Below are 72,089 nucleotides of genomic sequence, written 5' to 3' on the forward strand. Positions count from 1 at the left end.
GTGACAATTTGGTATCAGAGCCTAACCCTAGTCGCGTGTGTGCCGACGAGGACGTCGGGCCCCTAAGGGGGGGTGGATTGTAACATCCCACATCGGCCAAGGGAATGATCCTTAAATGTATATTCTCATCCCTACCTAGCACGAGGCCTTTTAGGAGCTCACTGCTTCGGGTTCTGTAGGAACTCCGTAGTTAAGCGAGAAGGGGGCTAGAGCAATCCCATGATGGGTGACCCACTGGGAAGTTGCTCGTGAGTTCCCAAAAACAAAACTGTCAGGGAATGGTAAGCCCAAAGCGGACAATATCGTGCTACAATGGTGGAGCGGGCCCGGGAAGTGATTCCCCCGGGCCGGGATGTGACACGTTGTATTTGACAAAACAACTTTTACGACAAGGGCTTTTACTGCTTGGGGGCTCACGTTGTGAATAACCATTTATGGCACTCTTTGTGTGCCACAAAAGACCAGTTCTGTTGTAGTGATTGTAGGTCTAATCTAAGGTTAAATAAAGTTCATTGATTATAATCAACTCAATTTTGAATAAACAAATACCAAATTAGTGAGGCAGGGTGTTTTGGTTCAAGATCATGAGGGTTTTCAAGTTTCAAACCCGAGTTTGTAGTATGAAACCTCTATGTTTTAGGGGTCAAAATCCCAGATCCTTAGTATTAGACGTTGACGAAATGTTGCATGCTTCATGTTGATTTTGGTTTAACAAAAAAAATTAGGGGTGTGCTATCCACACATCTCTTTTTACTTCTCACACACCTTTGTTAATTTATGTTTGTTGATATTCTTCAATCCATCCGATCCGACGGTCAAAAATTAGAAAGATGTGTGTGAAATAAAATGAGATGTGTGGATATCACATCCCAAAAATTTTCTGATGGACATGGACCCCAAGAACAGCAACACCAAAGTGGAGATGGGATGGGAGGGAAACAAGTTGCAAATTTTAAAATGGTGGGCTCATCATTTCTTATGCCTGAAACTAACCCACTACGCATGCATACTCCATACCCCTATGATTAATGTGGTTAATGGATTATATGAGGCAGCTCTAATCGGGAGATTAGTCTGGCTAATTTTTTATTCAATTTTTGTTGCGGAGTGTTAAAGTAAGCCCTTAGTGCAGTGGCACTATAGCCAAGTGATTGCCCACCTCGTCAAAGGTTTTAATCCCCCACCCCCAATTCCTAATTAATGGGAAAAAAAGAAGAAGAAAAAGAATAAGCCTATAATTAAGAAAAGAAAATGTGCATTATACAAAATATATATATATATATATATATATGTGTGTGTGTGTGTGTGTGTGTGGAGATTTATGGGATAAACTGGTTTAGTTAGGGTATGTTGGATGGAATCATTGGATTGATTTTATATTTTCTCCTTTTTCTTTTTATATTGGATGGACTCGATTGTTGGAATATTGTTCTATGATTGGTATAGAGAGAGATTCCTACTATCCCAAGCCCACTTTATAACATATATATTCTAATAATTCACTGAAATCAGTAGCAGTTTATTTATCAAATTAAATAATGAAAGTTCACAATTTTATGAACTAACCTTCCTATTCGCGGTTAGCTTAATAACAATCCAGGCTCAGGTGACTAGTCCAAAAAACAGTTTGTGATCAACATGATACGAATAAGAACAAAAACTAACATGTTGTAAAGTTTACTCGACGGTGCAATAGAGACTATCTTCATAAAGAAGAATTAAGGAATACTTCTCCTTCTTTTATATTTAAGAAGAAAAATGATATTATATTATTGAAAAAAATAATCAAACCAGTGCAAAAGATGACAACTAAATGTCTGATAAACAAAATGGACGATATTGAAGAACTAAATGAGTCAAACTACTCATAAAGCTTGATCATCGAAATATTATTGTAGTCATACTCAAGTACCCACACAAGGCACCTCCAACAAATATGTTAGAAATGAGGTAACGTGAAGCAATAAACACTAGGACCAAAACAAAGTTGATGATTCACGTTTTCAAGCTATATGCATATATGTCTCATATGCCAAGTTTTAGCTATACGAAACAAAGTGTATAGTTAATAATGGTTACCCTGATTGCATAAATGTAATGATATTTGAAAGGAGTGGTGTTAAATTAGTAATGCCAAGTTATCTGACTAGGGTCAGAGTTGCTTCATGCAATTTGTATTGTCTTTGCATTTGTGAATAGGAGCTTATCGCAATGGTGGATTCTTGTGTTAATACTTCAAAGCAATGTCTTGGAATTCAAGTAAGGAAGTCGGGCAGATCTTTACGAAACTTGGTTTGCTTAAATTTCGCAAAGTGCTATATAATTGTTGGTCGATTAATCTTGTTTGGTGTTACTTGGATATAAGTATATCATTGCTAATTAACTGGATTTTTTTTTATGTTGATTGTGAAATTATTATTGGTTGAGAAAATACTATGGTCTATGTGAACGATGAAATGAAACTATTTGTACATGATCACTCATATGTGAGAAGTATTCTTTATTTATTTTAGTCTTGTAAATATTTTTTAATTATTTTTTCTTGAATTTTAGATCACGTTCGAATTCGAGATTTTCTACCGAATTGAGAGTCCGGGGCGTGAAAAAGCATGCAAGAATTGCATCACAACTATATACGTTCTGCTATATTGAGTTAGACAATGTATCCTTGCATGCATGCATGCATGTCCAAGCTAAGTTCAATCCCGGAGCTAAATTAAAATGCTCGGACTTCTAATGATATTCTCATCTCCATAATATTATTTGCACTTCTTTTACAGAATTAATATTGTAATTTAAAGTAATGTAAACTATGGAAAGCCGAATTCAAATTTGAGATATATAGCACATTAGTCCTATCTAATGTGGTTATGCTCACGTTTGCAATCATGTTGCACTATTTTGTTTTTTCTATTAGAAATTATTGCAAGATTACCAACCTTAATAACATCTCATTTTAACTAAATCATTAGAAAATCTTCAAACAACATTACATCGACGTCACTTTTATAACTACCATTGTCATCTTATCTTAACAAATTTCAGGTGGTTTGAGAATTGACTAAATCCCTTATGATTATAGGTATTTGTTTGATGGGATTTAGCAGATTATTACGTCAACACCAACTAAGTAAGCAGTTTCATTTTAATTAAAATGTCATAAATTAAAGACTAATAAAATGAATAGTTAAGTATACAACGTTAGGTCAATTACCTAAAACTTCGAGAGGGGGAGGTTAGGGTTTATTTGTTTTCAAGGGATTTGTATTCTCTCTTCTTCTATTTTCCTTCCTCTCCCTCCCCTACTATTTGATCGCTCAAGAGTAAGCCGTATCATGATTCTTTAATGAAACTAAGAGAGCAGGGGAGGGAGGAGGAGAGGGGAAAAAAAAAAAAAAAAAAAAAGAAGGAAAGAGTAACTCCGGTTTTCAAGTGCAAAGATTTGTAAGTTGGGGAATATTCAAATATTAGCACAAGCCATACCCTCCATATTCCATCACGTTCAGCATAGGAAATAGATGGTAGGTAAATTACATTTTACACTCTCAGGTTTGGGCTCAATTGTAACTTTATAGAATGTCTTTCAAATATTTCAATCTCATATATTTTTTATTATTTCATTTGAATTTCATATATCCGTTAAAAAAAATATGTTAAGTCAACCATTAAATGATGACAATGGGATCTATATTTGTGCTTATGTGACTTCCAACTTGCTCTTTGTAGATAAAAACCAATACAAAGAATAATTAATAAAACATCAATTTACCAAGGCAGTTTACATGTAAATTCTAGTACAATAACTTAATTTTGTTGATTTTTACAATATAACTTGTTCGTGAAACGCTAGTGACATCTATAAGGCCAAATTGAACTTTTCTGAAGTGTAGTAAAACAAAACACAGATATCTCTCACAAGCTAGTTTGCTTGAAAAAATCAAAATTAAAACATCATCTCCAAGCTACTTAGAATACAATCTAATAATATTATTTTTCATTTATAAACGAGAAATTATATAAATAAGATGTTTAAGTTCGATTATGCGTGAGTGAGTTTTCTAGTTCCCTTGAAAACAAAAATAAAATAACCATAAAAAGTAATGTTAACATGTGTGCAGATGAGACTCAGTTTCTAAAAGGCCATCCTCACAATGTTGGCAGGAGCCAGTGAGAACAACACGTCCAGCGACCTCCTACCCCTTCACACTCTAAGGGGTTTCTAGGAAGGGAACCGAAGTTTAGGAGGTTGAGCCTCATGAGTAAAGGATTTGGATCGTCGAAATTTGATTCAACGTCTATAAACATAATACGTTTTTAAAAAGTATAATAATTACAATCGTTGGATTAAATTTTAATTGTTCGTGTGATTTGCTTAGGAAGGGATCCGATTCCTCTCGGAAGGAAGGGTAGGGCTCCAACCGCCATGTGGGACGTGTCTGTTCTCTTGTGGGTAAAACTGGAAAGTCAAATGCAAATCTCCTGGTCCTCGACGAGCCGGGTGGATGGAGAGATAGATGCTTAATCTCACCAGCAATCACTTAATTAAATACAAGATTAGGACTGGTATGACATCAGCCACGTGTAAGAAGATGATGACGATAAAGAGGCGCGCCCTTTTCAACAACAACCAACCATTGTCAAAGGCTACAAGGCTAGTGGTTGTCTTAACCATTTGGGAAAACACCACAATGAGTGGGAGTCACTTTGGGCCCCACCATATAATCCCTAAATGGTGCTTGCACCATTTGAATCTCATTCCAATCATTCCGCTTTGCAAACAGATCTAATTACCGACAAATTACAGACTGATACAATTTGAATTTCTTCTGTTCAGACACTAGTATATATAAGATTGTAATTTAGAGAAATAGTTTGCAAAAAGATGCAGGAAGCCAAATTGTAGTGTTGTTTGTTTATTTATCCCCTTCACATCACACGTGAGCACAATCATCTGTCATACTTTTATCACCAAACATCAAGACCCACAATCTCCTCCTCAAAGCTTCTGCCAGCACCATATTATACGTACAGACAATATAAGGAATAAAGGTAAAGCGAACCATACAAAATTAGGGCACAAAAGGCCAAGTGAACAAAAACACCATCTTGTGACACAATTTAATTATAAAAACAAAAACCAAGAAAAAAAAAAAAAAAAAAAATTCCCAAAAGGCTTTTACCATTATATGCACTAAGACATGCACATTACACCCCCTCTTTCATATAAAATATGTCAAAAGTTCTACAGCCCTTTCTGGAAATTTAAACCTCCCAAAAAGAAAGGAAAAATAGAACACCTCTGTTACATCCTCCTTTGCCGTTCTCCCTCTTTCTGACCCAACAAAAGATCCCAACTTTTCCTGCAATTTCCCATCCTATCCTCTCATCAAACCAATCAAATTTAATTAGACTTTCACCATCAACCCTGTCAGATTGTAGACACAAAAACTACTCTTTTCAATAGGACAATTTTACCCCCACCTGTTAAACTTTCATCCCAAAATTGTGGGTTCAAATTCCGTATTCCACCTAGACCTTCCCGGTGTCTTGTGCTTGCTTCTTCTTCCACTTCTTCTTAGGCTGCCAGAGGGAGTATGCAAATTCTCGTTTCCTTGGGCAAGAATCAAGCTTTCCCTTCATTAGTACACAATCCCCGCCCACCAAAACTGATTTCAGCTTCCCTTTCCAGTCTTTCATCTGTCGATTTTATGGGGGTTGCAATGTTGCGCCGAGGGATAACTGTTCTACTCACCCGCGGGTTGTTTCTTCTGTTCAGCCGGTTTTACCTGGACCGCAGTAGGAACAGCAGCATGTACATAAGTGAAGCCTGCAGGTACAAGCTGGAGTGGCCCGGAGGATTGTGCTGCAGCAAACTGAGCACGCATAAGAGCCTGAGAGGATAAGTTACCGCCCTTCATGTTGTTGGTAGCTGCAACAGCTGCCGCCTTTGCAGGATCATTGGTGCTCATATTAGAATGTGAAACGGGAGGGCAGAGTGACAACATCCCACTCGAGGAAGTCCCAGATGAGCCTTGTGACTGCTGCTGTTGCTCGGGTCGGCGTCTTGGACCATGGTAATACCCACTTGAAGGAGATTGAGTAGAGGTGTTACTATTGGAATGTGAAGCTTGGGGCTGCATGTAGGTATTAGAGAAGAACAACTGCGCTTGCTGAAGCAATTGCTTAGATAACTGTTGTTGCTGGTGCTGTTGTTGCGGGTGTTGGTGCTGATGTTGATGTTGTTGCTGATGCTGCTGATGCTGCTGATGCAATTGTGGCTTAGTACCAGCACTCGAAGACGTAACATGGGCGTGGCCTAGAATCGAAGGGACATTCCTCCCGCCAACAGGAGACGACTTCTGACTGGGCACTGTTGGTGAGTTCTTGGCCTGCTGAGATGACAAAGACGATACTTGGCCAGCTTTATTTCCTGTGGAAGTCGAACTAGTTGTCCTGGGGCTTCCACCAGCACTCTTCGCCATTGATGAGGTTGTGGTTGTGGGCGAACCGACCATTACCGGAGGAGATGGAGACTGATTGCTACTGGCAGGCTGTAACCCTTGAGATTGGGTTGAAGCCTTCGTGCTGGCAGCAAATGAAATCTGCGTGTGGCTTTGTTGTGTCCGCCCGTGCTTCTGAGGGAGGTTTTTGAGGGACGATGAGGTTGGCGAGGCCAGAGATGATGAAGGAACTTGGGAAGTGGTTGTCCTCGCAGAGTTCTTCCACTGTGGAGATTGAGCTGGACTGGTGCTGCTTTGGACAAGGTTTTGGGGGAATGAAGATAGAGCATTAGGAAATTTCGCAGCCATAGAAGAGGTTGAAGGGAGGTGATCAGAGTACACGCTGCCATTACTCGTCGTTGGCGTTTTGTTTCGAGCTACAGCCGCAGAAAATTGCTGCTTATGAAGCTGATTCATCTGCTGCTGTTGCTGGTGATTCCGCATTTGTTGCTGGGGTGCCGGTGCATTTGCAGGGATGACAGCAGCTGGCATAGCAGAACTGGACGATCGGACAGGAGTAGAGGTGAGGTTAACAGCTCTTGCTGAACTATCAATCACATTGTTGCCCGGCATTGTAGAACCAGATGTATCAGTGATATCTGGCCTGGAAAAAGCAATGGAGTGTCCAACAGTTGATGAAGCTTTCCCCACCATGACCTTTCTTTCCTCTTCCACATTAGAGGAATCGCCTCCTCCGGTTTTCCCTTCTTCTGGAACACGATAATTCTTCTTCTGTTGTGCAGGCGCAGCCATGTACTGATGATAGTTGTGCCTAGTAACATCTGGCAAGCTCTGGAGAAATGCATGATTCATCGATGTTAGGTCAATGCCAGGAGCAGCGGTAGCACCATTTAAGGAAGCAAAAGACATGGCGAAAGTTTGGGATGCTTCAACCCCAGCCTTTGAACCCTGTAGCTGCTGCTGCTGCTTCTTTTCACTACCACTTGCACCTGTTGCACCACTGACACTTCCAATTGAAGGTGTCATCAAAGCAAAGTTTGGCGGGTGCATTGGCATTGCAAAATTCTGACCATAAATACTCATGTTCGCACGAGAGCCACGACTATCAGCAGTTGACGGGCTGTCTTCGCCACCCATTTCAGGTTCAAGTTGACGTGAAGCATGCAGGTTCTGTGGTTGCTGCTGCTGCGGCTGTATTGCTTGCGAAGGTTGGTTTTTTGAAGCAGGAAAGCTTTGCAAGCTCCCGCTGCTGCCATTGACAACACTTGGATGTGGTCTTTGCTGCTGATTTTGCAAATGCTTCTGGGACGACGAAGAACCACTTGAAATAGTAGTGTTTGGATGACCTTGTTGACTTTGATGTGATTGAGACGGCGGTGGTTGTTGCTGCTGCTGCTGTTGTAGTTGAGAAGGATGGAGCATTTGAGAAGAATAGAAAGACCCGTTAAAATAAGGCATTGCTTGAGCATGGGGTCCTCTGTAGGCTGGCTGTGCACCTACATGAGGCGGCATTGGAAATGGATATGCGTTGTTCTGCAAAATTGCCAAATACTGGGGTTCATTTCCAGCCATATTTGGGTAGTTGAAACTCATTGCTGGAGCTGCAGCAGCGGTGGCAGCTGTTGCACTCAATGAAGAGGAGGTAGGTGCACCGGACAAAGCCGCACCAGCAGCATTAAGAGACTTCACAGACCCTGGTCGAACAGCAGCAGCTGCCTGCTGCTGGCTCAATGGGAAAATGAAAGCAGGACCATGCTGAAATTTTCAATAAAGAAAACGTATCAATATTCAAACCCCCGTGACAATACCATTCAACAAATGCAACAAATAGTATCAAAACGAGGAACGTACCAAGATATTACTAGGTGCCCCGGGAGGTAGACCTTGCTGGAGCACAATTGGCTTTCTCTGCGCAGCATCCACAAGGTTTGCTGCTTGTGAAGTTTTGTCCTTCGCAGATTGAGCAGGAAACATAGAAATCCCCTGACCCTTGTCCTGTGCAGGATTCACCCCTCTACCTGGAATATTGCCAAGCAATTCTGGAGGTAATACATTGGGATTGCTGTGCTTGGCTCCCCCATACAGAGATCCCGAACCAGCTGCTACCGGCCAGAAAGGATTCATCCTTGACATTTGCTGGTGATAGAATATATTCCTCGCAATGTAGCAATGGGTTGCACACCTCTTTGGCCGAGGTTGATTAGAAAGCAAATGTGGCGGCTGCACCAGTTGAAAATTCCATTAGAAAACAAAAACACAACACAGAGCTCCACATAGTTTCAAGGGGAGCAACAACAAAAAAAATTACAAGTTCATAAAATGACCAAAAATTACATACTTGCATCGGAGCTGAAGAAACGGTGCTCCCATCCATGGATACAACTCCTTGTAAAGGCGCCATATATCTGCTGATGAGAACACATCCATTTCCCCAAAATAAGTATTATTTTAAAACCAATGAACAAGGCCAATAACAAGAAAAAAAAATGGCAAAAGAACATATAACAAAATAACAGAAGCATACCCCATTGGAGGAAGCCCGCCCGGCCAACCGGCCACAGACATCGGCAAAGGTACAGAGCCCGATTGCACTGAAGAATCAGAAGACCAAATCACTATATGAGCAACCCAAATGAGAGGTAGAGAGAGAGAGAGAGAGAGAGAGAGAGAGAGAGAGAGACTAAATTACCAGTTTTCTCATTGTTATGCTTAGCGCCATTTTGGGGCAGCTTATTTCCACTAATACTATCAGTCTTCTCCAAATCAAGCTGCAGATCAAAATTCCTTTCTTTCCCACCAACAATGAAAGAAGTCTGCTTTTTCAAATCAGCTGCTTCTGCTTCTTCCACGGCTGCTTTTGGCTTCTCAGTTTCCAAATTTGTAGGCTGCACTTCTTCATTATTGCCAATTTTCAGAGCTTTGCTGTCATCTTCTCTGCTTACAGCTTTTAATTCCTGCTAACCCAAAGTGACACACATTAATTAAAGAACGTTCAAAAACCAAAACCCATAAGATGCATATGGAAGAGGTGGTCCCCACTCACCGTTTCTGCATCTACGGAGATAAAATCAACTTCACCATCCCTTTCTGGAGGAGCCTATATTTTTATATAGGCATCAACAACCCAAAAAAAATTCAATATTACTAATTTATCCTTTAAAAAGGGGAAAATATGAAGGAAAAATAAATGAAAAATTGATGAAGCTCACCATCAGATCTATCTGGAACTTTTCTTCTCGGTGGTTTTCAACCTCTGGGATTATTGAATTCCTGGAAAAAAAACCCATGAACGAACAGAAAATTAGAAAATAAAAAAATAAAAAATCGAAGAAATCGAAAAAAATGAAGTGTTAAAAAAGAATCAATCGTTGATGCTCACGGTTTGGTCAGTGTGATTTCTTCACATTTATCATCCAATCTGAGGCCAGTAGGTTCCTTCTCGGGATATCGAGGTTCCTCCTTGCTCGTTTTAACATTTCGACTCTCCGATTCATCGTTCGCTGGCCTTGACTTTGACACCGCGTTGCTCTCCGGCCTAATTGACTCCGGCTGAGCCTCCTGCGATGCCGGAACAGCTTGAGAGTGGGGCAAATCATACGAAGACCCACCATTTTCAGCTGCAGATCCTGGGTTTTTTTCCAAATTCGGACCGGAAGTCTCAACCTCAGCAGGCTGATCAGCCACCACTTTGGCCGTAGAAGAAATGGGACTGTTTTGAACTGCCGGGTTCTCGTCGTCATACTTCACGGGTCGCGGTCTTTTCCTCTTGGGTGCTGCGGATTCGAACCAAAGACACCAAATTTCCATCAGTCACGATAAAAACACAAAGAACCCAACTCTGTTTGCTCACCGAAAAACCAAGCGATTCAATCCCTTTTTCTCAGTCTCTCAGCAACCAAACGGAGCATTTGGGGTACCCAAAAAGAAATGAACAAAACCGAGAGCTCCGTGAGCTTATAATACCCACCGACGGCGGACATGGAAGTGAAAGAGGAGCCAGAATTCTGAGGGAAAGGCGACGTCAACTGAGGAACCACACACGGCGAGTTCGAGATCGGCGACGAAACTCTTGATTTGGCGTCGCTGGTAGATTTGTTGTTGGCTTCTCTGGATTCGAACTTAATCGAATCGGTGGTGGTAACTTCTTGCTTCGTCGGCCCCTGCGGCTGCCTATTCATCCCGTACAACACCGCCGCGATCTCTCTTTCTATCTCATCCTGATTGGACGACGCCGTCTTGGTCGACGACGATATCTTCGGCGGCCGAAGTTTGGGTCCGTTTGGCTTCTGCAACAAAAAAAAGTCACTAAATGTTAGAAATGAAAACAAGCAAAAAAGCAGAGAAATGAATTGAATTTGATGGATTTGAAGGCCAACCAGCCTCTTCCGGACAACCGAGGCGTGAGAAGAAGAAGGCGAAGTCGGAGCCGGGCCAGCCATCAGCGACGCGCTTGGCCGAACAGGCGATGTTGAAGCCTGGCGGTGAATTTGGTCTCCAACAACACCGCAACTTGAAGGCCATTCGTTAGACCTCTTCGTCGACGCTGAAAAAAAAAAAATATTCAGAATCCCGGAATCCATAATATTCACACAACCAGCTTTTTTCCATTGAATCACTTGATTTCTGCTCTACCTGACCGTGCTTTTCGGGGCACCGAAACGCCAATCATCTCGTCGGTGACCTTCAAAGTCGTGAGCGGCCTGAAATGCTTGTTGCTATTAAGATTATGAACCGGCGAGAAGCTCTTCCGGTGATTTAACATCGACGACGATAGAGATGCCGTTGACGATGGGTGGTTCGGCGGAAGCATCCGAATTGACGACCCACCGCCGCCGACCACACCTCCCTCGTCTTCGTCCTCGTCTTCGTCGTTTACACTCTCCTCGGAACTATCGTCGCCGCCGTCTTCTCTATTGCTTCCGTGCATCAACCTATCGCCTCTCCGCCTCTTGCTCCGGCTCAACCGATCCCTATCGCGGTCTCGGTCTCGGTCCCGGTCCCGGTCTCGGTCCCTCTCTCGATCCCGATCTCGATCCTTCTTCCGATCTCTGAGCCTCGACGTCTCTGGTAACTCCACCGGACCATCGTCCTCTGCAAAAACCAAAAAATCGAAAACCAAAACAACCATCAAAACGAATCGAAAAACCAGCAGCTGGGTATTGTTAAAAGGGCTTAGATCTGTTAGGAGGCCGCACCTGGAGAGTCTCTGAGGCTGCTACTTCTGTGTCTCCGCCGTGACAGGCCATTTGGGGCCGCCGTAGCTGACCTTCTCGCATCTCTATTCCTATCCATATCTAATAAAACTACCTACCAACAAATCAGCTACACACAGGACTCTAATCCCATCTCTCATCACCGGAAATCCATCATAATTCGCCGGATAATTTAGTCAAACCCACCGGATTTGCATGCTCCGAGCTCCCAACCCCGACAACGATCTCCTCTCTCACAAAGCTATTCCCACACCCAAATATCTCAAGCTTTGCACATCTTCTCCACCTCTCACTCTCTCTCTCTCTCTAGCCCCCTTTCCCCTCTCTCTTTCTCTCTCTCTATTTCCAACTCTCTCTTCTTTTTATGCTCTCTATCAGTCTGTCTCATCCTCTTTTTAGGTATTTCACTCCGAGCGAAACCACTCCAAAGCCTCGTTGACGGCCACGATTCACCTGCTGCATCGCATCGTCCTATCTCAGCCCTACATTCCGAGACACATCCTGCGGTTCATTTAACCCTCACCGACATGGCAAAATCCTCGCCGTCCATACCCTGCCCCCACTTTTTCGGTCTGTACAGCCACGTGTCAGCATTTTTATTTTTCTTCCTACCCAAGCTTCCATGTTTTCTCACCACGTACTTTTATAATATAAAAATCATTAAACAAATCAATAAATACCGATAATTAATGAATATCGATAAGATAATGTCTTTTAATTATTTTATTCCCCTATAAAAACAAAGAGCACTGTTGCCCACGAATCCACAATCAGGGTAAATATTAAACAAAATAAAAAATAAAACCAAGAAATTATCCTAAGCGACGTCGTTAACCGGTTATTCCCGGTCACAGAGACCTCGGTAAAAGCAACGTGACAATCAAAAGGAATCCGCATGACCGCAGATGGTATGGTTCCAACCGGTCAAATTCATCATTTCCGATCCCACGTTTTTTGTTTTTCCATTTTTTCTCCCTTTCTGTATATTTTTGTTTAATTAATACCGAATGATGGCAAAAATCTAAAACAATTTCCGCAAATTGACAACAGTCGCCCCCCCTGAATGGAGCCAGATGGGCATTCCACGGTCCAGATGTCGCCGTTACCGGTAACGCAAAGTTTCCTCGCCGTCGGATCGCTTTCATACGTGGCGATATGTTAATTAATAAAGAAACTCAAAACCCAGATTCGTCCTAGCTGTCACCGAACTAAAAGAGCTCGTGCGTGCCGATCAGTGCACCTCATTTGGACCGTACGATCCAGCCATCCGACGGTTGATACAGAAGCAGGAGCGAGGGAAGGAAACTCGGGTCACGGTCACGGAACTTCCGAGAAGTGTGGGTCCCACGTTCGCTGCCGATCTAGAAATTATTTCCTCGCGTTGGGCTATTGTCACGTTTGTGGGATATGGCAGCCTAGTGTGACGTGTACTGGCTCCACCATTAAAATGTAGAATAATATTAAAATATTTTTCCCCTGTTTTTCGCTCGGTCAAATTTTACATAAAAAAATAAAAATATATAAATAAAAGGTGGATAAAAACTGCTCTTTTCCGGCTCTGACTCCACGCGCCTATGGCCGAGTTCACATTCAATTACCCAGATACAGCTTTTCACTCGTGGCAGAGTCGTTTTCTATACGTGTCCCTATATTATTTTGACACGTTACCTTTAATCTGCTGATTTGTCGCCTCGGATCTCGCTATTAGCTACTTTTCTACGCTCACAAGATAGTAAATATCTTTTTGCTCGGAGGCCTTCCGATATCCCCACCTGGCTGTCACATTCGTTTCAAGTGGCCGTTTAAAGTCGTAGAACACAGCTAGGTGGGTTAATTAATGCTCCACAAAAACTCAAATGAAGTATAATTTGAGGGACAAAGTGTGGCCACGTCAGACTTGGCCCCGCCGGAAAGGGTTGACCCACCACAATGGATCCCCTTCTCCAGCTTTTGTCGCTTTGCGGGGGCTCTGGCTTTTCGTTCCCTCGCTATCGTGAAGTCCAGAAGGTGTGCCACGTGTCCGAGAAACGTGCTACGTCATTTTCCTACGTGGCATTGTTTATGGCTGTTTACGTAAAACCCTAGCCATCAACCACACCAAAGCACACATAAATCACACAAACATAAGTTGCGTCACAATAAGAAAATATTATTGTAGTTATATTATTAACCTGTTAAATTGATGATTATACTTTGTTCAAGAACTTTGTTACAGTTGAATGCTTACCATACAAATAACTGGATATTAACCAAGGTACATCTGAGTTCAGCTGCATTGTGATTGGTCGTCATGTTGAAACATATCGAGTTCCATGTGCAAGGATTTATGTATAGTTGTTATAATAACCATCCGACTATTTATCCAAGTCTTTTGCTTTACGAATTTGGTATCAGAACCAAATTTAGCATTTTAATAGTGTAATTATAATAGTAAAGTACTTTGAGGAAGGAAGTCATTAACACAACTGCTAGCACACACTTGTTTTATTTTGTATGTACACTAAATATTATTGTCTTTGTAGACCCTGTCAACCACATCCACTAGGTAATTATTGTCCTAGACACCTAGTTATAACTAGCATAAAGAGAAGATTAGCATATATTTAAAAAAGAATTAGCAAAACTTTAAAGAAGCAGAAGCCACTAGGGCTAGCCTAATGGTGGTGAGGGTGTGGGGAAAGGGGTGGGGTGGTATAGGTCCTAGGTTTGATGAACGAGGTGGGTAAATGGGTGGGGTAGAAAAAAATTTTTGAAGAAGCAGAAGTTTTATCTTGATTATATTGAACACTCTTCATTTATTAATAAATATAATAACACATAAGTGCAGCATAGAGTTTTAGAAGCAAAAAGAGCAACATATCAAACTTTAGAGACCCTGAGATAAGAAAGAGAGTTTCTAAAAAAACCAATTAGCCGTAACTTTAGAGAAATGTAGACTGTAATTTATGATAGATTATCTTAATTTAGAAATTAGCGAACCTTAAAAAAGGAAAATCACTCTAGATCAAAATAGTTTAGTTTGTTATTTTCCTTTAAGAAAACATAATCATATGTTGCATGGTGAAGAAAATCCACAAGTCAATAGTATTGTAGATCTTATTATTAGTCAAGCAGAAAATATAAAATTAGAAAATAATAAGCATAATTATTTGTTAAACTAGTTGTTAGAGCATTTTCAAAAAAAATCCATAAAAACAATTAGACAAAATTTAGATTATATTACATCTCAGTTAGAAGATAATAATAAAAATATTCAAAGGTTTCCAATGAAAAGAGAGATAAAAGAGCTTATTGACCTTATAGATAGTAAGCCTAAGCAAGTAGATCTTAGATCACTAAAAATAGTTGAACAATTAAAATTAGAAGTTCAAAAAATTGGATTAGTGCAAAAAAAGTTGAGTGAACAAGTAGATAAGTTACATTATAAAATAGATAGATTATTAGTTTAATGACCGATTCTAGAACTAATAGAAAATATATTCAAGTTTTGAAAGAAATTAGTAAGTTAGATAAAGAACCAGTAGGTTTAACAGATTTTTCAACACTGGTAGCTAGTAGTAATATCCCTATTAGACAAAATAATTTAATTATTCAACTATTTTGAGTTTAGCTGAAAAATTAGACCAAGTTGAAGAACAAATAGCAAAACTAAATCAAGTTTTACATAACGCATCTTCATCACTTCCACCATCTTTGTTAGAAAAATTAGAAAATTTAATTTTAAGTACAAATAATCATATTAGAAGACCTAAGATAAATCCTTTTGATAACAAAAAATGGAACTCTTTAGAAGAAAATGAAAAGAAATAATTAGAGCTGAAGATATTTATCCAAACGAAGAAGGAGCACAAGAATTATTAGAAGATGTTTTGAGAGAACACAGAGAAATAAATATAATTTGTATCAACTAGGTTTATTTGAAAATAGAAGTAGAGTTGTAAGTAGCATCAGTCAACATGAAGTTAGTTGTATTAATAAAGAAGTTACACTTAATTTACTTAGTAAAAAAGTAGTTACTCACGTGAGAAAATCACATTATAGTCAAATTCATATGGGAACAATTTGATTGGAATAGCATGATTAACTAGAGCACAAATAGGCACAAAAACATTAGTATACATATATGATGATAGATGGTATAATCACCAATAAGCAGTAATAGCAACAGCTGAAGTAGACTTGAGTTCAAATTTAGCAGTCATAGGTTGTATTCCTAATTATGTTATGACGATTAATAAATTTAGTAAATATATTAAAGTGAGCATAAGAACAAAAATTTATAATATGAAAGGAGAATATAAAAAATTTTGTATTAGTTTAATTTTTAATATATATTGAAAAAGTGTCTGATAAATATAATCATAAGTTTAATTTAGAATTTCAAATTTTAGTTCAAACATTTGGTAGTAAACATGTAAATATAAGAAAAGCAAAACTCATATATAATAAATTTTCAGAAGAAACTCAATCGACATTACCTAACTTAAGTAACGAGAAATAGACAGCCAGATAGGGTACAAATATATGAAACTAATATAGGAGAAGCAACAATTAGATTTAGTAATTATAAACAATTAGAAAATATAGAAGATGATGAGAGTGAGATTGAAAATGAGAGTATTCACATGGCTTTTGATAATTGAGATGTTAATTTAGTTGAGCAAAATTTTGATCATATTATAGATAAACTTATAGAAGATATTTATCATTTAGATGAAAAACAATACTTAGAAAAATATAAGACATGTGATTTAGGACTACATAGAATTTCAGATGAAGAGATGAAAAAAAAAAAAAATTTTAGAAATATGAGTAGAACATATTTTAGGATCAAAAGAATATAATAATTTATTAAACTTGAAAGTAGAATGTAATCCAGCAGAAGAAAGTAGTACATCAGGAGTAGAAAATCCATGATATACATGTAGAACTGATCAACAATTTTTGAGACAAACAAATTAACAATATAATGAACAAGCATGAATAGATTATATGGAAGAAAGTATGATGAAACCACCTATAAAAAATAGGATTCCATATTTGAGAGAATTAGAATAAATTAATATAGCATGTAATATATTAAATTTAGATAATGTAGATTCACAAGATTGGGAGAGAATAATTAAGAGATGGAAAATGACACACTCGACCCTGAAATCCTCCAAACACCAAGGTAGGCACGTGTTGGCCAACACCCGAAGGTGACGAAGCCATACTAACATGCATGAAAACAATGAAGAAAGAACGAACATAAATAAAAACTCGTAAATTTAACTATAGTGAATATGCAATTGTGGAACGTGTTCAGAATATACAATTAATCCAGAACATTTAAGAATGAGTATTACACAAATGTACGAACAAAGGAAAGGGTCCTACACCGAGAAGACTCAAAGATACTGATGCAGGAGTGCCTTGACGCCAGAGGTAGGTGGTCATCGTAGTCAAAAGGTGGTGATAAAGGTGTGTCGTTGTTACCATGCCGGTGTGTATATGTGTGTGTGGGCGTTGGTCGCCAGAGATGAAAGAGCACAGAGAGTCGAGATGAAAGGGAGAGAGAGATATAGCTGTGAGAGATGGTGAGTTCATAGGGAGATGAGGGATTGGGCCGAGGACAAAACCAAAAGGGGTAGGCCCCTTTAGGCACGCCAATTAAGACCAAAAGCAAAATTTCAAAATATCTTTCCACCACAGTGAAATTACCAAGTTGCTCTTCTGTTTCGTAAAGTTCAGGACGAATCATTACAAATTTCGTCCCCGAAATTTGAAATAACTTACTATACAAAAATACTTGAAGATAAGAAGAAGAATATATGTAACGAAGAAATCAAGTCAGCGTGGTTGCATCAAAAGGAATATACCACACCGTTGCGATCAAGTTGCAAAGATTCCTCTTTCATACCTCCAAGCTCATACTTTCTTCCTCCATCAGTATAAAAGTAGAAACATACTATATAAAAATATAGAGTCGAAAATATATCATAACGTAAGGTCAAGAATACGTACACATACCCAGATAACGTCAAAATAGATATGTATTAACATAGAGGTTGAAAACTTGTACTGCATTTAAAATTGAAAGTGGAAGAGACTTGCCCAAACATTTCTAACGTGAAAAATACAAATATATACCTATAATAAGTAAGTTCAAAAAAATACTTGGACCGAGAAAAAAAACACTGAAAATGAAAATGGGTCTCACCTAAGCATTCGTACGTCACGTACTCCAAGAATAGGTGTGTGTCTTTGGGTCAAGCTCCAACCATAACTAATCAGTAACAACTACCATAGACGGATCTACCTACTCACTTGCTTAACGAACCCAACGAATAAGCCATTGATATTACAGTCTGCGGCTCGCAATATCGACAACAGATTGTTGTCTTGATAAGCTAGTACTAATTTCCCAAGGGTGCAAAATTATCATTTTGTCCAACTCCAAGGTGACATCATCTGAAATACATTGTTTCTCATATTGTAATTTGATCGTTCGAATACCAGTTCGGCCTATAGACTCTATCATACCAAGTTTCAAATAGTGCCATACTTAAATCGAAAATAAAAATTGTTGTCGTAAACAAACTCCAAAAGAGATTGATGCAAATTCTAACCATGATGAAACCACATAACGCATAAACATAACACATCATCCAAGGTTTATATAGCTTGTTCAGACTGTCCAATAGTCTGAGAATGAAAAACGGTACCAGACAATAACTTAGTACCAATGGCCTTCAAGAAAACTTCACTGAGTGAAACACGCATCACGATGAGTTATAATAGTGACGTCACACCCCAATTGAACAATGTGAAACACACAGCCTAAGTGAGTTGATTCATTGAAAAATTTCTCTCGAATTTAGCGAAAAGCTATACCGAGAAGGCTAAAAGAACATCAAGAATTTAAGGGTCAAAACAAGTCCAACAATCTAAAGTACAAGGTAACTGAAGTGAATGTGTAACCTTGTTGCAAAAACACGTGTAAGTACCAAACTTGATTTTTGTGATGGTAAGTCGAGATGGTTGAGCGTAGATTCGACTCGCATAGTAGTCTAAAGTAATTAGATATGCAGGAACTCAAACATTTCTCATTCCAATATTCACAACAACTTGTTACAACAATAAGCTCAAGGATATTCGATCATTAATGGTAATGATTCGCTTGATAAGGTGTTAATGGGTAATTAAATGACTGATGGTCTCAGCTAAAACTTTCATATTTGAGTGGTCTTCCTGAACAGTCTGTCTACTTTAGAAATGATATGAAGTGTTGTAGGGTAACGACGAACCCAAAGTTGACTAGAATGCCTTCCAGTACTAGAAGGTGAATCTGGGTGAGTTGACCAACAAGTACCAAAGCGTCATCGTAGGCTCCACGTGTACAAGGTGGTTTGTACAGGAACTCTATAGTGACACTCACCCGCTTCCAATCGTATCCCCAATGAGTGCTCGATAACCCAAGAAGGATAACTGTGTAAATTTCTCCCCACCTCCAAACATAAATTGAAAGAAATTGAGATAAGCCCGATGACTTCCATCTCACCTCTTCCACTTACCAGTGAATCAGACGCATACTCACATATTCAGCGATATCATATTCATACAATACCAGTAATAAAGCGAACAAAAACAATGGTAAAATTTAATACTGCCAGCATGCATGTCATACGCTAAAATGTGAGCCTTATCAAGAATTTTCATTTTTCACAGCTTTCTTATCCTTAGGCAAGAACAATTCGTTTCTTATCAACAAAGTTCAAACTCTCAGGACTTTCAAATCCCGTCTTATGTCATCCGATACTTGCTCTTTCAAACTCACATATTACTTATCAAATTCTTGGGTTTCCTACCCGAAATCTACCAATACATGTTTGACTTAGAAGTGAACCAACAATACTCATCGTGGATCAGATGCCAAAGTACAGCCAATTCCTCAAAGAGAAAGCAATAGTGGATGACACGCTCGACCCCAATATTCTCCAAAACACCAGGGTAGACACTTGTTAGCCGACACTCGAAGGTGACAAAGCCATATTAGAATGCATGAGAACTAGAAAGAAATAACTAACATAAATAAAACTTGTAAATTTAACTATAATGAATATGCAATTATGAAACTTGTTCAGAGCATACAACTAAATTAGAACACTGAAGAAGGGAAAAATACTCGAATGTACGAACAAAGGAAAGGGTCCTACACCAAGAAGGCTCGAAGATAACGATATAGGAGTGCCTTGACGCCAGTATTGTACACCTTGATTCTAAGTCCTGAGGTGGTGCAAAACAAAACATGAGTGGACCAAGTTGATATATAAGTAATACTAAAACGATTATTCATCAACGTACTAACCTCTAAGGTTTATGAAAACTCAATAGTATAATATGTAATAGGTTTTTTGAAAACCCTAGCATGCCATAAAACTTCATTAAACATATATTATATATAGTGTGCTTAGTAGTGGTATCAAAATCCCCCGAAAGCCTTACATCACAAGACTGAAGCCATATATAAATATCTTTCGGCCGAAGCCACCTACAAATGACTGGCCGAAGCCATATATAAGTATCTTTCGGCCGAAGCCACTAACCAAACGCCTAGCCGAAACCATATAAATATCATCCACCCGTAGGCACATAGTATGACTAACCACTAGGTAAGCACATAAAATCATGAACATAATCTTTCCAAAATATATTTCATCGAAGCTCAATAGCTTAAACATCATATCATAAATAATAGGAGCGTTCTAGCTCAAATCATCATCATAAACCAAATTCATAAATATATATATATAATCATTTTATTTCAAAGAATGTAAATTCAATAAAGCATGATATTTCATAAAGCGTAAATCCAATTTACTTATAAACGTTTCATAAAACGTAGTCATAAATTCGTACTTTTCATGTATGCATTTCTAATAGTAAAATCATGTATTTTAGAAAATGCCCACTCACAGACACTTTGCCGTCGCAGAGCCATGCAAATTAGAGAAGATGGAAACGCCACAAACAATTACACCTAAGCACATAAATGTACCAATTAATAAAACTATACTAAAACGATTAAACTTGGGAAAACGGATGCCAGAAATGGATTCAGGACGTCAAAAAACTTAAAGGGGGACATCGGCCCATTGGGTACGCTCACATACCGCCACAAGGTGGCACCTTGAACGCCCACGCTTCAAGTTAGGTCGCCTGAAAGTTGGTCGGAAAAGTCATCGGGGCCGTCGTGGACGGCGGCATAACATAGTACCTCCGATGGAGGCGCGTGTACTCTATGAGCCGGGCAGACAGGTGCCCACAAGCAGACCCACCCGTCGACTGGATTTTAGGATCCGACCCGGTTTCTGGGTTTGGTCTTGGGCCAAGGTTTGGGTTTTGGCCGCAAAGTTTAGGCCAGGTTTCAACTTGGATTTTGGATCTGGGTTTGAGGGTTTGGGTCAAGTCGACCCGGTTTCAGGCCATAGCTTGGCCGGATTCTGGGCACCATTTCAAATGCTCATAACTTATTCGATACTCAACCACATCAAGTAATTCAAAAATGAAAGTTGTAGTTCTCAACGAGATAAAGAGAATGGAACTTTGCACGATGGCTAACTTATCGTGATTTGACCGAAAAAAGCCTCGAAAGTGGCGGTGCTTGCCGGAAAACTGGGAAAAGCTACTCCAAGCTATTTTCTGCATTTAACATGTAGGTACAACTTAAAACAAGCTTCGATCTATCCTTAAAACACATCTCATGGGTTTCTAAAAGCTTACCTATGCTGGAAAATCCCAAAATTAGGTCAGAGTTCGTTGGGGAAAATGATGAACAATGGCACTGCCATTATTGGGGTTCCATAAAGGTCTGCCTGGGGTTCTAAAGGTCCCTACGTCTAGTGGGAAAGATTTTGTTGTTGTTGAGCTCGGGGATGATGATGAGGAAGGGTTGCAAAGGAGATAGAGAGTTCGAGGAGTTTAGGGAAGTAGGAGAGAAAGATGAGGGGAGAGATGAGAGAGAAAGTGAATCACGAGAAATGAGAGAGAATAATAGAGAATGGGCTTGGGGACCAACAAGGAAAGTGGGCCCCACCAGGCACACCATACAAGATCCAAAAGCAACCATTGAAAAATATCTTTCAACCCTAATGAAATTACCAATTTGCCATTCCGTTCCAAAATCCGTAAAATTATTTGGGACAGGTCGTTACAGTGGAACATGCATAGCTCGGAGGGAGGTAAGTTGTCCATGAGATTTCTGACTGAGAGCATCAGCTATGACTATTGCCTAACCAAGATGGTACTCAAAAGTGCAATCAAAATCACACATGAGTTCCATCCACCTCTTATGTCTCAAACTGAACTATTTATGTGTGAAAACACACTACAACTTCTTTGGTCAGAAATGATGCAACACTTCTTGATGTAGAGGAAACGCCACTAGATTTTACTGCAAGGGAGATTGTTACCAGCTCTAGATCATGAATATGATAATACTTTCCATGAGGTCCAAGATGTTTGGGAGCATAGGCGATGACCTTCCCATGCTTCATCAGAACAACCCCAAATGTGACAAGGACGCCAAAACAAGAGACTTTAAAACTCACCACTAAAGTCAAGAAAAGCAGGGACAAGAGCATGAGTAAGAAGATATTCCAAACACCCAAAAAGTTCCATTTTCAACCTTCGTCCCACATGGATTTCTACCAAGAAAGGGTGTCATTAGGTTTTCAAGTAAGACGGTACCCTTTGGCCCAAGATTGTAAATAGTATGGTTCACTTCATGCGGTTCAAACCGTTAAGATGAACTCGCATTACTCGGTCATGTTGCATCAGCGTGCAGCTAAACATTCAATAACACTTTACCGTATAATTCAAAATTCATTGATGTCATTGAAAAGTGTAAGAACAAAGGTCAAACGAGACAATACCTAGTTGTCAGAGACTTCGTTCACCTTCAACAACTCAAACAAAATTGATTGGTTTCTTAGCCAAAAAGGAAATAGGGCTATGCTCAAAGAATTGTTAAGAACTGCTGATAGATATTGATAAGACCAAGGATATTTCATATTTCACAACACTATGTGTTGATTTCAATTTCCAATGGTCATACCCATTTTGGAAATTGATAAGAATAACGTCTGTTACAAAAAGGTCTCCCAAGAAAAGTATCTAGTTTAAACGAAACAACGTTTGACGAATTTGGTGTACAACAGATTGTCGATGTGTGGTGAACTTGACCTCGTTGTTGGAATAAGCAAGAAGGTTATCCATAGAATAATCGTCGATAACTATTCTGAAGGTCCATAAGAATTTCCTCAGCAGGATCGAGTTCAAGATCAATGATTCGGTCCCACTAAACTAACACTTACTAAACTTCGCAACAACTAGCATTTACTCACTTTCTCCAACACGCACTTTGAATGTTTCGAGTAATTTTCATATAAATATGACCTTGCCCCCCATTCCAGGGGAAAACATGTCGCAGAGTATCGGTCTGATGTTGAAAGTCATCCAACAAACCATTTCGTCACCGATGAGGGCACAATCCCGACACGAATTCTTGTACTTCAAACAAAATGTGACAAATTAGACAGAAAAGATTTGCACAACTGCGCCGAAAGGCACCAAATCTAGAAGTCGTGACATCCAAATAATGTCAAGACCAACACACTACTATAGTAACAAAACATCCTAAGTATGCTCTGATACCAAATTGACATACGCGACCGTGAAATCCTCCAAACACCAAGGTCAGCACGTGCTGGCCAACACCCGAAGGTCATGAGGCCATACTAACATGCATGAGAACAATGAAGAATGAACGAACATAAATAAAAACTCATAAATTTAACTATAGTGAATATGTAATTGTTGAACGTGTTCAGAGCATACAACTAATCTAGAACATTTAAGAAGGAGAATTACACAAATGTACGAACAAAGGAAATGGTCCTACACCGAAAAGACTCGAAGATACTGATGCAATAGTGCCTTGACGCTGGAGATAGGTGGTCGTTGTAGTCAAAAGGTGGCGAGGAAGGTGTGTTGTTGTTATCGTGTAGGTGCGTATGCGTATGTGTGGGTGTTGGTCGCCGAAGATGAGAAAACACATAGAGTCGAGATGAGAGGGAAAAAGATATATAGCTGTGAGAGAGTTTTGAGGGTGTGTCCATGGGGAGAGGGAGAGAATAAAAGGGATTGGGCCGGGGACAAAACCAAAAAGGGGTGGGCCCCTTTGGGCACGCCAATTAAGACCAAAAACAACATTTCAAAATATCTTTCCATCACAGTGAAATTACCAAATTGCCCTTCCGTTTCGTAAAGTCTGGGACGTGTCATTACAGAAAAAGGTTGCGTACATGCAGCATTAATGTTATATTTTAGTAATTCACAAAATATGTTAGGTTATTTTGAGCATACTTTAGATGATTTAGTTTTTTTATTATTTTCAGTCATGGAAAATTCAAAATTCAGAACATCATCAGGTAGCCAAAACACATTTTAATATTGATGTTTTTGTTACTTTAATTAAATAAGAATATTTAGATCATAATAGATTAGATGGCACAAGTGAACAAGAACAAATAAGAGCTATTAGAAATTTAGAACAATTACAAATTTGTGATTTATTGTACATAGCTGAGTATGCTTCAGATTTCTTTAAATATTTAAGAAGAACATGTAGAATTAGTGATATTAATTTATTAGATACTTATATGACAAACATAAAAGGACCAATTGGTATAAAGATTTGGAATGAATGGCAAAAGCATCCAAAGAAAAATGATATTGCAATAGGACCTAGAATTCAACATATATATGATATACTTAGATAAGAGTGTAGCCAAATAAAAGCTAAGAGACAAATTAGGAAACAATTTTATATGAGTTGTAAAAATACCACAACAATATGGTTTTCATAAAAAAAAATAAGCATAAGAAAATATAAATATATATATATATATAAGTCATACAAGCCATACAAATAACATAAGAATTTAGCATAAGACCTTCAAGAACATATAGGAAAAGAAAATATATTCCAAAACAATTTAGGAAAAAAAGTGGTAGACCTTGGATTAGAAAATATAAAGCACCAAAAGATAAGAGTAGTTGTAAATGTTATTTATGTGGAGAGATTGGACATATTAGTCCAAAATTAGGTAAACAGCAGAGAGATAAAGTACATTTAATGGAGTTGTTTAAGTTAGAAGAAGATGAGGATATACAGTCAATATATAGTTTAGATGATTTAGAGCTCGTTTGGATGTGCTTTTGAAATAACTAAAAGAGCTTTTGTTAAAAATGTTTTTAGAACTAATCATTAGTAAAAATGCAAATAAATCCTGAAAAAGCACTGAAAGTGCTTCCTGGAAGAAACATATAATTGGTGCTTCTTGTAGAGCGCACTTTAAGTGTTTTTGAAGTTCAAAAATATTTTCTCTAAAAGCGCTTTCAGTCATTTTAAAAGCACATCAAACGAGCCTTTAAGTGGTAATGAGAGCACTTATAGTATATAAAGTATAAATATGATAGATTCAGACTCAGAAGGTTCAAATAGTTCATATAGTGATTTAAAAGAGTATATGTGTGCATTCATAAAAGAACAACATGAAGAAGAGTATAAATACATTAATTTAGATTGACCAGAAAAATGTCATAAGTGTAGTAAGTTAGTTGCAAATAAATATTATAATACATATTCAATATTGTGTGAAAAATGTTATATAATAGGTTATTAGAAGCTAATTCAGCTGAATCAAAGGAGAGTACTGAAATATTAGGAAATATTATTCATAGTATAGATGTCACATTTTGGCCCGGGCACCCACCACCTCTCGGGCTCGACTCCACCGTAGCATGATATTGTTTGCTTTGGGCCTCGACCACGCCCTCACAGTTTTGTTTCTAGGAACTTACACGAGAACTTCCCAGTGGGTCACCCATCCTGAGATTACTCTCACGCGAACTCGCTTAACTTCGGAGTTCTTACGGAACCCAAAGCCAGTGAGCTCCCAAAAGACCTTGTGCTAGGTAGAGATGGAAATATACATATAAGGCTTACAAGATCCACTTCCCTAGGCGATGTGGGATGTTACAATCCACTCCCCTTAGGGGCCCGACGTCCTCGTCGGCACACATCCGGCCAGGGATTGGCTCTGATACTAAATTGTCACATCCTGGCCGAGACCCCACCATATCCTAGGCTCAACTCCACCGTAGCATGATATTGTCCGCTTTAGGCCCCGACCACGCCCTCACTGTTTTGTTTTTGGGAACTCACACGAAAACTTCCCAGTGGGCCACCCATCCTGGGATTGCTCTCGCGCAAACTCGCTTAACTTCGGAGTTCCTACGGAACCCAAAGTCAATGAGCTCCTAAAAGGCCTTGTGCTAGGTAAAGATGGGAATATACATATAAGACTTACATGATCCACTCCCCTGGACGATATGGGATGTTACAATAAGGAAGCCAAAAAATAGTTCTTTAATTACCATAAATTGTGAAATAGAAATAGCAAAAGAATACACAATAAAAATAACAGCTATGATAGATACATGAAACACAAAGAGTATAATAAGAGAAGAGTTAGAACCAAAAAAATGTAGATAAAAGTTAGCAAAACTAGTGAGAATAACGCAGTTTGATGAGAGACCAATTTATTTAACACATTGCATTAATAATGAATCAATTAAAGTAGAAAAACAACAATTTAATTTACCATTAACATTTGTTTTACCAGTAGGATCATTTCCATTTATTTTAGATTTAAACTTTTTAAAAAGTTTACAAGGATTTTTTTATTTATGAATCCTAACATAACATTTTTCAAGAGAGGAACAACAATAACATATCATAGTAATACTGTAGAAGCATACAAAGGCATAAGTATGGAAGAATGTAGTCAAGATAATTATTATTTAGAAAATTCAAAAGAAAATGATGTGCATAATAATATAGAAGAATTTGATGAAGAAATATTTGAACATGATTATCTAGTCTTAGAAGAAGGAAATTGTAGAGAAATATTACAGTTAGATAAACCAAAGAGTTTAGAAGAATTGTTACAATTAACAGAACAAATTGAAATCACAAGAGAAGTCCCACATTTACATTGGAGTAAAAATAAAATATTAGCAAAATTAGATATAATTAACCTAGATTTAACCATTAAGACAACGGATATACCTTATAGTTTGTTAGATAAACAAGATTTTGGACAACAAATAAAAGAGTTGTTAAGTTTAAAAGTAATTAGACTCTAATTCTAGACATGGATCATCATCATTTATTGTGAGAAAATATTCAAAGCTAAAGAGAGGTAAGGTTAGAATAGTTTATAATTACAAAAGATTAAATGATAATACATATGAAGATAGTTATAAATTACCAAATAAAGATGAACTTATAATAAAATTCAAGACAGTAAATATGTTTTTGGCAAATACAATTAGTAGAAGAATCAATTGATTGGACAACTTTTACTTGTCCAAAAGGACATTTTGAATGGTTTGTTATGCCGTTTGGACTTAAAAATGCTCCATCGATTTTTCAAAGAAAGATGAATCAAATTTTCAAGAAATATGATAATTTTTGTAGTGTTTATGTAGACAATATTTTAGTACATAATAAAAATAGAAATGAACATATGAAATACTTAGAGATAGTTTTACAAGAATTTATTAATAATGGAATTGTGAGTTGCAAAAATAAAATAGCATTAGAAAAACAGGATATAGAATTTTTAGGAATGTATGTTAAGTCAGGTATAATACAATTACAAGATCATATAGGTAAGAAAGTCTTAGAATTTCCAAATAAGTTAGAAGATAAAAAAAGATTACAAACATTTTTAGGATTGTTAAATTATGCTTGAAATTTTATCCCTAATTTAGGAAGAAAAATAGCAGTATTATATAGTAAAACTAGCAAAACAGAACAAAAGTATTTTAATAGTGAATATATTAAATTGGTTCAAAATATAAAGGAAGAAATTACAAAGCTTAAACCATTAACCTTACTATTAGATGATAGTTACAAAATAGTTAAAACAGATACTTTATCATTAGGATGGGCATATATACTATACCAGAAAAAGGATAAGGAATCACCAAAGTCTGATGAAAAAGTTTGTAGATATTCATCGGAAAAATTTAGTGATGTACAATCAAGATATATCGTCAACATATTTAGAAATTTTAGGAATAATTAACTCACTTGAGGCATTTTCTTTATTTTTACATAATGAAGTATTTACAATACGAATAGATTGTCAGAATATAGTTTCTCATTACAATAAGATATATACTAATAAACAGGCAGCTTGAATATGAGTTAATTTTGTTGATTCAATTAAAGGAACTGGTTTTAAACCAATTTTTGAACATATTAAAGGTAGTGATAATTCATTAGTTGATATCTTATTAATTATTCATTGAACATGAATGGAATATTGTGGACCATCATCCTCAAATAGCACAAGATCACAAGGCAGAATAACATATTTCAATAGCATAATGATGCACCATGGACCTTCACCATTCAGTGGATTCCAAAATAACATAAGGAGACTAGCATCACCACCAATACCCACTTTTAACTTTAATAGGACCATAGTTGAAGGAGTCAAAAATCCAACTAATAAGTCAAGGGTATCAGGACTCACTGATAGGCAGCAGGTTCTCTTAAATAATTTTTGGAATGTTCAAATCAAACAGCCAAGCATGAGGTTAGGCCATGAAAAATTAATTAGAACCTTAGAACAATAGCTTGATAGTTTTAATTTTAATTTCCATCAAAGCCAGCATCATATTCATTCTCTTGAACATAATATTCAAGCCATTTCTAGAGACCATGAGTCATTACTTAACAAGTTCACCAAAATGAACCAAGAACTCCAATATCTTAGAATGCAGCAAAAGACAAGTGACACCCTGAAAAGAGAATTGAAAATAGGCTTAGAATCTGATCAGTATAAGAATAAAGAAAAAGAGGTTATTGAACCCATAAAACAAGAGACTAATGAGCCTATAGAAGAAAGAGAGAGAGATTAAGATTGAATACTTAAAAGAAGATATTGAAATGGAGCAGCATCAAAATAATGAGCATCATCAACATCTAAGTGACCAAAAAAAAAAAAAAAAACAAGAAAGATATGATAGATTTCTGAGGAATATATTTTTAGACTTAATAATAGATGATATCTTATTAGAAGAAATTTCAAAAGCAAAATTAAGAATAATGTCACCAGACATGCAAAATAAGATCCTGAGCAGAGTATCATAGTCCATGAAAGAGTTACAATTACAATTACAATGTGCTTTGTATTAGTCCATCTTTGATTCAAACCCAAGGATGAATATTATTACAAAGATGTATCCAATATGTCTTTGTGATAGTACATAAAGTTGTATTTGTAAACTAGAGGTTAGCGTAACAGTGGCCAAGATTAACATGAGAGATTTTAGACCATGATATTTTATTTATGAGCATCAGAAGAAGCATAATGTAGTAAAAGTTACCCCAGCCTTACTGTTAAAGTTTAGCTATCTTGATAAAATATTCATTAACCATATTTCCCAACTAGAATCATATCTTGAAAAGCTTATAAAAAAAGCAGAAGGTTATCTAGAACAGTTGAAAGAAATTTGCATAAGTTTTATTAGTAGTCATACAGATTGGTATGCACATATGCATAAAGAGAAAGTTAGGCATATAGCCATGATTAATTAAGAGTCATTTAGATTATCCTCTATCACCTCACGTAGATGGACTCCTTCATACAAAAATATTTTGCGATGTCAAGGGATCCAAATGTTGGCCTTAGATGAGTTTGAAGATTTTAGGTATGATATGATATTAGTAGCAGAAGAAGAAGAAATGTATATTTACAGTAAGTTAAAAGCCCATCATCGGCCATACTGGAAGCCTCAAAATTTCAAATGAGAGACGGAAAATATGTATTACAAGGTGAAAGAAGAGGAGCTACACAATAATGACAACATGATGGAAGACATGAAGAGCAGAAAAGCTAGCAACAGATTAGCAAAAGATGGAAAATAGCATAAGTTGAATAGCATCATCCAAAATAAAGTATTTTAACTAGACAAAAATGTTAACATCATTGTTGATCCCGCTACAATAATGAAATAATGATATAAGAGTAACTAAAGAAAATACTTAACTCATTATAGACTTTTCATATAAAAAATGTTCCTATGATTAAGATTGAATAGTGAAATGACTGTTTCATTAGAACTCCATAAATTTAATTACATTTATCTTGTTTTTGAAAGTGGTAATTAGTAGGTACACATAAGTCTACTATAATCGTGTCCAATTTTTATGAATCTCTTTATCATTTTACAATCTTCCTTATATTTTTCTAGTTCCTTCTTGTTGAACTCGGCACATTAGTTAATTAGTATTTCATAAAATAAAAAAATAGTTACCTAGTAATTAAATTAGTGAGTGGTATTTGTTTATGAATATTTGCTAACAGCTAAGAAGTGATATTATTTAACACTTTGTTTATTTTGTTCTATAAAATACGTATTAAAAAAATTCAAGTAGGAATTAAAATAATTATAATATGTATAAGCAAACATAGCATACTTAGAATGGTGCTCATATAAACAACCTTATGTATGACTCAATGTATATTTGAAAAATTGTTCTACAAAGCTCATTATTTACATGATAAGCGTTTATTGGGCGGACAACTCACTTTTTAAAACACTTCACAGAAATATAATAGACATTTAAAAATTTTAAGATGCTGTGTTTTTTTTTTTAAATAAACAATATTATTTACACTAAGAAGTAAGGGTTGAGTTAGCCTCATAATGAGCTAACAATAATATGATTCAAATTCGCATTTGACGAGAATTAAACTTAAGATTTCTTACTTATAAGTGAAGAAAATATTATTAGATTGTAAAATTAAGTGGAAAGACAGTGTGTTAATGGTTAAAAATAACTTTCGTCAACGAGTCATATAGGACCACATACCCTAACTCTGAAAATAAAAATAAAATTTGAGACGACCAAACTTAGAGGTAAATTTATTTGGCTTTAATTTTTTTGACGGTGCAATGTTGTAAAGGACAAAAATGCATGAGAAAGTTCCACAAAGTGGGACAAGGCGTGTAGCATCATACGGTGACTTTTCACTACTTTGTTTATTTAAATTAAACTTTTGGTTTTTGTTTTTTATTTAATAATCTAATCCAAAGTTTTGCTTCTCCCTCTCTTTTTTTTTTACATATTCTATTGGAATTTGGATTGTTTTGACCTAACCTAAGCAATGATTAAATTATTTTATTCATTAGACTATTCGTTTAGGTGTAGTAGTGTCACACGACAAGTTCGTTCGTGCTATATTACTAGAAATTGAGTGAAAAAAATAATAATTAGGGGCGTTTTGAAACATATGCTTAGCTTTTGAAATTTTGAGATTAAACATCCATGCCTTTAGAATTTTGATTAAACATCTTCCTATTTACGTAATACAAAACTACACGATTTGCCATGATATGCACTTTTTCAATTTAAAAAAACGACTTGATATTTGCTTCTGCTTCTTACGTACCTTAATGTCAAATTGCCATCGAAGATGGTGAGGTACGATATATTGTACACGTTCAAATCTGAATATTGACACTAAAGTGTAAGCCTTTTGTTTTACCACACTTTGTATCGATATTTTCATAATTTTTCACATATCATGGTACGTTTGGAAAGTTAGATTCGATTGACTCAATTTCCTTTTAGAGTGGGTACGTTTCACTTGAACATGGGTATGTTTCAAATTGCATGCTACGTTTTAACTTGACATTGGTACGTTTTAATTTAACTTTGGTACATTTTAATTTGATACTGGTACGTTTTAATTTGACATTGGTATGTTTCTATTTGAAAAATAAATTGTGGTGATCCATGTCAAGAGATACAAGATGCAATATGTGTGCATACTCAATAATGGTGGATATAAAGATCGTGGAACATTCATAAGCCAATAAAATAGATCGTTGTTTATGAACCCCTAATCTCTCTGTATCCCCTAACAAATTTCAGCTTATTTTTAGTAGTTATTCTATGTCTATCTCTTTCTTTCTCCCTTGCAAAAGTCTTCACGCCTGTATCTCTCTTTTGATGAACTGGATAAGAGAAATGAAAAAGCAGAAATTATGGTCTCTGATTTTTAGGGAGATAATTAAGAATTAATAAGTGATATTAAAGAATAAACTGGAAATGAGGAGTATATATCCTTTTACTTTGAGAAAAATACATTAATAACAGATAAATGAATTAAATTAGAAAATTCTAATGTGGACATAAATTAAAGCACCCTAATTAAAATTTTAAAAGTTTAATCAAAACTTAAAAACCTACAAATGTTTAGTTAAAAAAAAATGTGAAAATAAAAATGGTAGAATCTAATTTATTGTCCACAAACCTCAAGATCCCAAAGCTTATGTATTGTGGACAAAAGGGCAATGTAATTTTATAGACAGAAAATAGCGACCAATACCCGTCGATTAAATATAAATTTTATTTACTGACTAGGGACGGTCCAGGCCCAGTGTGGGCATGACGATCATTCGGGGCTCAAAAAATTGGGGGCACCAAAATTATTAAGACGGTATATTTATGTATGTTTATATAAGAGTATAAATTTATAAAATTTGGTTCAATGACACAGAAATTTAACTAGAAGTGATGGTTTTGTCATGTGAAAATAATGAGGAGATCTTGGTTTCAAAACACCACTTGTGCTTATTTACTTTCCAAATTGTACAAATTTCTTTTCATAAGAGTATAAATTTATAAAACTTGGTTAAGGGATCAAGAAATTTAATTAGAAGCAATGGCTTTTGTTGTTTAAAATTAACAAGATGTCCTAAGTTCGAAATGCTATGTGCATGTTTATTCTTTTCAATTTTTACAAATTTTTGTTTGGTTGTTAATTTATTTTTAGTTAATAACTAGTAGCTATGTGAGTTGTTATTTTTTAAATATTTGTTTCAATTCAAGTTTAATCTTCAACAAAGAGTAACACGTAGACCAAATTTTTAGAGCAAGTTTGCAAATCATATGACGTGTTTAATTTTGTGCCCATTCATTACTAATACATATCATTAAAGACCCGGAAACATCATTATTTTTTTAGTTCCATATTGACAAGGTTGGTAAATAAGAAAAAACACATCATGATTTATACAAAAACACTTTCAAGGTTCAGATGGAAAAAAAAAAAAAAAAACTCATCATCTATCTACTTGTAAGCCCAAAGTTTTTTGGTTTCTTTCTCTTGATACAAAATAAATTAGTCTTTCTGTGTTTCTAAATTATTGAGTTTGAAGTGTTTTTCTAAGTATAATTTTATCGATGTTTTACGTGTGAAAATAAATAATTTTTTTATATGAAGTTAGGGCACTATTTTTGACGTCGCCCCGGGCCTTAAAATCTCTAGACTACAACTACAGTATTTAATCATGGGTAACAAAATTTAAATCGATAAATAATTTTATATTTTGGTTAATGCATGCTTTATTTTCTAATCTAAGATAATAGAAATTTTTAGGGCTACAAATATTTCTCGAAAATTTCAAACCAAACCAAAAAAATCCCTATCCCATATCGAAAAGTTCTCAAATTGATAATACCGAAATTTTTGGAATCCATACCGAACCGATTCCGAACCTTTTGGTACATGAATTGGAATTATGTATTCAATGGTTTAGGAATCCCAAACCGAAAATATATATGCATATTTGTTTTGGTTGCATGCATGTTGAATATTAAATTTAAGTAGTTTGGAACTTTAGAACGTCAATTTGACTTGGTAAGAATGATTTGGTATTTCAATTGGTAAGAAATTTCAAATTAGTAATAGGTAAAAAAAACCTAAATTTCAATTGATATGAAATTGGGTAACAAAATTTTAAGCCAAAGGCCCGAATTTTAGCCCACAACCAAAAGCTCACAAATCTATGCCAAAAAGCCCAAAACTCAAAACGCAATCCTTATCTATCCCAAAATACCGAAAACATTTCGGGAAAATCGAAAATTGAGAAATATCGAAATTTCGGTTCAGAATTAAACTTTAAATTCTTGTCCTGAAAATTTTTGATTTGAAATTCAGAATCCTATTTTCGGTTTGAGATCCTATACCGAACCACCTCATAAATTTTTGTTGTCCTCAACAAATGTCAATACTACGTGATAAAATTTTCTCTGTATTTTATATATATAAGCCCATGAAATTGAAGAAGGTTGACATGATCATCGGGCAGCTGTCCAAGTCGCAAGTAGACTGGATAAGAAAAAGTGGGCTACGATGCAGTTCACCTTTAGGATAATTTTATTTGTATGCACAAAATTAGCGTACTTGTTAGTACATGTCAATTTCAAATAAATATTGTAAAAGAGAGGCATAGTCTCAATTGGCTACTGCATGCATGGTTAGGAAAACATATAGACGTATCGTCTTAAGGTGTTATTGAGAATATAGCATATAAGTATTTATCAATATCAAATATAGTAGAGGTAATTTTTTTGAAACGGAACCTTGAACATAACATGCCTAAAGATATTAGTCTGTTAATGAGAGAGTATAATTATTAGTGTTTATAGTTTTTAGGCAAAATTAGATAAAAGCACTTCAATTCTACATCTTATTAATTAAACATTTGTGGGTTTTCAACTTTTTATTAAAACGCTTTGTATTTTGATTAAGGTGCTTCCATCTTTGTCCATGTCATTTTTTAATTTCCAACTCATCATTTTAAGTAAATTTTAAAGGAAAAAAAAATGAAAATAAGAGTTATTTATATCGAAACTGATCAGATCTAAAATCCCTAAATTTTTGAAAAGAAAATAAGTTTGAAATTTTTGATTGAGTCATTATCCCAATAATTAATTGTTAAGAATTTGATATAATTAATTTCCAGTACAAAGTTTTAATATGAAAAATTCTCTCTTTGTTAAGGGTCATAGCGTACCACTAGATTGTACATAGCAAAGTTAAGTTAACACATTGTACCAATACCATGGTACATACTAAAACAAGAAAAACATAGCGTACCAAAATTAGTAATCTGTAATGTACCAAAATATTAATACGTACCAAAACCAAGATTATATAATGTAGGTACATTATGTTTAATACATATGTGCATTCATATATTGACACACATCGACCCAGAAAGTCCACTAGGATTTCGAATCGAGCTGTGCTGGCTGACACCTGGAAGGTGACGAAGCCATAGAAGGTGATAATGTGTAAAAAAAAGTGAATAAATTTAAGTTTAAAAGTGCCTATACACACAAATAAGCAGCGAGAGGGTATGGACCAATTTCACGCGTGATACATAGCATAATTAAGCACAGTAAGGTAAGATAATGATCATACTGTCATAAGGAGCCACCTGAATCGAGAGTGCCACAAGTCCTTGTCGATACGGAACTTGTTATTAGAACCTGGAGAGGTGCAACAATAGAAAACGTGAGTGGTCGAAACAAAGATTTTCAAAATCATTTCTATTATCAAGGATAGTAACCCCTCGCCGTAAAACATGTATAGTTTCCAACAAATAATACTACGTAAAAGTATGAAATCAAAAGTATACTAAAAGTAAACCCAGAAGTATACCACTATCCAGCATCTCATTAGCAATATAAATAATCAAGTGCTTAATAAACTATACCAGCATGCAAGTCAGAATCACCTCTGGTGACCTATACAACTGTACACATATATCACATCAATCAATGCTAGCACATAAGTCGGAGTCACCTGTAGTGACTTATATGACTTATCTATATCTCATCACATATCTCATCATTTATAGCTAGCGTATAAGTCGGAGTCATATATAGTGACTTGTACGACTTGCCCATATCTCATCAATCATGGCTAGCATATAAGTCGGAGTCGCCTATAGTGACCTGTACGACTTATCCATATCTCATCAATCATGGCTAGCATATAAGTCGGAGTCACCTCTTGTGACCTGTACTACTTATCCATATCTCATCACATATCTCATCAATCATGCTAGCCAATAACTCCATAACACGCTAACCAATAGCTCAATAAGTATACCTACACACGAGTCGGAACCACCTAAAGTGGTTTGTATGACAGGATTGGGTGTAAATAAGTACACTCAAGTGCTACGATCACGTGAAGACTGAGCGAATAATCGCGGGTCACCTACAAGTCGGAACCACCTAAAGTGGTCTGTACAACAAGACTGTGCATCTACCCTGGATCCAAGGTGAGTGTAAGGTGCGGGAGGTGAACATCACATGAAGGACTGTGCCCTGGCCATGGGCGGGAGCACTGACATCAAGGTGCAGGTTTATGAGCTATAATATATCTCAACGCAATCACACTCACTACCACCACTATCATCAACATGTACTCACCTGAAGCTTACCTGGCGTCCGCGACATCATTTAGCACTTCAAAGCATTCACAATGGTTAGGTTCAGGTAATATATACATGAATATGCCATGATGTAAATCTGAAATTCAACTATATCATACTTCCAGATATATAAACATATATACAAATGGCATGAAATGCATAAACTGTAACATCTCACTCCCGAACTATTTACTTTCGAGAGTAATCAATGATGATAAGTCCAATTAGATACTAGTTAGATTAACTATCATTACTTAGCTTTCCTTACTTCAATTTCTTGATTCTTTACATCTTAATTTATGGCCAACATTTAACTACGAAAACCTAAGGTTATATCTTGCATTTTCTACCAAACTCCTTCACACTATTCAATTCCTCAAACAAGGCTATTGTCTCAATTACTTAGTCTCGCTTATTGTATGGTTGCATCTAACGTCTCGTTAAACTGCTTACGTACCCTAAACAGGGATCAAGCCATTCGTAGTTCACATCCATTATTTGTAGGTGACATGCATAAATCAATTTAAAAGCGTTTGTGGAACTATTAATTATATGCCTATGATAAAAAGAAAAGACCCACTCACCTGGAGTCCACGCTATGATTCTCTAGCACGCGTATCGAGGTGTCCCAAATGATTGGCGCCTAGAACAATTATTGAATCATATCTTAGAACTCTTGTTAATAGAATACATAATTCACATAAAACACATCCTCAAGGACATTCTAAAATAGTTTGAGACCTATTGACCATAAGTTAACCGTCGATCAAAGACTGACGGTAGGGTCTACAACCTTGCATAACTCGATCCGGTAGATCCGCATATCAGATTTCCAATCCACAACTTCCAAAGATTCACATTATTCTTCTAGAATAACATACCAAAATTTCATTACGATCCAACGGTCGGATCTTCGCCAATTGCCCAAAACCAAGTGGCAATTAACATTTACTTTATAAACTTACAAATCCAATTTGGGAATATCCACATATCAGATTTCCAATCTGTAAGTTTCTATGGTGCTCAAATGTTACGTACTATAACATATTAAAGTTTGGTGACAATCCAACGGTCGGATCATCGATTCATAAAAATACCTATTAACGTATCGTATCGAATTTAGGTTCCAATGATCAACCTACGTCATTCAAATATCAAAAATGAATTCAAGACATTTAATATATCCTAAAAATATCATTGGCGGCCCACTGACCACGCGCCGCCGCCGGTGGCGGTCGGCCGCCCCAAATCGCCGGAAAATTCCACTATTTCCAAAAATTACCAAAATTTACAGAATTGTAGGTCTCAATGAGTAGAGTAAACTTTATACCTGTGGCCAAGTCTAATTTTGCCGAGAAACATCTCAATTTTACATAATTCCGCCGGAAACCCTAAAGAGGGTGTGCTTCGATTCGACCTCCATGCTCACTCCGACGCCTCCATAAGTGTTTGGGATTTATTCCTGAGGTTGAGGGGAGTCTATTTGTGGTGGCAATTGGAAGAAATTGTTTCAGAAATGGGAGAATCGACACAAGACCCGCCGCACCCACCGGTGCAATGTTTCCCGAATTCCATGCTAAAATCTATGATTTCTGGGGTATAATTGGAAGAGGGAAGGTTATAGAGGGGTTTCCAAGTGGTTGTTTGATGTAATTCACCAGAAAACGGGGTGAAAACTCGTCGTAAATGTGTGTGTGGCGCCAATCGGGTCGGGTCACTAAGAACCGGGTCCCGATCCCCGCTTCTCCCTTCCTCTCCTCTTCCCTCCTTTCTTTCTTTTTTGATTGGTCCTCCTCCCATCTTCCTCCTTTCCCTCATGCAACTCTCTACTTTTTCCTCTCCTTTGCTGCCATTAGGTAGTCCGTCCCCATTCTTCCTTCCTCTTTGCTCTCTTCCTTGTTTCCGTCACATACACGCACACACTCACTTACACACCTACTGTCCTCTGTTTTTTTTTTTTTTTTTTTTTTTTTTTTTTTTTTTGCATATATTAAAATAATTTAAATAGAATAATTATATCTTTAAAATACTTTCGGTTTTTAATTCCAAATTCACTTCTGCTTGCGCTTACTCGTTCATATCGTCGAGTACTTCAAGAATATACTAAAAGAATATTTAGTATGTCTCACAACCCGTTGGTCTATGAAAGTCAAAACCTTCGCCTGTAGGGCATTTTTGTAAATTCACATTATAAAATTTATAAAATAATAAAATTTGGGACGGGTTGTCACAATCTACCCACCTTAAAGAATTTCGTCCCCGAAATTTAAAATCATTGGTATACCTCATTCGAAGATAGGAGTATAAGATATATATACGTAAAGCAGAAATCAATTTAGAACATTTGTGCCAGAGGGAAAATGATATCCCGACGCAGTCGGAATGTAATTATCCCTTTTCCATGCCTCCAGGCCCATACTATCTTCCTTTCTTGCTAGTATAGTGATGTACTGTCACATCCCGGCTTGGATAAATTAGTGAGCTGCAGTTCCAGAGTATTATTGACATTTCGTCAACCAAGGAAGAGAAATTCACATTTTACAACCTTAACGATCAACGGAATTAATCTTTACTAATCACATAGCCAAGAGAACATATGCTCGTCATTAATTTTGTTTGCAATATCAATTCCCCACAATGACCACTCACGACCCATGACAACCGAAACAACATATTAATGATTATACTCTTTCTACATAAATTCTTTCCATAATCATAAAATTCCACATCTCACACAACTGAAAATTTGTTCATAAAAAAAAAGAACTCAAAATTTCATTTCAAAAAAAAAAAAAAAAAATGGAGAAAACTTCATAGTCTTCCCACCGTTTTAAATTATAATAAGCAAATCATACCCTCAGTTTATGATTCCCTTCTCGCTCGATGAAAATTCCAATGCTGCTATTTGGAAAATTTATATCGTAATTATTGGTAATCCCGCTTCCCATTACTTTTGGGTAATACTAATACCAGAAATTATGGTCATAACGATATTGGCACAATCAAATATCAAATTTCAAACCACAACTATCATGGCTAACAAAATACTAGAATTTCACGCCATAAATCATTGATGGCAACCAACCAATCAATTTATAATTGTAAACTCTTTTCGTTAATTCTCCTCATCAACTGCAAAAACTCATTGGAAAACGTTTATATTAAGTGAACTCAATATCTCATTCCATGTTTTAATTCAATAAATTGTAATGACTTTGATGAATACAAAATTTCCAACCATGCCTATCATTGTCAACACCATACTTCCACCACCATTTTCTTTTATCTCCGACATTGACGAGTAGTCTGGGAAAGATTGTAGTACAGTGTCAATACACATCCACAAGCTTTCTTTTTTTTTTTTTTTTGTCCAATTTCACATCCACGAGTCATCATGCCCAATTCATATCCAAGGCCTTGTGCTAGGTAGAGGTGGAAATATACATATAATGCATAAAGGATATACTCCTCTGGGCGATGTGAAATGTTACATATAATACCAGTATAACTAAAATAACATAGTCAGAAAATATTTACATGAACCAAATCAAAGCCTAAAATGAAAATGGACCTCGCCAACATTCGTCGTCTCATAAATTTCGAGAATAGGTGTGAACCAAAGCTTCTAGTAAATGTTGTCGGAGATAAACAATCTTGCCCACTGGCTGAGTGAATCAAATAATTAAACCATCCATATAAGATTATATTTCCATAGTTCCTGCTAGCATTGACGTGAAAGTGGTGCACGCACCCTCCAAATTAATCTATCATGAATTCCTCACTAATTGAGCAAAAAATTCATGTCGAGAAAGTTAAATAAACAATCAAGAATTTGGGGGTTAAAACAAGTTCGTGAAATCTAGAGTACAAGATATCTGGACTAAATGTACAATTTCAATGTCTAAGTGGTCCTCCTGGACAGTTTGTCCCTATCCAAAATGAGATGGGAAATAGGCCAGTGACTCTAAATCAACCCAATTACCTTTAATACCAGGAGGTAAACTAGAGGTATAAACATAACATGGGTAGACTAGAATATCAAAGGATCAAACAAACAATGAATTATGCCGAAATGCTAAACGACTTTGTTGTTGTCTTAGGCCAAAAGTAACAAGATCAAATTTAAGAATGAGCTAACAAGGTTCCTGATGATCAAATGGTAACATCACAAAAGTATGAAACTACCAGGGACCAAAAGTAATTTCCCAAAATGTTCTTCCACCGAGTGTTACCACTCTAACACCACATTGCCACATGAGATATTTCCAAAGCTTTAACAAAAGTAGACTTCACAAGAATTCTATTAGGCAATATTCTAACAATACTACCAAGAAATCAAAACTAGCTAAGATTTCCAATCTCCAAAAGGATCAATTCTAACAACAGAAGAATGATAGTGGATTTGGTTGATGAAATCTCTGGTGATACACGGTTACCAATACATTAACCTAGGTCATCAACTTGCCTCAAATCTACACAATGCTTCCACAAGGAATATTTTTATTTTAATTCTAAGGACAACGCCAAAATGATTTTCTAAAATGTCATCAAGACCACAAAACTGTCCAAAACTGAAGAAAAACTAACATATTATTCCGTATTCGATGAAGTGGCAAGATTCAGACATTAGATACAAAAGCCAAAAATGCTCACATCACGCGAGTGATGAACACAATACTGCCCAACTTATGCTCTGATACCAAACTGACACACCCCAACCCAGAAAGTCCATTAGGATTCCGAATCGAGCTGTGCTGGCCGACACCTGGAAGGTGACGAAGCCATAGAAGGTGATAATGTGTAAAAAAAGTGAATAAATTTAAGCTTAAAAGTGCCTATATACACAAATACGCGGCGAGTGGGTATGAACCCATTTCACGCATGATACAAAGCATAATTAAGCACATTAAGGTAAGATAATGATTATACTGTCATAAGGAGCCACCTGAATCGGGAGTGCCACAAGTCCTCGTCGATAAGAAACTTGTTATTAGAACCTGGAGAGGTGCAACAATAGAAAACGTGAGTGATTGAAACAAAGATTTTCAAAATCATTTCTATTATCAAAGATAGTAACCCCTTGTCGTAAAACATGTATAGTTTCCAACAAATCATACTACGTAAAAGTATGAAATCAAAAGTATACTAAAAGTAAACCCAGAAGTATACCACTATCCAACATCTCATTAGCAATATAAATAATCACGTGCTTAATAAACGATACCAGCATGCAAGTCAGAATCACCTATGGTGACCTGTACAACTGTACACATATATCACATCAATCAATGCTAGCACATATGTCGGAGTCACCTATAGTGACCTGTACGACTTATCTATATCTCATCACATATCTCATCATTTATAGCTAGCATATAAGTCGGAGTCACTTGTAGTGACTTGTACGACTAGCCCATATCTCATCAATCATGGCTAGCATATAAGTTGGAGTCACCTATAGTGACCTGTACGACTTATCCATATCTCATTAATCATGGCTACCATATAAGTCGGAGTCACCTCTTGTGACCTGTACGACTTACCCATATCTCATCAATCATGGCTAGCATATAAGCCGGAGTCACCTCTTGTGACCTATATGACTTATCCATATCTCATCACATATCTCATCAATCATGCCCCATATCTCATCAATCATGGCTAGCATATAAGCCGGAGTCACCTCTTGTGACCTATATGACTTATCCATATCTCATCACATATCTCATCAATCATGCTAGCCAATAACTTAATAACACGCTACCTAATAACTCAATAAGTATACCTGTACACGAGTCGGAACCACCTAAAGTGGTCTGTACGACAGGACTGGGTGTAAATAAGTACGCTCAAGTGTTACGATCACGTGAAGACTAGGTGAATAATCACGGGTCACCTACGAGTCGGAACCACCTAAAGTGGTCTATACGACAAGACTGTGCACTTACCTTGGATCCAAGGTGAGCGTAAGGTGCGGGAGGTGAACATCACGTGAAGGACTGTGCCCTGGCCACGAGCGGGAGCACTGACATCGGGGTGCAGGTTTATGAGTTATAATATATCTCAACACAGTCATACTTACTACCATCACTATCATCAACATGTACTCACCTGAAGTTTACCTGGCCTCCGCAACATCATTTAGCACTTCAAAACATTCACAATGGTTAGGTTCAGGTAATATACACATGAATATACCATGATGTAAATATGAAATTCAACTATATCATACTTCCAGATATATATAAACATATATACAAATGGCATGAAATGCATAAACTGTAACATCTCACTCCCGAACTATTTACTTTCGAGAGTAATCAATGATGACAAGTCCAGTTAGACACTAGTTAGATTAACTATCATTACCTAGCTTCCCTTACTTCAATTTCTTGATTCTTTACATCTTAATTTATGACCAATATTTAACTACCAAAACCTAAGGTTATATCTTGCATTTTCTACCAAACTCCTTCACACTATTCAATTTCTCAAATAAGGCTATTGTCTCAATTATTTAGTCTCATTTATTGTATGGCCGCATCTAACATCTCGTTAGACTGCCTACGTACCCTAAACAGGGATCAAGCCATTCGTAGTTCACATCCATTATTTGTAGGTGACATGCATAAATCAATTTAAAAGCGTTTGTGGAACTATTAATTATATGCCTATGATAAAAGGAAAAAATCCACTCACCTGGAGTCCACGCTATGATTCTCTAGCATGCGTATCGAGGCGCCTAGAACAATTATTGAATCATATCTCAGAACTCTTATTAATAGAATACATAATTCACATAAAACACATCCTCAAGGACATTCTAAAATAGTTTGAGACCCATTGACCATAAGTTAACCGTCGATCAAAGACCGACAGTAGGGTCTACAACCTTGCATAACTCGATCCGACAGATCTGCATATCAGATTTCCAGTCCACGACTTCCAAAGATTCACATTATGCTTCTAGAATAACATACCAAAATTTCATTACGATCCAACGGTCGGATCTTCGTCAATTGCCCAAAACCAAGTGGCAATTAACATTTACTTTATAAACTTACAAATCCAATTTGGGAAGATCGGCATATCAGATTTCCAATCTGTAAGTTTCTATGGTGCTCAAATGTTATGTACTATAACATATTAAATTTTAGTGACGATCCAACGGTCGGATCATCGATTCATATAAATACTTATTAACGTATCGTACCGAATTTAGGTTCTAATTATCAACCTACGTCATTCAAATATCAAAAATAAATTCAAGACATTTAATATAGCCTAAAAATAGCATTGGCGGCCCATTGACCACGCGCCGCCGCCACGACTCGCCGGAAAATTCCACTATTTCCAAAAATTACCAATATTTACAGAATTGTAGGTCTCAATGAGAAGAGTAAACTTTATACCTGTGGCCATGTCTAATTTTGTCGAGAAACACCTCAATTTTACATAATTCCGCCGGAAACCCTAAAGAGGGTGTGCTTCGATTCGACCTCCATGCTCACTCCGACGCCTCCACAAGTGTTTGGGCTTTGTTCCTGAGGTTGATGGGAGTCTATTTGTGGTGGCAATTGGAAGAAATTGTTTTAGAAATGGGAGAATCGACACAAGACCAGCCGCACCCAGCGGTGCGATGTTTCCCGAATTCCATGCTAAAATCTATGATTTTTAGGGTATAATTGGAAGAGAGAAGGTTATAGAGGGGTTTCCAAGTGGTTGTTTGATGTAATTCACCGAAAAACGGGGTGAAAACCCGTCGGAAGTGTGTGTGTGGCGCCGATCGGGTCGGGTCACCAAGAACCGGGTCCCGATCCCCGCTTTTCCCTTCCTCTCCTCTTCCCTCCTTTTTTTCTTTTCTGGTTGGTCCTCCTCCCATCTTCCTCCTTTCCATCCTGCAACTCTCCACTTTCTCCTCTCCTTTGCTGCCATTAGGCAGTACATCCCCATTTTTCCTTCCTCTTTGCTCTCTTCCCTGTTTCCGTCACATACACACGCACACACTCACTTACACACCCATTGTCCTCTTTTTTTTTTTTTTTTTTTTTTTTTTTTTTTTGCATATATTAAAATATTATAAATAGAATAATTATTTCTTCAAAATACTTTCGGTTCTTAATTCCAAATTCACTTCCGCTTGTGCTTTCTCGTTCATATCGTCGAGTACTTCAGGAATATACTAAAAGAATATTTAGTACGTCTCACAACCCGTTGGTCTATGAAATTCAAAACCTTCGCCTCTAGGGCATTTTTGTAAATTCACATTATAAAATTTATAAAATAATAAAATTTGGGATGGGTTGTCACGTATATGATGTCCATAATTGGTACGTTATGTTTAATATGATGTTAGTTGTATTTTTAGAATTTTAATGATATTTTTTATTTGAGTAATGAAAAGTGTCTTTTGAAATGAATTATGGGATAATATATCTCCTAGATTTAAGGATTTAGGTGATATTAATTTGTCATATGATTGGTAAACCAAATATATGCAATTTTTGTTATTAAAAATTAGATAAGAATGTTTGGTCAAAACTCTAAAAGCTATGGATGTTAAATCTAAGAATTTCAAAATTGAGGCACCTACATCAAAATACCCCTAGTTTTTATAGTATTTATCTTCTTCTATATATAAAGCCAACAATAAAAGTGAATAATACTTTTTGGTGTCACAAGCTTTAACAAAAATAATTGGATAAAAATGCCCCTCAAGGAAAAAAATTCAAAGGCAACCCAAAATAATGCATCAAATGTGGTAGGGGTATTTTCGTCATTTTAACATTATTTTTTAATAATTAATTTTTTGTACTTTTTTTAATTAGTACATCACAATAGATTAGCAATAATGTGATTCAATCAGCTGTTCATTCAATATTATTTTCTCTATTTTTAAACACGTTCAAAATATCTTAAGAGGCGTGCAATGCCAGTTATAAAAAAAGTCTTTCGCACGTGGATAATACTGTGATTAAATTACTTGTCAAATGATTTTTTTTTTTTTTAACAAATGATATTATCTACACTAAGTGGGAGGGGATGAGCTTAGCCTTGCAATGAACTAGCAATAATGTGATTCAATCAGCTGCTTATTAAATATTAGTTTCTCTATTCTTAATGTAAATTTTATAGAGACCGATTTTATTACGTGGATTCAGCTGCTTTAATTGGTTTATAAGGGGTTTCTTCTAGCATGATCTAAGATTATTCATTTATTTCAAATATTTGACTTTCCTTCTGTCAATTTAAGGATATAAATACATTAAAACGTAAAAGTCGCGTGTAGCACGCCGTGATTCAAAAAATATATTTTACATAAGCATGAGTGCGTGCATGAAAACTAGTCAATATCAAATATGAAAATGGAACCTTGAACATAACATGCCCAAAAATATTAGTCGGTTAATCAGAGAGTATAATTATTAGTTTTTATATTTTTTATAGTATTTATCAATATCAAATATGGAAACGGAACCTTGAACATAACATGCGCTAAAAATATTAGTTTTTATAATTTTCATGCAAATTAAATTGAATCATTAATGTTAAGAAAACTCTCTTAAATGAACTTTTCATACACTCTCTTCTACTTCACAAGTTAATATCAACTTTCGTAATAACAAAACATTATATCTAAAATAAAAGATAACAGAAAATTTATAAAAAATTTTACTTTTAAAAATCTACTTAATGTTTCTCTAAACTAAATAATGCACCGAAAAAAATATTAGTCGGTTGAATTGTGCGCCACTGAAAATGGAACTGTTCAATCGGACTGTGTGCCGCCCTATAAGTACACAATCCGTCTCAGTTCTTCTTTTCCAAGATGGGTGGAGTTCCTCTTCAGATTTGTTCCACTATGATCACTAGATCAAGTGATTTATACCTTAAATTTCATTTAACTTTCCACCTATTTTGATCCTTTAAAAGTTATAATAATTTTTCACCGTTAGAGGAAATTTTAAAAATCCAAATCACTTAATCCGATGATTTTGATGAAAGAGATCCGAAAAGAATTTCTTTACTTCTAAGATAATCTATGGGAGATTTGGTCAGGTGATACTTATGCTTCACAAGTTTTCATTCACAAAGTACTTCCAACTATTATTTTTTCTACACTTAATCTCTCTGAATTTTTTTTTTTATTTAAACGAATATGATTAAATTACATTAATATTTTATATCAATTTAAAAAAAAAAAAGACAAAAAGATAGAGAGCAAAATGTAAGAGGGGAAGAAGAAGAGAGAGAATAGAAAGAGAGAGAATTTCTCCCTATTATAAATGATATTGCCATTCATTGGCAGCAAATTAATCTCCACAAGTATAAAATCATATCATTGAGTCACTTGATCAATAAATAAAGTTGTAACTCAAACATGAATGAATGGAAGAAGAAAACGTATTAAAATATATTAAACTATAGTTTGGTGATAAGGAAGCAGAATATGAAGCAGCTGACATTTGTCACCCTAAACCTCAGAATTTGGACACCTGGTTCCCATGCAGTGCCCCTCTCTCACATGCTAGCTATCTTAAAAGAAACCACCCATCTGCTGGTTTTTGCAGAAAGTCTCTTTCTTTCACTCGGTTACTTGGATATATACAAAGCTGTATAAGGAGCTGCAAGGAAGTTGTAGCAATTAAGAGGCTTTGTTTTGAATGTTTGAGAGTTGAGATCATGGCCTCAGCAAGCACCGCAGCTGATATTTTTGAAGCAAAGATCACACCAATTGTCATCATTTCATGTATACTCGCTTCAAGTGGAGGCCTCATGTTTGGTTATGAGGTTGGCATTTCTGGTCAGTAACCACAAACATCCACAATTTTTTATTTTTTAATTTGTTTGTCTAATTAATACTGTTGTTTATATTAATTTTTGGGGCTTTTTTTTTGACAAATTCCATACGAAATTCATTTAAACTATGGGAAGAAAGATTCGAACTTATGTTTGGAGAGCCAGTATAATGTTTTAACCCAACTTGACTGGAGTACAATATTTTAGCCATTGGTTGTACTTGATGCAGGCGGTGTGACAGCTATGCCAGGTTTCTTGAAAAAGTTCTACCCAGACGTGTACGCTAGCACTCAGAAACTGAAGACCAATAGCAATTACTGCAGATTTAACAATCAAGGCCTGCAATTGTTCACCTCTTTGTTGTACCTTGCTGCTTTGGTATCGACCTTCTTTGCATCGTACACTACCAAAAGGCTAGGGCGAAGGCTGACCATGTTAATTGCTGGGATTTTCTTCATTGTTGGTACAGTTCTTAATGCTTCATTTCAAGAACTTTCCATGGTTATCATTGGTAGGATCTTTCTTGGCTGCGGAGTTGGTTTCGCCAATCAGGTTTTTAACTTTGTATTGTTTATAATTTTGTTATTCCTCCATATTTTGAGACTCTTAACAGCAATGTTCTAATCCTTTATCAATTTGTAGCAATATATTTCCTAAAAGAGGTAGTCAGGGCAACTTTAATCATAATTTCAGGTAATAGTGTCACATTCAAATCTTAAAGTATAGGGTGATGTTAAGGAGGAAGAAAGAGTGACAACCACTGCCAAGTCACTCATTACCACTGCATCAGATGAAACAAGATGATCTGCATATAATTTTTGGTGCTTATATTGCCTTTATTTGTTAAAAAAGGAAATTTGGAAGAAAATAAAGCCCTTTACTTTTAACTAAAATTCTTAATTAAAAAGGGAACTTTTGGTCTTTTTCAAAATTAAATTTTGTGAGGCTTAGCTCACTCTCTCACCTGTTAAGATATATAATATCGTTTGTTCAATATTTTTTTGGTCATTTTTACATTAAAAAGACTTAATTGACCCTGTACTTTTAATTAATTGGATTCATACAGTTTGTTTGCCTAATTCGAGTTTGCTCGAGGACCCCCCCCGAGAAAGGTCGATCTGTGACATCCCTTTAGTAATATTGCAGCAAGCATAAATAGCACTCAAGGGATAAAGTTGTTATCAATGGGGTATCGAGCAATGGGAACAAGGCAAAAGCTTTGAATCCAATGAAAACTGTAAGGTTAGTTAAGTTTTTCATAAAAATTCTAAAAATTTTGAATAGAGGGGCAAAAGCCCTTTCGAGCCTCTAAATAAGGCATTTCTCTAAATTTCCCATTTTAACACTATGTTTTTGAGGATTTAAAGATAATTAAGCATTTTATGTTTCGCATTTGAAGTTTACAATTTAGAGTTTAAAATTCAAATGTAAGTCTAAAAAGAATATTGATCTGTATCATATGCCCCATATGAAGAGGAGCTTCAGCTTTCATTTTCTTGCTTTTAAGCCATATATGTTTTTCCCCTAATTTGGTCATCGAGTAATGGTTTCGATGTTTTGATGTTTTGCAGGCTGTGCCACTATTCCTTTCGGAGATTGCACCCACAAGAATTCGTGGAGGACTCAACATACTTTTCCAACTAAATGTAACCGTTGGAATTCTTTTTGCTACCCTTGTCAATTATGGTGCTGCTAAGTACGTCCCCTTCTCCTTGGTTTCAAAGAGTACTCCTATATATGAAGAATATCAACAATTGAAATTAGGTTCTTATTCTACTAGACACATGAAGAGAAATGTCTATAATGATTATCGAGATACAACATTAATGGGCATGAATTAATTTTTTCTTACTTCTTGTGCTTTACCACCATCCACTATAATTGATATGTAATTATGTGTTCTGCCAAATACAGGATTAAAGGGGGATGGGGTTGGAGGGTATCGCTGGGTCTGGCCGGTGTTCCGGCACTCTTGCTGACCTTGGGGTCTCTTATTGTGGTAGACACTCCTAACAGTTTGATACAACGTGGTAAGTTGGATGAAGGAAGAGCAGTACTTAAAAGGATCAGAGGCACCGAAAATGTTGAAGCCGAGTTCTCGGAGATACTGGAGGCAAGTAGTGCAGCCAAAGAAATAAAGCACCCCTTTAAAAATCTCCTTAAATGGAAGAATCGCCCCCCACTGGTGATTGCAATAGCAATGCAGGTCAGTATATATACACATACATTGGTTACTACAATTGAAAAGTAGTAGTGTAATGTTAACATTAATGATGTTTTCTGTACAGATCTTCCAGCAGTTCACAGGCATGAATGCAATTCTTTTCTATGCTCCCATTTTATTTGCAACCATGGGCTTTGGCAACAATGCCTCCCTTTATGCCGCAGTTATACTAGGAGCTGTCAATGTCCTTGCAACGATTGTATCTATCTTCTTGGTTGACAAAGTTGGGCGTCGAATGCTGTTATTAGAAGCTGGGATCCAAATGTTGCTTTCTCAATTGGTTATCGGAATAGTGCTAGCCTTCAAGGTTAAGGATCACTCTAATAACTTATCTTATGGTTTGGCGATTGTGGTGGTGGTCATGGTGTGCACTTTCGTCTCCGCCTTTGCCTGGTCTTGGGGACCCCTCGGGTGGTTAATTCCTAGTGAGACATTTCCGTTGGAGACTCGGTCAGCGGGGCAAAGTGTGACGGTTTGCATGAACATGCTTTGCTGTTTTCTTATAGGACAAGTCTTCCTCTTAATGCTTTGCAGTATGAAGTATGGCGTCTTCTTGTTTTTCTCTGCTTGGGTCTTGGTCATGTCACTCTTTGTGCTATTTTTGGTTCCCGAGACCAAAAATGTCCCTATTGAGGAGATGACAGAGAGAGTGTGGAAGCAACATTGGTTTTGGAAGAGATATAAAGACGACTACGAAGGTGGTCGAGTCAAATAATTTTATTTTTATGGTTACATTGGAGGGTTCCAAGAGAAAATGTCATCAAAATAACTGTGTTAAATCCCTCTCAGGCATCATTATGTTGAAGTTTGTAAAACTATAACGAACTTAGTTAATGGTTCGTTTTGTTTAATATTATGTGTGGAATGCAGGTGTACTGTCTTGTATTATTTGATTGGCATTGCTTAATGTATTAACCTCCATGCACAAGCATCGGGATCATAATCCGTAAGGATAAGTCCTTTTAGAATTTAAAAGTCAGAGTCCCACGTGAAAGTGTGTTAGTTTTCTGAGATAGGTTTTTGGAGGAATTAAACCTGAACCTCTCCTAATTAATTCTGATTCATTATCCACCTCCCTTACCACCTTGAAGCATATTGACAAATGTAGTAGGACAATAACACTACGCAGTTTTAAACGAAATCGCTCAATTGAGATTTGATTTTCGCTACCGCCCCCCGACATATTTGATACCCTCTCCTACAACATCTAAACAACGAAAAAAACACTGTCAGATCCGCTAACACTTCGAATTTTCCCTCTCCACTATGGTTGCTTAAAAAATTCAAGAAAATCTAGTATCTTGTTGCTCTCTGTATTCGAAGAAAAAGTTATGTTCAGCCTCCTCCAACTCCAGGCTTCTCTTCTCCTACGGTATGAAAGCCCAAGAAACCTGTCTGTCTTAGAAAGGAGTAATACTAGAGAAACTCAATTTGTACATAAAATTTTGTAAACTAAATGATATGGAAGTTACTGATTGGATTATTACTTAAGCATTGATAAACGTGCTAAATTATATTGATGACACATCATTTAGACCCTATACAAAGTGATGTAGTGATTAGTCCTTCATCCGCGTCAACTACGCTCTAGTATCTAGCTAGTTACAACAATAGTAAATATGTGAAACAAATAAACCGCACACGAAATTTTGTTAAAAAAAAAAAAAATCACACAAGAATTTTAATTAAATAGAAAATAGCTTACAGATTGAATTTGAATAGAAATTTGCAACGGATACGCTGTTGAACAATGTGTAGAATTATAATTAAATCAATTGTATTGATAACACAAGGTACAAATATGTACTAACCTATGACTTGTAGTACATGTAAGAATATAAGCATGAGTATGAACCTGTGAACTTGGTTATAGGATTAGAGATTGAATATGAAGTCTTGTTGAGAATGGATTTGTGAATCCCTATTGTAATTGAACTACTATTTAGAAGGAATTGGTTTTCTATATGGATTTTAATAGGGAAATGCTTAAAGAATTTGGCTATATAGTATATATATGGTGGCCTCTGCTCTCGCAGTGTGTGTGCTCTACTCAAAACTAAAACCAATTATTAGTTGAGAACCTTGAACACTGAAGAGAGGAGAAGGCGCATTGCATGATTCTTGCAGAAATCAGGCATGGCTTCCAATTCGAGTTCATCTGTAGGTATGGTTCTTCTCTGTGCTTTGATTGATGAATTACGATTTTGTGTTTTGATTACAGTAATTCGTATTGTTTGATCTTGGTTTTATGTTTATTCTAATATGTGGTATCAGAGCTAAGATTATAAGTTTATGAGTTATGTGATTAAAACCAATAGGTTCAAAAGCATTGATAATATTTAAGAAAATATACCTTTGTTGCAGGGTTGGGGACTCGAACATGGGTTCTGGCATATAGGTTTCACAAATAACAACAAAACCTGAAGAAAATATAACCATTGAGTTTTAAAAGCTAGTTACCGTTAGATTTCCTACAAATCCATTGGTAAGGGTTTTCTTTCCAAATTGGGGCTCTTTGATTAAGAACATCACTCATCAAAATATGCTTCTGGGTTATGAATTCATCAACCTTGCGATTGATATGATCGATTTGAATGATTTTTCTACTGCGTTGTTTCAAAAATAGGATATGTGTAACGTATGTTTGATAAATTGCAAAGCTTTATCCTTGTCTGCTTAATGTTTCGATGCATAGATTGAGTTGAAGATTTCTGCTGGATTTTAGATATAAGATTACGATAACAAAATCTGTATAGATCAAATCTAATTGAAACTATTGATCAGTAATCTCAGACCATAATTGCTCAATCATGTTTGAAATTGCAATTATTTTTTGATATGCAAATTCTAATGCATCTTTGTGTTTTCTGATTGAATAATGGATGATGGTAACCATGCATGAGACATCTATGATGCCTGTTGTTGCATATCTTGGTATTGATAAGTCAATTTTTCTATGTATGCTTATCAACTATACATTGTTAAGTCTATATGTATTAATTATTGATGCAAGTTGTGATGTGCAAATTGCAAAGCAAAATCAGGAACCTAACCGGTTCATGTTTGTGATTTCATCTCCAGCATCTGCAATATCTCTCAAGACTTGAATTTAGCCAATATACCAATTCTTGCTGGAGGGAGTAACTACAAGAAATGGAGGAGAGAGATTGGATTACTGTTGACAATCAATAAGTACGATATAGCCATTGATACTTCAAGACTAGTGATCACAGAACAAAGAACCAGAGCAGAAAAGGCAGATTATGAGAGGTGGACAAAAGCAAATAAAGTTGCACTTTCAATTCTTGAAAGTGGGATGACTGATATAGTTCGTGGAGGGATTAAAAGGCATGAGTTGGCTGCAGAATATTTGAATGCGATAGAGAAAAAGTTCAAGGAGACAGAGAAAGCAGAGATTAGTCAATAATGTCACTTTTGACAACCTACAAAATTGATAATACCAGTTCAATTAGGGATCATATTATGAAGATGACTGATGCTGCAAAAAAGTTAAACTCCATGGATGTCAACATCGGTGAAAAACAGTTGGTTTTCATGACTTTGCAAGCCCTCCTAAACAAGTATTCTCAATTGAAGGTGTCCTACAACACACAAAACAAAAGTTGGGATGTAGATGAGCTAATTGCACAGTGTGTTCAAGAAGAAACTCAACAAAGGCAAGAGAAGGGCAAAGACATTGAAATTGTGAACCTTGTGCAAGGAGGGAAATGAAGGAAGTTCAACAATACTGGAAACAATCCAGGTAAGAACTTCAAGTACTCTAAACCCTTTGATAAGACTGGTATTTATGCTAAGATATTTGAAACCTTTAGAGGATCTAACAATCTTAAACCTAAGGTGAAAAATGTTGCTAAGCTTAAATGTATTTCTTTTTTTTTTTGGTAAAACTCAAGGCCATTTAAGAAAAGATTGTGAAATGTTTAAGGACTATTTAAAAGCTAATGGAAAAGAGATAGTTAATGTATGTGTAGAGTCAAACTTAATTGAGGTTCCATTTAACTCTTGGTGGTTTGATACTGGCTGCACAGTTCATATAACTAACTCACTGCATGGTTTTCAAAAACAAAAGGAAGCTAGTTTTAACTGTTTTAATGTTTTTGAGGGGGAATGGACAAAAGTTCCAGTCAAAACTATTAGGCCAGTCAGATTAAAATTGAATTATGGTTTCATTTTACAATTGAGTGATGTGCTATATGTGCCAAAGATGAGAATAAATTTGATTTCTGCCTCTAAACTTGCCAAAAATGGGTTTTCCTTCCCAGGGGATGATGAATGTTGGAAACTTTTTCAAAAGAACTATTTTGATTCCATTTTAAGGACTGCCAGGTTGGTTGAAAACTTATGGCAGTTGGAGTGTGGTGTGGTTTTTAATGAGCATCATGCACTAAACACAAGTACAAAGAGAATGTTAAACACTAACACTTCTTACATTCTTTAGCACAAGAGATTAGGTCACATATCAAAAGAAAGAATCACTAAATTGTCAAAATTCAACTTGATTCCTTTACTTGATTATGAAACTGCAATTGAATGTGTGGATTGTTTCAAAGGAAAGTTAACTAATTTTTGAAAATTTGAAGCCAAAAGAAGCAAAGATTTACTTGAGATTATTCACATTGATGTTTGTGGTCCTTTCCCAACTAAAATGATTTGTGGAAACAGTTACTTTGTTAATTTCATTGATGATTTTTCAAGATTTAGTTATACCTATTTAATAAGTGAAAAGTCAGCTGTTCTTAAATGTTTCACAATCTTTGAGACTGAGGTAGAAAATAGTTAAACAAATCAATCAAGATTGTTAAATCGGATAGGGATGGAGAATATTTTGGTAGGTACACAGAGTCTAGACAACGAAAGAGCCCTTTTGCTCTCTATCTTGAAGAATAAGGAATTGTGGCTCAATACACAACTCCTGGGACACCACAACAAAATGGAGTATCAGAAAGGAGAAACAGAACATTGATTGGCATGGTAAGAAGCATGATGTCAAGGTCTAAGTTGCCAAGTTTCCTATGAGGCGAAGCCCTAAAGATTGCCAACAACATACTAAACTGAGTCCCCATCAAATCAGTGTCAACCACCCATTTTGAAGTTTGGTATGGTAGAATGCCAAGTTTGGTCACTTTTACGTTTGGGGATGCAAGGCAAAAGCCAGGTTCTACAATCCAGAGGAAAGGAAACTAGATCATAGAACTGAGTCATGCTATTTCATAGGCTACTCAGAAAAATCAAAGGGGTTTAAGTTCTCTTGTGCACAGTCTCACACAAGAATAAAAGAAACCCATAATGCAAGATTTTTTTTGAAGATCAAGATGTCTCGAATTTTTCAATTGAGAATTTCATATTTGAAGAACTAAAACAACCATCAAATGAAGCATTTTCAAGTGATCACTACCCAGTTTTGGTGTACTCCTAAGCCAAGGATCAACAGATTGAGTTTGATCACAATGAAGAACCTGATCAAGTGATGGAGCAACCAGAAGTAACTAGATTGAAGCATGAACCGAGTTAATAAGTTACTGAACAGATTGATAATGCTTAACAAATTGGCAATGTACAAGTTTAACCGCAAATCAGAAGATCCACTAGAACAAGAAAACCTGCAATTACAAATGATTTCTTTTGTTATCTCCAAGAAATTGATTATAACATTGGAGATATTGAGGATCCCATAACTTACTCACAAGCCATGAAGAGTCCACAATCAATCTTGTGGAACAATGCAATGAAGGTGGAGTTGGAATCAATGTACAAAAATTAGGTTTGGTTGTTAGTGGAGCCAAGGTCTGATATAAAGCCTATAAGGTGCAAATGGGTATACAAGACCAAGAGGGATGCACAAGGAAAAATTGAAAGGTATAAAGCTCGATTGGTTGCCAAAGGGTTCACTCAGAGAGAATGAATTAATTATAATGTACCTTTTTCACCCGTGTCCTCCAAAGATTCATTGAGACTTATTATGGCAATAACTGCACACTTTGATCTAGAGTTGCATCAAATGGATGTTAAAACAGCCTTCCTCAATGGTGATCTTCAAGAAGACATATACATGGTTCAACCCCTTGGATTTATTGAAATGGGGAAAGAGAATATGGTTTGCAAATTGAAGAAGTCGATCTATGGTCTTAAACAAGCTTCCAGACAATGGTACTTAAAGTTTGATCAAGTGGTCACATCTAATGATTTTGTTGAGAACAAACTTGATGATTGCATCTATCTTAGGTTTTAATGGGGCACAATTTATAATCCTAGTTTTGTATGTTGATGATATATTACTTGCTAGTTCTTGCATTCATTTGTTAAAAGAGACAAAGGTATTGCTTAGTGCAATTTTGAAATGAAGGACCTTGGTGAGGCACATTTTGTTCTGGGGATCAAGATTGTTAGAGACAGAAAAAGAAAGTTGTTGGGACTCTCTCAGAAAGGTTATATTGAAAGAATTTTGACCAGGTTCTGGAAAACTGCAATGGCTATTATGTACTAGTAAACAAAGAGGATCAGCTGTCAAAAGAACAATGCCATAGAACCGATTTTGAAGTCAAGAAGATGTTTGAGAAGCTATATACATCACTAGTTGGAAGCTTAGTTTATGCAAATGTTTGTACAAGGCTTGACATTGCATACATAGTAGGAATTTTGGGTAGATTTCAATCTAATATAGGGGAAGCTCATTGGAGTGCTGCCAAGAAAGTTCTAAGGTATTTGCAATAGACCAAGCGCTATATGCTTATGTATGGTACAAAAAAGAACTTGAATTTAAAGGATACACCGATTCTGACTTGGTAGGTGAATTAGATGACAGAAAATCAACTGGTGCATACATTTTTCTCCTTGGAGGTGTAGTGTCTTGGAAGAGTGCCAAGCAAACTATCATTGCAACTTCTACCATGGAAGCAGAATTCGTGGCATGTTTTGAAGGCATGAAGCAGGGATTTTGGTTAAGGAATTTTGTGGTAGAATTGAGGATTGTGAAATCAATATATAAGCCTTTAAAAATGTATTGTGATAATAATTCTGTAGTTTTCTTTGCAAGGAACAAGAGAACTTCTGCTTCAAGGTTAATGGATGTTAAATTTCTGAAAGTAAAGGAAAAAGTCAAGCAAGGAACCATTGATGTGCAGCATATTAGTACAAGTTTGATGGTTGCTGATTCTTTGACCAAAGCTGTACCTGTTGACATATTCAAGATACAAGTCTCTAAAATGGGTGTGCTCGAGTCCTTTGATGAGTGGGAGTAGAGTTTGTTCATTAGAGACCGTTGCAATAATAAAGTTGAGAAGTGCTACTATTGTGAAGTTCGAAGAGCTGGTGTAGCAGTGAAGTTCTTCTCTTGAATTAAGTTTTATGGTTTAGCTAGTTTTATTGACAGTTAGTATGTTTGTGAGCTAGTTTATTATATTCAGAGACTGGATTTTGTAATTGATCGATTTGATATATATATATATATATATATATATATATATATGATTGTGAATTCAATTTGATACTTTGTGAATCTTTGTGATTTGACTCGAGAAGTTGTTTGAATTCATGTGAATTACAAGAAGACATTTTTGTGATGAACTTGATTGTTTGAACTGAGTTGAGAAATAGTGGGAGTGGATATTTAGATCCATTAATATCAGTTTGATCATAATGTTATAAAGTGCAGATTGAACACAAGTAATCTGGAAGCATCAGTTACATGTTGGTTGTGATTGTAAGCGTTTAGATTATTTGTTTTGAAATGCACAGATAGATTGTTTATGATTTTGTTCAAAAGGCTTAGTGATCACCCTATTATAATCTTAATCGAACTAGTTTTCTTGGTTCATACCTTCTCAAGTGGGAGTGTGTAAGAATATGAGCATAAGTACGAACCTATGAACTTGGTTATTGGATTAGAGATTGAATAGGAAGTCTTGTTGAGAATGGATTTGTGAATCCATATTGTAACTGAGCTACTATTTAGAAGGAATTGGTTTTCTATAATAGGGAAATCCTTATAGAATTTGGCTAGGATTATGTAGTATATATATGGTGCCATCTGCTCTCATAGTGGTGTGCTCTACTCAAAACTAAGACCTATTATTAGTTGAGAACCTTGAACACTGAAGAGAGGAGAGGTGCATTGCAGAATTCTTGCAGAAATCAGGCATGGCTTCTAGTTCAAGTTCATCTGCATGTAAGGTTCTTCTCTGTGCTTTGATTGATGAATTACGGTTTTGTGTTTTGATTACAGTAATTCGTATTGCTTGATCTTGGTTTTATGTTTATTCTAATAGTACAAGTAATTCTAAGTTCACAAGAATTTACAAGACCTAACTCAATAGAATCCTAACTAGATTCTCATATACAAATAGCCCTCCCTAAACTTGGTTGTGGAGAGACAAGTTTGGAACAGAGAAGTAATGCGGCTTGGAGAGCCCATAATTCCAAGTTTGACCCGTTTACGGACAAAGTGATGATCAAGCTCAATATGCCTTGTCCGAGCATGAAATATCTAGCAGCTATGTATGTTGTGCTCAACTTATCACAAAAACAATAAAGTGGGGTGAGGCACCATAAACCGAAGTTCACGAAGCACATAGGTAAGCCAAATAGATTTGGTGCAAGCATGAGCCAAGACATAAAAGTCCAACTGAGCACTAGACCAAAAAACAATGAGATGCTTGGTGGAGCTCTACTATATTAAATCTGGCTATGAAATAATAAGAAACCCAAAGTAAAGCGGCGAGTGTATCCAGGCACCCAACTTAATCAGCATTAGAATACCCATGAAGCAAAGGAGGCATAGAAGAGCGCCTGAATGAAATGCCATGTTCAAGAGAGCCCTTAATATAACGTAAACACGTTTAGCTGCAATAAGTTGCATGTGAGTAGGGCAATACATGAATTGAGAAATATGATTAACCACATAAGTAATGTTCGAAAGAGTCAAAGTAAGATACTGCAAGAAGCCCAATAAGTGACAAAAATCAAACAGGTCGGAAAACAGAGTACCATCCTGATTAGACAATTGAGCACATGAAGCAATAAAACCATTAGAAGGTTTGCAGTTAAGCATATTGGTCTGCTTAAATAATTCAAGAGCATATTTAGTCTGAGACATATGTATACCAGCAGAAGTGGGATGAACCTCAAAACCCAGAAAATAGTGAAGAAGACCAAGATGTTTAATTTCCAAGAATCATTCCTAGTTAATACATTATCATCCACATAAAGCAAAATGATGAGATGAACCGGACAGTAATGAAAAGTGAATAGAGAGAGGTCGGTTAGGCTCTGTACAAAGCCTTGACGAAGAATAAAGTTGCTGAAACGCTGAAACTATGCACGAGGAGCTTGTTTGAGGTCATATAACGCGTTATGTAACTTACATACATGATTAGGATGTTGAGGATAAAAAAATCCCTGGGCTTAAGCCACTGAAACATCTTCTTGTAAATACCCATGAAGAAAGACATTTTTGACATTTAGTTAGCGAATGGATCGACCATCCATGAGTAATGGCATATGGAGAGCAAGATGAATGGTAGTTGGCTTAAACATTAGACTGAAAGTCTCATCATAACGAAGCCATGTTGTTGATGAGAACCATTAGCAACTAAGCAGGCTTTATACTTTCAATATAGCCATCCACATGATGCTTAATCCTAAAAACCGATTTACAACCAACTAAATTCTGAGTGGGATGAGATGGAACAAGTGACTATGTACCATTTTTAGTAAAGCATTAAACTCTTTCGTCATTGCAGTGTGCCATTCAAGGATACAAGATGCCTGAGTAAAACATGCTGATTATAAAGGGTAAAAAACGGTGGCATTAAGAGCATGAGACAGCAGATAACAAACAGTCTAATTGGTAAATTTCTTAGGCTTAGAGTGACTAGTGCAGAAGTGGTTTGCAAAGGATGTAGGGCTGGAAATGCTACATGAGGGTTCTGCTGTAGAGGTTGAAGGTCTCTTAAGAGCTTGCCTAGTGGAGTTTCTCATGGAGCAAAATCTTAAGCATTCTAATAGTGGTGAGTTACTTAAAAGATTCAACTAAGTATAGAAGATTTGTGGGGTGATTGATCTTTATGACGATCACTAGGTCGAATATAAATTACTTAGTACATGTGTTAAGTAGATATATGCATGAGCCTTGTAGACCACACATGGAAGTCCTTCGAATTTTAAAACATGTACAAGGTTTGTTGTTTTTCTCTTCTTAAGATAACTTGACCTTGAGTCCATATTGTCATTTGGATTGGGTGGGGTGCCTTACAACACGAGGGTCAACTACAGGGTATTGGATTTTTTTGGGCTCTTTGTTGATTTCTTGGAGATCAAAGAGACAAAAGACAATGTAATTGTCATCAGCATAGGCCGAATATAGAACCATGACTAGAACTTGTTGTGAAACTGACATGGCTTCGATATCTTCTAAGGGATTTGGGTTTATTACATCCAAAACTGGTCTTACTACGTTGTGACAACAAAATGGCTCTCCATATTGCTGCTAATCCAATTTTCATGAACGAACTAGACATAGGGTGACATATTGCCACTTTATTCGAGATAAGATATACAAGATGGTTTAGTTGTCACAAAATATGTTCCCTCTTCACACCAACTTGCAGATGGTATTCACAAAAGCATTGGGAAAGAAAACTTTCTCAACTATTGTACACAAGTTGAGAGTTCTTAACATCCACTCTTTAATTTGAGGGAGAGTGTTGAGGATGAGAAGTCAACGATATTATCCTTGGTGTTTTTGGCTTAGTATAGGAAAAAAATTTGTAATTGATATGTTCCTTTCGTATATGTAGAATGTCGGCTAAATTACTTCTTTGTTAAGTGAACCTCTTTGTATACAGTCTTCGTATCAATAGAAGAAAACTTACTTCTGCAAACATATTGTATACGCTATTTTACTAATTAAAGATTCGACCAATGATTGTGTGGCAGAATATATCATTGTAGGAAGTGATAAAGAGCAACATCCTCCAAGTGATTAGGATAATGCTAGGGAGACCAAAACTTTAAACCAAATTTGCAAACCAAATGATGCGTCACCAATAAGAAATAAGCATGTTAATCAACACTTAAGTAATAATCCAATCATCAATATCCACATTATTTGGTTTATAAAATTTGGTCTTCCTAGCATTACCAAGAGATTATCTTATTAATGCTAGCTTTAAATTTGTTCTTTTTTGTTGCCTTGACATACCATTTATTAATTAACTCATCCCATAGAAGATGGTGATGTTTATAAACGGATGAATATTGTATCAGAAATTACTCCTACCATGTTAAAACACAACTAATAAATGGATAAGAGATCAAAAGAATAGAACGCAAAAGGGAAGTACAACAGGAGTTTATTAGGAAGTGCAAATAGCGCATCTCAAAACATAAACAAAGCATTTGGCATTCAGAGAGCTCCCATTGTGAGGCAACTAGCTAGAAGTAAAGGAAGAATTATTAATTAATCCTAATCTTCAAACTCAAGGAAATCATGAAATGTAATTAACTGTGAGAAAGAGACCGGTGGCCAGGTGAGATAGTTCAAACATGGGCCTTGCCCTTGGGATCATCTTCAAAGTCATCCATGAATCTCTTCCAGAACCAATGTTGCTTCCAGACTCTTTCTATCATCTCTTCGATCGGGACACCCTTGGTCTCGGGAATTAAGAACATTGCAAAGATTGTCATGACAAGGACCCAAGCACTAAAGAACAGGAAAATGCCAAACTTCATATGGCAAAGCATTGAGAGGAAGGCTTGTGCTATAACAAAGGTGAAGAGCATGTTGATGCACACAGCCACACTCTGGCCAGCCGAGCGAGCTTCCAGAGGGAAAGTCTCACTAGGAATCAACCACCCGAGAGGTCCCCAAGACCATGCAAAGGAGGCAACAAAACTGCAAACCATAATGACAACAAGAATTGCCATGCCTTGGGTAAGGTTGTTAGTGTTATCCTGGACTTTGAGTCCCATCACTACTGCAACCACCATTTGAGAAAGGAACATTTGGACCCCGGCTTCTAATAAGAGCATGCGGCGACCAGCTTTGTCAACAAAGTAGATTGATACAACGGTTGATAGCACGTTGACAGCTCCTGTTATAACAGCTGAGTAGAGGGAAGCGTCACTCTTAAAACCCAAGGTCTGAAACAAAACCGGAGCGTAGAACATGACTGCGTTGATGCCAGTGAATTGCTGGAACACCTGCATCATAACTGCAATGACCAGTTGTGGCCTGTTCCTACGCTTAAGGAGATTTTGGAAGGGATTCTTTACTTCTTTAGCCACCCGACTTGCCTCAACGATCTCTAAGAATTCTGGATCCACATTGTCAACACCACGAATCCTTTTAAGAACTGCTTTTCCTTCCTCCAACTTGCCTCGTTCAATCAAACTGTTAGGAGTGTCGACCACAATGAGCGACCCCAAGGTTAGCAAGCCTGCTGGAATCCCAGCCAAACCCAGCGATACCCTCCATCCATATCCTCCCGTAAGTCTGCGCATGCATGGTAAACAAAATATTACTTAGTTGTATATTCTTTCAAGTGTTTGGAACATATTACTACGCTAAAATTTGTTGGCTCAGAACTTCTGATATTGTCTTTTGAATTAGCTAGCAAGATTGGGCCGGCTTACTTGTTAGTTCCGTAATTAATAAGGTTTGCAAAAAGAATGCCAATGGTAATATTGAGTTGGAAGAGGATGTTAAGTGCCCCTCGAATTCTTGTGGGTGCAATCTCCGAAAGGAAAAGCGGTACCGCCTGTAGTTACGTATATTTCTTAGTAAACGTATTGTGTTAAAAAACATTTAACAGGAAAATCCAGCTAGCATTAGCAATTGAGTAGCAGGCGGTTTATTGAAAAAAAAAAAAAAAAAAAAAAAGATTATTACAAATTTATACTGTATACCTGGTTAGCAAAACCAACTCCACAACCAAGCAAGATCCTCCCTATGATAAGCATGAGAAGGTTAATAGCTGCAGCATTAAAAACTGTTCCAATTATGAAAAATATCCCGGCAATAAACATGGTTAGCTTTCGGCCTAGTGATCTGGTTGTGTACGAGGCAACGAAGGTTGACATTAAAGCAGCCAGGTACAATGAAGATGTGAACAACTGTAAGCCTTGATTATCGTATTTGCAGTAGTTGCTCTCAAGTCCAGGCTCTTGAGTCTTCTTATACACAACCGGGAAGAATTTCTTCTGGAAATGGGGCATGGATGTAACACCCCCTGCGTTATATATCCATATATCAAATTAAACAGAATTATGCGTGAAATCTAATAAATTTTTTACAAAACACGTACGTTAATAGTTAATTGTATGTACCTGAGATACCAACATCATAACCAAACATGAGGCCTCCGCTAGCTGCCATTATGCAAGAAATGATGACAAGAGGCGTGATCTTTGCTTCAAAGTCTCCGCCTCCTGATGCGGCCCCAAACCCACCACCCGCCATTGTTTCTGGCTCTTAATTAAGTGCTCAAACTTATTTTGCTGCACTATATGTCACAGTATCGAATTTGATGAATATGGAATTTTTTTATGTATTAGATGACCTAAGGAAACTCTGAAGAGGAGACTAGCTTGTTGAAATAAGACGTGTGCTTGTGGGGTTTATATACTGAAAAACTTGGTGGCAACAGCGAGTGAGGTACGTAGAAAGTGGATGATTTAGTCACTACCACGGTCAGGATCTTTCCCCATGGCATGTTCTACGGTTGAATTTCTTTCTTTATGCTTGGTCAGGCATTCACGAGAAGTTAGTTGCACCAAAGGTGATCGAGTCTGTTAAGAGTAATGCTTGAACGACCACATTTCTTTGCGATATGTGGCAGGTAATCCGTCAACTGTTAGGTCCATTTGACTGAGATTGCCTCTGTGTCTAGGAATCTAGTACGCATAGGTTTATTAGAATATAATTTCATATTTGCCACAAAGGATCAAAGGGTGACACTTGTGCACTTCTGTTGCTAATCCAATTTGACCCTCCTTTTTGTTCCATAGGAAGTTGGGCTTTCTAATATAGTATATGGATGAGTTTAATGACATAACAACTTCTAAGGTGTCAAAAGCTGTTCTAATACAAGTAGATATAATTCATACGAAAATCCAATTCTTATAAATCCTCCAATTTTTCAAGGATCTATGCGACTAAAAATATTAATATGAATGCTATATTTCACATGTTAAAACTGCTTCAATAACTAAGCAAAGGTAAGCTCACCTGCCAAGCAAGAAACCAACTTCTCTGTTATCTGTTTCTGTTCTCTCTTCTCCTCTCTTCATCCACCAGAATTTCTTTCTTCCCCTCTTCCTTAATGGCTTGACTTATTCTTTTACTGGCCTCAATACCTTTTCCTCTTGTGACACTTGTGCACAAACGTTCACACGTTGTTTCTCGGAATGTTGCCTCCCTCCACCCATTAAGCTCGCAGCGATAACTACCTACTTTGGATGGTCCATTTATCCAAGTACTGCAGACATATTATAAGCTTGGCCCTATCATAGTTAGATCTGAACCATTGAGAATCCCTCTTTTACACATCGGATAACAAAGGATAGAACATGTAAGACTCGGATAAAATCACCCCTATTGAGAGTGTACTTCCCCATACTGTTGGATATTGGCTCAATCTTGAGAAATATTCTTTTGCCATTCCAAGGCCTCGCTTTAGCTTAAACGAGCAAAAGAGCCCAAGCAAAGCGCGGGTTTTAAAACTTTGTTAAATTTATTTACATCCATATCACAACCTATTCACATCCCTATGATCTATAGAGAACAAATCATACGTAAAAATTATCTTATTTACATCCATATAGTTATAATACACAAAAAATATCTTGTTTTCGATGTCCCAACTTTTCATATTGTTGTTCAGTACTTCACTCTTCTTTCTTCTTTGCTGCTAAGGAGATGTTTTTCTTGTACCACGCATAGGAATTTTAGAAATGGATCAAAACTAACATGCGATGAAGAACTTGTGTGTTTCACTTGCCTATTGATTGGGTTACAATCTCAGCACGAGAAAAGCATTCCATGATCTGAAAAAAAAAACATAGTTAAGAAAAGAAAGAAGCTCATCACTTTGCTTTCATTACTGGTTGTGAATTTACTCAGAATACCAATTGGATGGAAAGGTATTAATGCATGAATTGTTGGAAAGGTGACAACAAATGCAAAAGTTATTTTGTATATATATTATACGAAACACACAAAAGGGATTGAAGTTCCTCCTATTATGCAAGTACATAAAGATTAGAACTCACCACTTGACATGTCTCTAGCAATTTTCTGAGTTTTTTCCCGAGTAGGTGTGCATGTTGCTCTTCATCAGTCACTCCATCAAACAGTATGTATTCAATGAAGAAATAAGAAGAATAAAGAAAGAGGAGAGTGGAGGAGTAGGAACGGGGAAAGGAGTGAAGGGAATCAAGGAACCAGAAGAGCCATGTGGGAAATTGAAAGATAACAACTTTGGGTGTCGAAAATTGGCAAGAAAGGAAAGAAATTAGTCATACCCGACAACTGAAATGGCAGCTCGAGCTTAGGATGCAGCAGCTATAGACCTCAAAGGTGCTTCTACCGATCTCAATTTCCCTAAATTGGCTCAAGAACTTCCCCGATCAGACTCCTTGTTTCCCATGGACGTCGTGGTTGCAGATTCGACTTCTGAGGAAAATTGAGCGTGAATCTAACAAACTAAATCACCAGAAAATCATCGCCGATATAAATAAAATATCAAAACTATAGTTTGCTTTTGCAGAGATCAAAGGGAAGTAGAAAAAAGGAAAGACCCAATTCCCCCCCCCCCCCCCCCCCCCCCCCCAAATTTTTTAAGGTACATAAATACTCAAATTCAAAAAGGAGTTGCCGCACCCGATGATGGCGGTGGTTCCACTGTAGGAGAGAGTTCGAGAAACAGGCTCTGGCTTTTTGGTTGACAGAACAACATATGAAGCAAAGCAGTAGTGGATTGAGTAAGAGGAAGGAAGAGAGAGGGTAAACACAGCAGTGGTCGGCGGTACTCGTTGTCAAAATGAGCCAACGACAGCTGAAGAATGGAATAACAGATGGCCAACACGTGGCCAAATTAATCATTTTACTGTTGAGACCGAAAAAAAAAACAACGATGAGGAATGCAAAAGACGGAGGCAATTCAGTCATTTTACTGCAAAACTATTGCACTGAGTTTTAGTATTTATAGAATTTCGCGTACATCATCCCTATTGATAACACCGGTGCTGGAAAGAAGCCACGTTCAATGGTTCGTGATCAAGTTTTTAAAAGTCCAGTCTCATAGGTACTGTTATCACTTCCGTCTCTCGAGAATGCAATTTCTCAATTACAAACGTGACAGAAAAGCAATACAAAATTTAGCAAAATCAAAGTTTTAAAATACGCTAGACGTTAGTCGAGCGGTGAATTGGGGCCTAGCGCCTAGGCGATTAGGCGGGGTTTAGGCGGATTAGGTGAATTTAACTAAATCCATTATATTTCATGTAAATAAGTATATGTTTATATATAAAATATATATAATTTCATCATAAACTACAAAATAGAATGACACATATATTATGAAGTATTGGAACATAATGAAAACATGAGGAACAAACATATAATGTGTGCTCATTTAAGTATTCAACAAGTCTCTTACAATTTATTGAAAAAAAAAATACAAAATGAAAGTTATCTATTTTCTGCCTAAGTAAGTCAATGCCCAGGCTAGTATGGGCGGGTGCCTAAGTGGTCTAGGTGGGCGCCTCAGTAGGTCTATGGACCTTTTCTTAATTTTCAAATGCCTAGGCATTAATCAGAGCGGTAACCAGCCACCTAGTGCTTAGGCAAAACCCAAACGGCGCTAGGCGAGAATTTTTAGAACAGTGAGCAAAACAACGTGTCGTTGTGTCAACGTTCAACTAAAAGGAAAACTAAAGCTTACAAAGACAAGTTTACATTACTTTCTGATTGACTTAAAAAACTCGACACTCCTTTTGACTTTTGACAAACAAACTTTGCTATGTAAGACATCAAAAGTTGACAGTACGAAAATACATATTTTGTTGGGTTTTTTTTATCGCAAGTAGTTTTTGAAATTGACGCAAATTATTAAGATGGTTCTTGAAAATAAAAATCAATCAATATAATTTTTGAACATGATTGTTGCAAATCAATGTTGTCCTCTCGTTAGAATTCCATCAAAATTTATGTTAGTATGCTGATTTGGCACATATATGAACCTACAAGTCTATTAAATATTCTGAAAATTTGATATTACTCCTGAAACCCGTCTCCTTTTGTTTTCTTGAATAAAGCACATTGACTAGCCTCCAACTAAATAAATTCTTTAATTAAGTTTGACTTTTCAGATTGTGTATTTTCCGAATGTCTAAACTACTCCTATTAATACTTTGATGGGGTTCTTAGATCAGCTACTTGTTATATCCATTTAATTAATTATATATATTTTACAAAATACTTCATGCCATTCATTGTGTATTCAATGTATTAACTTTCAAATTGTTATAACGTGCCAATTGAAAAATAATAATACTAATTTCATAATTTTGTGCATTAAATATATAAGTTAATTTACCTACCAACACAACAATAAACGGCTAATACTCCAATCCCTATTACACAAAACAAAAGCTATATGTTCCACACAAATTTTACCTACAAAATAGTCTAATATACCTATTCCATCAAACCAAAATTTAAAGGGTCTAATTTACCTACATGATTTATGTGCATTAGATTAAAAGTTTATTTAATTGCCTACAAGCACAAACCCACAACATTCGAACATTATCTAATATCACTATTTTTTTTTTTGAATAGGTAAATTAATTTAAATGCAGGTAAATTAGTATAATATTAATAAGTAGGTAAATTAATTTAAATGTAGGTGAATTAATTTGTATGTAGGTAATTACATGATTCAAACAATATTATTTTTTTCCGAACAAGATGTCTTTTTTTTTTTTTTTTTTTTTTTTTTAATTTGGTAAATTAATTTACATATGTTGCTAATATTTATGATACAAGAAAGGCAAAATATCCATATGGATTTAATTGCTCATCATAATTAGGATGTGTAAATTAGGATTTTGTGGCATAAGTTGTAAATGTATTGTAATAGTTGGTCATATATTTGTCTACATGATAGGCTATTTGAAATTTGGGTTTTATTTGAATGTTTAAATTTAGGTGGATTTTTGTTTGGAAAATGAGAGTTTTAAGGGCCTATATCTAAAGAACCCATTAAACATTACCACATGAATAAATTATTAAAAACTTTATAAAAATTAATTTAAAATCACTAAAACTAAATTCAAAATATGATTAAATTAAAAATTAAAAGCTATTCAACAAAAAAAAAATAGATGCATCTGTAATCCTCAAGCCTCATCTAATTAAATTAAACAATTAAGTGCTACTTTAATTCTCAATCGTCATCATCTGCCAATTCTCTTGCCATCTCTCCCACCCCAAGCCACCATCTTTCCCACGACATCGTTGTTGTCAATCCGTCCCCCTCACCGTTGAATCATCGACCCTTTGCCTCCTCATTGTGACCGCACTAACCCACCTCAACCCGCTTCCGTTCAACCCAACCTCCGACCGACACCAAGCCAACAACCACCAGTCCCCCATCGCAACCCCCAATCCCAATTTTGAGACAGCGAGACAACCTAAGAACGAAGAATTTTTTAGACAAGCTTAACAACCACCAGTCCCCCATCGCAACCCCCAATCCCAATTTTGAGACAGTGAGACAACCTAACAACGAAGAATTTTTTAGACAAGATTGGATAGCGTCCTCAGCTTGGTCATTGCATATGATCTCCTTTGCCCATGGCTCTCTATGTCTTTGCATGAATTGAGTCTTCCTCATCGTGAAAGTAATAGCTTTAATTGTTTTTGTTCAACAACTTTTAATTTTTTATTTATGTTGTGAATAATATGTGGATGGCCCACATAAATAGTCTATTATTATTTATGCACAGTATTTTTATTATTCATTTGTGGAAAATTTGTAAAGTGAATAGTGTTCTTTTTGCTTATAAAACGAATGAGGGTATAGAAGCCACAAGGCACACAAAAGAGGAAGAGAGAAAAGAGAAGAAGAGGAAGAGAAAAGGAGAGGGGATAATAGAGAGAGAGAGAGTTATTTTGTACTCTTATTATTCTAAATTATAATAGAAGCACCACTGCTGCTCCAAGGACGTACTCTAATCACACTGACTGTAGAGGAACCTCGTAAATTTTGTGTCTTATTTCTTTTATTCCACTGCACACACCATCGATTTTAAAACACGTTATCAGCACGAGATGCTCTTATGTCAATGGAAAACACAACGCCATAAATCCGGTGAAGCACTATCTACCTCTCACCTCCGTCAGATAAAATCTCACAGAACAAAAGGTATGTCCATTTTTCGTCTCTCCCACCGCACCAGAAGCGCCCCACCGAATTCCGATAAGAATTGAAATTTACAACGACCTGTAGTTGTCACGAGATGAGAAAACTCGTACCTAATAATTGGTTTCTAGAGATCCAGAAGAATCTTATCAAACTTGAAAACCCAGATTGTGTTGTTCTAGACGGATCTTGAGGACTCAAGATAATTCTAGTTTTGAGTCTTATGTTGCTCGGCCCGGTGCCCATAGCCGCCGTATTTTGATGGCGTTGCAATCCTCTGGTGGATGCCAACATTTTCTTTGTCACCAGTTTTGTGACTCCCCATCTAATATCCAACGCCTGAAGCGTTATCACCATTTTTTGGTGAAGAGATCGACGACGACAAAGGTTTATTGGTTTTGCTCCACTGTCAAATTCCCATATCCCAGCAGCGAGCCCCAATTGAGATTACCTTTGCTGACCAAATGGCTTAAAGTCCATTACCATACCTAAATAAATAAATAGAATAAAAATGGGAGCCGATGAAAGAGGTGTGGTTCTGGTTACAGAAAAAGAAAGAAAAAGGTGAGTGATCAATCATTCACGTGTGAAAGAATAAAAAAGGGGAAATAGGGCCATTTTGGAATGGTATGTAGCACCATGTGAAAAAGGAATAAAAGAAAAGGTTATGGGCGTGCACCATGTGAATGAATAAGAAAAATAATAATAATAAAAAAGGGGTAAAGGCTTTTAGATGGTGTTTCACAAGTTCTATTTACTTTAAAGCAATTTATTTATCATGGATGGTTTTACCGCCTACTGCTTTAAGTTTTGATTTATGTGAATGGTGCTGAATTAAAGCCCTTGTCACAAGCTTTATTTACTTAAATGCAATTTATTTACTATGGTTGGAATTACCGCCTATTGCTTTAATTTATTTATTGTACTTATCTTTTGTTACGATGAGTATAAACATGACCTGAAGTTCCTTGAGCATATCAGAACCTATAGTTTCTTGATCCTCATCATATAAAATGATTGGACCCAAAGTTTCATTATACAAAAAGATCGGTCATGAAGTCCCTTGATCCTCAAGATCAGGACATAAAGTTCCATGATGAGTACAGTAAGTTTGAAGTGCCGCAATGCCTCAACTTAATTGCAATAAAAGTCATAAGAGTCTCAGTCTACAGACTATTAAATAAGGACCAGAAATTCCTTATATCTATACTCAAAATGGTTTAACAGCAGTATTTATTAAGTGGATGAACTAGCGCTCTGCTAATGACAATGAAATTGCCAAGTTTTTACATGGGGACATGTCATTTTACATGATGCAATATTAGTTCGATTGAAATTTGTTACCAACCATCAATACTTTTCAATACAACTTGTGTTTGAGAACAAGCCAAACATTACACATTTACGAGTTTTTGGTTGTGTTATCTATATTCCTATTGCACTGCCACAAAGTACTGAAATGAGGCATCATCACCAATTGGGCATTGACGTTGAACACCATCTATCATTCAATATTTGGAACCCTTGATTGGGGATATGTTTATAGCGTGGTTTGCGGACTATCATTTTGATAAGACAATTTTCCCGCCGTTAAGGGGAGAAAATAACTTCGTTTCAGAAGAACGATGAGAAAATATCATTCCAGAAGAATGATGAGAAAAGACCGTTCCAGAAGAACGAAGAGAATTTGTCTTATTTTGATTCACGAAGCAATCAATGAGAAAATGAAGTAAGAATAATTGAATGATACCACAAAAGTGATGAAATCACATAAACTTGGTGCAAATATGCCTACACGAATTGATGTCCCTGTTAGACAAAATAATGATGCACAGTAAATAATTTATCTGTTGCACGCCTGAAGTGTGGCTGACCCTCAAACTCAAAATGTTCAGTCCTTCGAAAGAAGAAGAATATGACAATACTGAACCATTGCATTCCCGAAGCATAACTGCAACATGCCGTAAGCATGACAGTCGTTGCATAGATACACGTCCTAAAAAGGACAATTCGCGGACATGGGAATGTTGATGTCTTATGCATGAAGCATGATAAACGTATAGGTTCCAATGACTCAACTCCCGAAGTGGAGATTAAAATCCAAGCTCTATAATGCTCAAGTGAAGGTTATGATCCGCATTCTCTAAATTATGACTATCTTGGAAGAAATAGTGTAATGCCCTTAAAGAGGCAATGGATATCCAAAAAGAAATGAAAAGCTTTTATGCATACGCATGCACATGAGAATATGGGATCATAGATTGATGATAACCAATGGTAATTTTGGTTTTTACAAGTAGCTACTAAATTCATCAATGAGCTGTGTTGATATTGAGTTCCGTTCTTTTTCCGTCAACAAAATTATTGGCCAAAAATGGAGAAAGGCAATTCCATTAAAATTTTGTAAGAACGTGCAAAAATAGACCTATATACTTGAATGCAATACAAATAGCCAAAAGATGTTAAACCTAGAAGGTTACATATGGGCATTTGTAATACCGTGAAATACACTCATATGATATGACACAAGGTTATAAACAAGTTCATATGAATGGAGAATTATATACGAAGGGCTATGAGTCGCCCACATCATATCTCCGTAAGTAAATCCGTCAAGTATACATGGGAGCAAATTACTTTGCACAAATTCCAAAGAAAAATATGTCATGAAGTGTAGAAAATCCCTGAAGGATTCAAATTGCTTGAAGTAAGCCCCGGAAGAGTAAAGCATAAAATATGTACTTAATACCAATGGATGGTATAAATTGCCTTAGTGAGTACTTTCATTATGATATTGTTGCAACATACTAAAATCTTTTGCAAGAGTTGATGATATTAAATTGGGACTCCTGAAGAGTCTAGAAAGATTATAAAGTGTTAAGAGAAATATTGTCTCGAATTGTAGATTGAACAATATGCCAACACGAATCTTATCCATGATGTTTATGATATTAAAGAATCATATGAATTGAAGATTATGAGTTGAATACTCAAATGATGAAAACACTAAGAATGCTCATTTATCTTTGTGAAGGTAAAAATAAATTGATATTTGGTTTAGAAGTACCACATCTTAGTGAAGTATATGCTTTATTGTATTTAGCACAATACATTAAAGGAAATAAAGCTTATCTATTAATATCTCTGAGAAATTACAAACATGTACATACACATGAGTTAAAACAAACAAACAGGATGGAGGCTTCACAAAGGTTGCTTATGTGAAGCCTCAGTACTCGGCAATACCCCAGAAGGGGGAGACACAGGAGATTGATCATGTGACACTCCAGTACTTGGCAAAACACCAGAAGGGGAAGGCATCAGTTGCCTTCGGAATCTAGCAATGAACCTTTTGTGATCATTTTGAATCCGACTCGGATTCTTAAAGCTGATCAAGTTTTCTTTTCATGCTCATAGAGTAATTATTTGCAAGCACGTGTAACATTTTATTCTCGTGCTTGAGCCCTCTGATTTCTTGTTTAAGACTTGCCACCTCAGCCATCAATGATTTAACTTGGTG

The 72,089-nt window shown here is 36.3% G+C and overlaps 3 protein-coding genes, 1 long non-coding RNA gene and 1 pseudogene across 7 annotated transcripts; 2 read left to right on the forward strand and 3 right to left on the reverse strand.

Annotated features, from left to right (window-relative positions):
* Positions 1-5,162: 5,162 nt before the first annotated feature.
* LOC137736456 (protein TIME FOR COFFEE) lies at positions 5,163-12,050 on the reverse strand. 4 transcript variants are annotated; one of them, XM_068475721.2, is made up of 12 exons: positions 11,657-12,050; positions 11,094-11,552; positions 10,838-11,004; positions 10,429-10,747; positions 9,841-10,234; positions 9,671-9,731; positions 9,505-9,558; positions 9,151-9,415; positions 8,986-9,052; positions 8,800-8,866; positions 8,313-8,681; positions 5,163-8,216 (listed from the first exon to the last, which is right to left on the reverse strand). In XM_068475721.2, the coding sequence occupies exons 1-12, from the start codon at positions 11,751-11,753 to the stop codon at positions 5,745-5,747; spliced, it is 4,791 nt and encodes a 1,596-aa protein (XP_068331822.2). In that variant the 5' UTR covers positions 11,754-12,050; the 3' UTR covers positions 5,163-5,744. The 4 variants fall into 4 exon arrangements, with proteins under 4 accessions (XP_068331822.2, XP_068331821.2, XP_088539470.1 ...); XM_068475720.2 differs by having other exon boundaries at positions 8,800-8,869; XM_088683344.1 differs by lacking the exon at positions 9,505-9,558.
* A 34,448-nt stretch (positions 12,051-46,498) lies between these two features.
* On the forward strand, positions 46,499-50,012 carry LOC137736147 (sugar transport protein 13-like). Its single transcript, XM_068475474.2, has 5 exons — positions 46,499-46,904; positions 47,130-47,452; positions 48,472-48,596; positions 48,815-49,106; positions 49,189-50,012. The coding sequence occupies exons 1-5, from the start codon at positions 46,784-46,786 to the stop codon at positions 49,837-49,839; spliced, it is 1,512 nt and encodes a 503-aa protein (XP_068331575.2). The 5' UTR covers positions 46,499-46,783; the 3' UTR covers positions 49,840-50,012.
* A 2,006-nt stretch (positions 50,013-52,018) lies between these two features.
* On the forward strand, positions 52,019-56,383 carry LOC148691898 (uncharacterized; annotated as a pseudogene).
* Positions 56,384-60,463: 4,080 nt separating this feature from the next.
* Positions 60,464-62,990, reverse strand: LOC137738123 (sugar transport protein 13-like). Its single transcript, XM_068477750.2, has 4 exons — positions 62,469-62,990; positions 62,049-62,371; positions 61,776-61,900; positions 60,464-61,635 (listed from the first exon to the last, which is right to left on the reverse strand). Exons 1-4 carry the CDS (start codon positions 62,599-62,601, stop codon positions 60,681-60,683), a joined length of 1,536 nt encoding a protein of 511 aa, XP_068333851.1. The 5' UTR covers positions 62,602-62,990; the 3' UTR covers positions 60,464-60,680.
* A 790-nt stretch (positions 62,991-63,780) lies between these two features.
* On the reverse strand, positions 63,781-65,206 carry LOC148691899 (uncharacterized). Its single transcript, XR_015954716.1, has 2 exons — positions 64,413-65,206; positions 63,781-64,187 (listed from the first exon to the last, which is right to left on the reverse strand). It is a non-coding gene; the product is annotated as an uncharacterized LOC148691899 (long non-coding RNA).
* Positions 65,207-72,089: the final 6,883 nt, after the last annotated feature.

The sequence above is a fragment of the Pyrus communis genome, chromosome 13 (genome assembly GCF_041283825.1).
Source record: "Pyrus communis isolate YQ-2024b chromosome 13, ASM4128382v1, whole genome shotgun sequence".
Lineage (NCBI taxonomy): Eukaryota > Viridiplantae > Streptophyta > Magnoliopsida > Rosales > Rosaceae > Pyrus > Pyrus communis.

Coding starts and splice junctions, on each gene's coding strand:
- LOC137736147 (XM_068475474.2), top strand. CDS start 46,784: ATGGCCTCAGCAAGCACCGCAGCTGATATTTTTGAAGCAAAGATCACA. Junction 46,905..47,129: donor TTATGAGGTTGGCATTTCTG/GTCAGTAACCAC, acceptor TACTTGATGCAG/GCGGTGTGACAGCTATGCCA. Junction 49,107..49,188: donor TGATTGCAATAGCAATGCAG/GTCAGTATATAT, acceptor TTTTCTGTACAG/ATCTTCCAGCAGTTCACAGG.
- LOC137736456 (XM_068475720.2), bottom strand. CDS start 11,753: ATGGATAGGAATAGAGATGCGAGAAGGTCAGCTACGGCGGCCCCAAAT. Junction 9,053..9,150: donor GCATAACAATGAGAAAACTG/GTAATTTAGTCT, acceptor CTGATTCTTCAG/TGCAATCGGGCTCTGTACCT. Junction 8,217..8,312: donor GGGCACCTAGTAATATCTTG/GTACGTTCCTCG, acceptor TGAAAATTTCAG/CATGGTCCTGCTTTCATTTT.
- LOC137738123 (XM_068477750.2), bottom strand. CDS start 62,601: ATGGCGGGTGGTGGGTTTGGGGCCGCATCAGGAGGCGGAGACTTTGAA. Junction 62,372..62,468: donor TTATGATGTTGGTATCTCAG/GTACATACAATT, acceptor TATATAACGCAG/GGGGTGTTACATCCATGCCC. Junction 61,636..61,775: donor ATTAATTACGGAACTAACAA/GTAAGCCGGCCC, acceptor ATGCATGCGCAG/ACTTACGGGAGGATATGGAT.